Source organism: Leopardus geoffroyi, chromosome A3 (assembly GCF_018350155.1).
Source record: "Leopardus geoffroyi isolate Oge1 chromosome A3, O.geoffroyi_Oge1_pat1.0, whole genome shotgun sequence".
In the NCBI taxonomy this organism is placed as follows: Eukaryota; Metazoa; Chordata; class Mammalia; order Carnivora; family Felidae; genus Leopardus; species Leopardus geoffroyi.
This window is the reverse complement of record NC_059336.1, coordinates 133,375,089-133,439,491: the sequence shown is the minus strand read 5'-3', so window position 1 is coordinate 133,439,491 and position 64,403 is coordinate 133,375,089. Positions and strand designations below refer to the sequence as shown.

Sequence of the window (64,403 nt, the reverse complement as noted above, 5' to 3'; positions counted from 1 at the left end):
CGGATCATGTTAAAAGTTTATAATATTTGCCTTTGGGAGAACGTACACTAAGACGTGCATTAGCCAATGTGAATTCATATTTTCCCTGGCCAGAGCATGGAAGGAAGTGATCACAGTTACCATTACTGCAGCAAATTGTATTCGCCTGGAGGTCCCAGCATCCTTCAAGGACAGCCGTCCTCAGTGACTTTCCAGAAGTCCTTGTAGATGTCTGCGTGTGCCTGGACGTGCGGGGGTGCAGACATGGATGGTGCCTGGGCTCTCCTGGGTGCTCTGGGCTCCTGGTGGTGAGGTAGTGATAAATCAGAAACTGGCATATTCTCTACTGACCTACACCAAGTATCCCAAAACATAGGAACTTAAAACAACAAATATGTTTTCTCCCCCATAGTTTCTGTTAGACATAAGCCCGTTGACCCAATCACAGGAGGCTTGCAGAGACTCGGAGCACGGTGAAGCGAGGCTTTAATCAATGGTCTTGCAAGAGCGGTGTCTGATGGACAGGCACACTTGGGGCGGTTACAGCAGACACTTTATCTCCTAGCATGCAAGTCCCTCCCCTGGTTCCTCATTGGCTGAGCGCTGCAGAGGTAAGTCCCTCCCCTGGTTCCTCATTGGCTGAGCGCTGCAGAGGTTACAGCCTTACCCGGACATCGCCTATGCCCATGTAAGGCAAAAAAAGTGGTCTGATTGGAACAAACGTACATTCCCTGAGGCGACGCCCAGACTTTCGGTCCCTCCTCCCTTTGTTCTTTGGCACACGCTCATTGCAAATGCCACGAAACAGAGAGGGGAAGAATCAGCAAATGAAGTGTCTAAAGGTTTGGGAGTCCACTGCAGGGTCAAGGGTTCGTCGGTATTTCCAATAGGTTGTAAACTTACTGTTAACTAGACAGCACAGCTTTTATTTGGTATTTCTGAAAATGAATCATCTCCCTTACTTCTCACAGTTTTCTGAGGGTCAAGAGTCCAGGAGAGGCTTAGGGGGATGGCCCTGGCTCAGGGTCTCGAGGCGACGGGCAAGCTGGCGACAGGCCAGATCTGCATCCTCAAAACCTCGAAAGGGCTGGAGGAGGAGTCACTGCCAAGAGAGCTCACTCGCATGGCTATTGGCTGGAGTCCTCAGGTCCTCACTGGCTGTTGGTGGAGGGTCTCCGGGTTACCCTGTGGGCACCTGCGGACTCCACCTGGTCTCTCCAGGGCAATAGACCCCCTCAGAATGAGTAACCTGAGAGACAGAGACAGACAGAGGGACAACGGAGACAGAGCGCTACAAAAATGGAAGCTCCAGTGTCTTTAATAATGTTACACCTAACCTCAGAACTGGTAGATCATCCCTTCTGCTGTATTCACTGAATCCAGTCCACTCTCAAGGAGAGGACAGCTACATGAGGAGCAAAGTCAATGGGTGCCATCTTGGGGTCTGGGTCCTATGGCTGCTAAGCATGAAAGAGGACTGTGGCCGCCTCCATTTTGACCTCAGACTTGCCAGTTGGGTTCTTCTTTCCAGCTTGGCTCTTGTCTCAGGCCGAAGGCTCTGAGGGCAGAGCATTCCCTGACGGGAACAAAAACCGCCCCTCAAACAACAGGGACTTTCCTGAGCCAGCAGGCCCCCAACTGTGATGGATTCCAAGACAATGATCCATGTAACCTATACGGCCTGCCTGCACGTACCCACCCCCCTTTGCCCCCACGTTTTCCTTATATAAACCTGAAAGTGTTTTTGGCATTTTGGTCTTTGAGACCAAGTCTGCTGTCTTCCTGGCCTCACTGAGGTGTGCAAGGTATTCTTGCACCCCTTGTACAACGGCGCGTTGACTAGAAGCATAGAAACAAGTTGAGGGACTGGGCCTTCTTTTTCTTCTTCTTTTTTAAAAGCATTTATTTATTTTGAGAGAGAGAGGGAGAGCCAGTGAGGAAGGGGCAGAGAGAGAGGGAGAGAGAGAATCCCAAGCAGGCTCTGCATTGTCAGTGCAGAGCCTTACACAGGGCTTGAACTCACAAACCCTGAGATCATGTCCTGAGCGCTGAAGTCAAGAGTCGGACGCTTAACCAACTGAGCCACCCAGAGGGGGCTGGGCATTCTTAAGTGACATTTCTCTCAGCCTGCGACAGCCTGGGGAATCGTCCGCCACTCTGGCCATTTGTCTATCCAAGGCTGTGGGGGAGCCATCTGCTCCTGGACTGACGAGCCTTTCCCTTAGGAGGTGCCCAATAAATCCTGGCAGCTATCCCTCGGTGCGTTTATGGACTCATAGACCGGGAAGTTGAGCCAATTATCCAAAGGACCCATCCTCGTGCCTACTCCCCCCCGCCCCGCCCCGTCCCCACCCAGCCCAGGGATTCCAGAAGGCAGAGCATTCATTGTGTGACCCATGGGGCAGACCTCCCGTCCTGCCACCAGGACCAGGATAAATAATTCGAGGGCCCAGCAAATTCTTGTTTTTAAGAATTCTTGTTATTAAGAATATCCAGGTGGCAACAGCAGAAACGAGTGCAGGTGCAAGACTCTTGGAAGCATGGGGCCCAGTGTGACTGTCCATGGTGTTCATGACGCACGGGGCAGGCCTGTCACGGTAAAAGTGCGTTATAGTGGATTTGCGTCTCTGTTCCAGGGTCTGAGTGTTTGTCTCGTGATGTCCCGTGACATCTGCCATCAGCCAAGGCTGCCGATGCCTCGAGCCGTTGTGAAGATGCTGCCGGTGGGTCAAAGCGTCTGCAGGGACACCCCTAACTCCCATCCCCTGCACTCACTGCTGCACGGGCCACAGGGTCGGGCTTCTTCACGTCGCAGGGTCTCAAACTCTTATGAAGCCCCTTGTCAATTCTTATTTAGCTTTAAATATAGCCTCTCATTCTGCAAATCAGACAAAAATCCCCATTTCAGGCATAAATCCCAGCATCAGGCTTAAGGACAATGTAATTTCCTACCTGATTTAAATTCTCTCTTCCTTTGAGCTCTTTTCCAGGAGATTCCTGGGATTTTTTTTATGGTGTGTGTGTGTGTGTGTGTGTGTGTGCACACGTGTGCACAGATGAACTGCGAGGGCCCTTCCTTCCAGAGTCCTTCAGCCTAAATCAGGGCAAAGGCAACTTATGTAGAAAATGAATGTCCTCCTCCCCAAGATTTGCCATAAAAATTAGAGGTGACAGGGAACCCGGACACCCGACTCGCAATCCTCATTCCACAGCCACGTGTATGGCCTTACCGTTCACCCAACAGACATTTGTTAAGCACCAACTTATGTCAAGTGCTGTGTCTGATGCCGGGGGTTCAGCGGGGAAGCAGATAGCCGCGGCCCCTGCCCCAAACACAAGCTCCCCCATCTGAGGCGTAAGGGATGCAAATCGATCAGGGGCGTAGGCCTTGGCTCAGAAGAAATGACCGTGTTTTCCGTCCCCTTCAACTGAAATTTGGCATTTCTTTCAATTATAAATGCGGGCAACAAGCCAGAGCACTTCAGAGTGCGTGACTAGCGTCTTTATCACCAGTGTGGGTGACAGATGTGATCGTATCACACGACGGTTGTCACATCTCAAAATCTCATGTGCGTGGCTCGTCGCACAGTCTAACACAAACTAACACCAACGTCACAGCGGCCGTGGGTCCTGTTATCTGACGCATCCACAGAGATGCTCTGTGCCGTCACGCACGTCTTCATGCCCTGCCAGCTGTCTTTCGACATCGTTGGTTTCCTTTGCAATCCTACGTACTGTATTTTACTAATTCAAAAGTGTCATGGGCAGGTCACCAGACTACCTGAGGGGTTCATGGCACAGACAGACCAAGGGTCCTGGGACGAGAAGATGTGCATCGTGCCCCGCTCGGTGTTACATCTCCACGGGTGAACACATCTCCTCCATCAACGGGGACGGGGATGGGCCTGCGGTCTCAGCCCCTTAATCTGGCAAACGGATCGGTTGTTGTTTTGCTTTGCTTCTACGATGCTGGGCCGGGCAGGTGACTCAGCCCCTTGATGGGCTCAATGGGCCGGAGGTGGGTCCCCCCCTTAACTCTCTGTTCTTGGAGAAATACGTACAGGCATTCCCTGAATACGTGTCAGGATCTAATTTTACTAGGGAAAAAAAAAAACCCTGTGAAACACTTTGTGTAAAAATGAAAGCACAGAGTGCCCACCTCCACCTGCTTTGTCCTAGGCCTGCTTTGGCCCCGCTTCAGACAGGTCAGAGCCAATCGGCACCTAGGTACTGAGGGAAGGAGGGGACCTTTGCCGAGCATTTACAAGCATCTCCCCAGGTAACCCTCCTAGCAAGTCTGGGAAGTGGGTTTTATCCCCAGATGAGGAAACTGATGTTCAGGGCCGTTAAGGGACTTACTCAGGGTTATCCTATTTGCAAGTGACAGAGCTGGGGCTTGACCCCAAAGCAATATTGTTGTCACTGCCCCTGTGCCGGGTGATGTTGGGAGTTTTCACCACCGGGGTGAACTCGGGTATGACTCACTGGTGTCTGGGAATCAGATAAGATAGTGTAGAGCGAGGGTGACTGATTATTGCCATCGACAGAAGGAGCCTTAGAAATTTCAAAGCAAGCAACTGCTTTCATCTAGGTGGTCCGAGGAGTCTTGAGCTGGGTCACGACGGATTCACACTAGGGGAGGTAGGAGGGAAGATGTGGGGCTGAGCACAGGGGTTGGGGGCAGCGAGGGGGCTAGGGTAGATGGGTCAGGGAGGTGAAGGGGACCAGGGAGAGAAGGCTGGTGGCCTGGGGCAGAAGGGTGCAAGCCCCACCACAGGGCCGCACAGTTTACGCTTATTCCAGTAGGTTACCGGGGAGCCACAAAAGCTTCTTGAGGAGGGGAGGTGCCACGGTAAGAGTTTCACTTTAAGAAACGAATTGGGAACTGGCAGACGATCTATGCGGTGGCAGGCTGGGGGACAGGAAGGCTGGTTAGGAAGTGACTGCCTCTGCTTAGACGAGAAATGCTGGGGGCCTGCAGTCCTGTGACGGGGTGGGGACAGAAGGGCGGCGTGCAAGGGGCAGATCTGGTTGCACGTGGGGCAGGGGGATGGGAGGACCCGGTGAGGCAGGTGGATGAGGCTGGGATGACCGGCCCGCGGCAGCTAGGGTGGCCACGGGGAGTCTCGGTTCACTCAACCCTCAAGCCCCACGGGTCCCTCCGCGGAGGCCAGAGTCCCCGAGGTGGAGGTCTCTCTGGTCCCTGCCTGGCCATCCCGGCTCCCGGAGCCGAGGAGACCAGCCCCGCCCCATGCCTCTCGTATGGTTTTTTTCTCCTCTGACAACTGAGTCCCAGAAGCGGTGGGAGCTGATGCTTTCCCACCAGCCGGAGCCGTGAAGCCACCTGTGGCTGCACCGAACGGCCGGGAAGTATCGCATCAGTTTATGGGAGATAATAAAAGGAACCGCGGCCACACTTTCTTCCGCCTTTCCGAGTGGCCAACCACACTGAGTTTTCTATCAAAGAAACAGCAACAGAAGGTAAAGGGGCAGCTTCCAGACTCTGGAGCCCAACTATTCGGACCCACGTCCCAGATTTGCTAGTTACTCACTGGGAGACCTTGGGCAACTTACTTAACCTCTCTGTCCTCCAGTTTCCTCATCTATAAACTGGGGGGGAGACTGGTGCGCAGGTCAAAGACTATTGAGGTTAAGAGAGTCAAACTCCTGATGCCACTAATGTCTGGTACGTAGCTGGTGCTTCATAAATAGGTGTTGAGTGGATGAGTGTTTATTTTTTTTGAGAGAGAGAGAGAGAGAGAGAGAGAGAGAGAGAGGACGGAGAGAGGGAGAGACAGAATCCCAAGCAGGTTCTGCACTATCAACCCAGAGCCCGATGCGGGGCTCAAACTCACGGACCATGAAACCATGAGCCGAAATCAAGAGGCGGACGCTTACCCCACTGAGCCACCCAGACGCCCCTGGATAAGTGTTTTAGAAGGAAGGATTCCAAGAAAGAGAATCAGAGGTGTTTGTTTTGTTTTGTTTTAGGTTTATTTATTTATTTATTTACTAATTATTATTATTTTTTGTATGTGAAATGGAAAAATCTAGATAAGAAACTGGATGGTTACTTCCTGATATCGTCCGTTTAAGTGTTCGGGGAGGGGAGGGAGGGAGTTACTGGAAGGATTACATTAAAAACTCATGAAAAATTATTTCCTTTCTCTGCTTATTGAAATTCGCCCTTCAAGGCCCAGTGTTAATGCCACCTCCTGAGGGGAACCTCCCTGGTTTCCACCCTTCCCCACCCTCTCAGTTGTGGCTTCCTCCTCCGTTCTCAGGCAGCATCCAGTTTATGGGTTTACTGTGGCATTTACTGGATTCTGCTTTATTTTTTCCCATAGCAGCATTCGTGGCCGCCTCCTCTTACTGGACCAGAAGCTCCCCTCTGAGGCAGCACATGCAGGAACTTTGAGTCGGACGGATCTGGGGCAGGTCCCACCTACCGCTGACCAGCAGGGCCAGCAGCACTTGTAGGAGACGCAGGCCCAGGTCCGGAGCTCTGTCAGCCTTGGTCTTGTGCCTTCAGACCCAAGGGGACCAACCTTTCACGGAGCAGGACTGTGGGATGAAACCATGAAGAAGTTTCTCCCCTTGTCTTTCTTGATTTAGTCAGTACCTCCCTGGCCCTGCTGACGTCTCAGGCCGTCCTGTGACCTTTCTGGTTGCCCTTAGTTAATACAAATTCTCCACATCCGGGACTTTGGGTTTTGGTTTTTTGTTCTTTTAATTAAAAAAAAAAAAATTATTTGCTTGTTTTGAGAGAGATAAAGACAGTGTGAGCAGGGGAGGGGCAGAGAGAGAGAGAGAGAGAGAGAGAGAGAATTCCAAGCAGGCTCTGCACTGTCAGCACAGAGCCAGATGTGGGGCTCGAACTTACGAACCACGAGATCATGACCTGAGGCGAAACCAAGAGTGGGATGCTTAACCTACTGAGCCACCCAGGCAGCCCCCCCATCTGGAACTTTAAAATGTCCAGTCCTGAATTTGATTTTAAATAGGGACATTTTGGGGGCGCCTGGGTGGCTCAGTCGGTTAAGCCTCCGACTTCCGCTCAGGTCATGATCTCGAGGTCCGTGAGTTCGAGCCCCATGTCGGGCTCTGTGCTGACAGCTCAGAGTCTGGAGCCTGCTTTGAGTCTGTGTCTCCCTCTGTCTCTGCCCCTCCCCAGTTCACACGCTGTCTCTGTCTCTCAAAACCAAATAAACATTAAAAAAATTTTTTTAAATAAAATAAAATAGGGACTTCTTGCCTCTCGCCTGGAGCTCTGGAGCAGGTGAGAGGCCTCCAGCTGGGGAGGAGGCGGGGGTGGCTTTCTCTCTTCTTCACTCAATCTTATTCAAACTTGCGGGGGGGGGGGGCATTTGAGCTAGCTGACCGCCCCTCTGCCAGCCACCAGCCTGGCTTTTGCCCCGAGGCTGTGCTGCTGGAGGGCTAGAGCCCCATCTGCCGTCTTCTCTGTCTCTCTGTCTCTCTGTCACAGGCTGCACTGGCTTTCTCTCTCTGTCCCAGCGTGTGCCAGGTCTTTGCTGTTAGTCCCTCAGGGTCCCATCTGCTTGGTGTGCTCCCTCCCCCAACCTTTCATGGCTCGTCTCCCTATGACTCGGGATTCTGCCCACACCTCGCCCCCCCCCCCACCCCCTTCAAAGAGCACGGCAGCTGGAGGGCTGTGTGGTTAAGGGCAGGTTCGGGTTCCCGATTTTGCCATTGGGCCTGGGCTCACCGCCCCGCTCTGGGGTGCGGTGGGGACTGGGGTGTGGTCCTACTTTCGGTCAAAGCAGCTACAGAATTCCTAGAGCAGGTCAGCTGTTTCAACCTCTGGAAGCTTGCCTGGACGCTTCCCTGATTTATGATGGTTGTGTAGCTGCTAATTCCCCCACCACCCTCCTTCTAATGGGACTAAAGGAGGGATGGGACCCAGAACCCTTGGGACTCTTCTCTGCCCATTTATTCTGACTTTGGCAGCCTGAAGTTCGGACTCCTGGCACGGACTCCTCCCCCCTGCCATTATTTGGGGCTCGCCCCAGGCACAGCTTCCAAGACCACCGCCCTCAGCCCTCTTGTTAGCTCAGGGCACTGCCTCTGCTGGGGATGACTGTTCCATAACCGAGGCCGGGTCAGGGGTGGGGCACAAGGAAGGGGGCGCGAGTGGGAGACAGCACCTGTAGATAACTTCTTCCTGTGGGCTCAGGATAGGCCCTTAATACACTATTGTTCTTTTAATTAATTCCTCAAGCCAGATTTTCAGGCAGGCTTTGTTAAGCCTGTTAACCAGACAAACTGAGTCATAGATTTAGGTAACTGACCGGGCTGACACAGGGGAACAGGGTTCAAACGCAGACCTCAGGCCCAGCTGACTCCAGAGCTCCTGACTTTTAGGAAGCTTTTAGCGGAGAAGGAAACCCAGGTAAGCATAACGTAACAGCTCCAGGACCCCACCTTTCTCTGCAGATACTGAGCTCCCCCTCTGTGTTCTAGGCCCTGAGGGGACCCACTCCAGAGCTCTCTGGCTGGGAGGGGAGGTGACCCGTTCAGAGGTAGCCACAGCCCCAGGCCAGGGTGGGGTGGGGTGAGGAAAGGATGGGTGGGGAGGAAGAGGCGACAGGTTCCTGAAAGGCCACCGTTAGGACAATCTTGATGGTAAAGGACAGGAAACTCCCAACATTAGATTTTGACACCCCCCCCCCCCCCGTGACTTCTGGAGGGACAGCCTACCCCGGAGAAGACAACTGTGCTCTGAGAAGACTAATCACGTGTGTGTGTTTGTGTGTGTGTGTGTGTGTGTGTGTGTGTGTCCGCACACATGTGCTGGGGAGGAGGCTGTCCCCCAAGATGGCCTCCCTGACTCAGAGGAGCTTCGTCCACCAGCGGAATCTGAGGCGTGTCTGAGGTGGCCAAAACCAGCTCAGGAGACCTTTCCCCACCCCGAGGAAGCCTGGGCCGCGCTGACTGTTTGCCCACAACCTCGGGAGACTCTCCACAGCTAGAGTCTGAGCCGGCCTGAGATCCGGGAGACCTGCCTCAGGAACAGGGAGGGCGATTCTGAGGAAACTGGGAGCACAGAGGGAGCACATGCTCTGCAGAGATGAGGGAAAACCCCAGGTGGAGGCGGCTGTCACTGGGAGGGTCAGGAGGTGGGTTTGACCCCATGAAAGAGGCAACTGCCAGGCGCTGCGCTAAGGGCTGCCTGGGTGTTGCCTTTGAAGATGGGAGCCTGGGGGGGAACTGAGGAATTTCCTGGCAGCCTCTTCTCTACCCCAGACACATCCCTTTTCGGAAGCTCATGTGCTCTCACCCCAACTGAGGCCCAGCTCCGAGTTAATGGGGTCACCGAGGATTTGTCAGCTCAGGAAACAAGAACTTGAGTAATAAGGCAAACTCTGGTTCTACTGCTCACCAGCTGGGTGACCTCAGGCAAGTTACTCAAGGGCTCGGATCCAGGCTTTGTCCTTGCGAAATGGGGCTAGCCCACCTACCTCACGGGGAAGCTGTAGGAGCCAGAGCAGATGATCAAAGTGAAGTGTTCTCTCAGACGCCTGAGTCACCAGGGAAATGCAAATCAGGCCCCACGAGATACTTCCACGCATTCACCAGCCGGCTGAAACGAAAAAGACTGACCTCATCAAGTGCTAACCAGGATGTGGAGCCACTGGAAACCTCACGCATTGCTGGCAGGAATGGAAAATGGTGCTGCCATTTTGGAAAAGAGTTTGGTGGTTTCTTTCCTTTCCTGTCCTTTCCTTTCCTTTCCTTTCCTTTCCTTTCCTTTCCTTTCCTTTCCTTCTTTCGTTTTTTTAATGTTTTCAGGTGTAGAATTTAGTGATTCATCACTTCTGTAAAACACCCACTGCTCATCCCGACCAGTGCCCTCCTTAACACCCATCACCCACGTAGCCCATCCCCCCCTCCCTTCCAGCAACCCTCAGTTTGTTCTCTGTATTTAAGAGTCTCTTATGGTATGACTTTGTCAGTTCCTTAAAAAGCTAAACATCACCTGAACGTCACCAGACAAAAAAGGAAAACATGCCGCATGATTCCATTTATATAAAATTCTAGCAAATGCAAACTCGTCTATAGTGACAGGGAGATCAGTGGCTGCCTGGGGTTGGAGGGGTCTGTGGGGGCCCCGGGGGCCGAGAGGCACAAGGAAATTTTGGTGGTGATGGATTCATGGACATATGCTGCGTTTGTCAAACTCCTCTCATTGTCTACTTGAACTATATGCGGTTTATTGAATGTCAATTATACCTCCATAAAGCTGTGTAAAAAAAAAAGCTTTTGTGGAGGCCATGAAGAGTAGGCATTACATTGGAAAAAGAAAACAAAAACAAAATCAAGAAGAGGTGTAGCATCTAGTGCGGTCGTCTAGTAAATGCTGATTAGTTGACACATTTCCTGCACGTATGAACCCAGAGCAGGCTTCTCACGATGTCCGTTCATCCATTTCTCCTTCCGTGAGTAGGGGGCATGTGGGTGGCTCGGTCGGTGAAGCGTCTGACTCTTGATCTCAGCTCAGGTCGTGATCTCGCAGGTGGTGAGTTCGAGCCCCGCATCAGGCTCCGTGCTGTCAGTGAGGAGCCTGCTTGGGATTCTCTCTCTTTCTCTCTCCCTCTCTCTCTCAAAATAAATAACATAAATAAACTTGCCTTCGGTGAGTGAACGGAGTAGAGAGAGGGGCTGAGATCTAGGTGCACGAGTCCTGATCCTGTCTTCAGGAGCATCACCCAAGAGGACTGGGGAGCCTGACTCACCATCCCCGAACTCTGTCACCCGTGCTAGGGACACAGCAGATGAATGCCGAGCAGGCACCGGGAAGGTGCCAGGGACGGAGGTGGAAAGTGCTGGGGGTGCCATTCTGCCTGGGACAGGGGAAGGGGGTCAAGTAAGTTTTCACAAAGGAAGTGGTTTCGAGGTGACCTTGAAGGATGAGCCGTTCCTGGGACTGGAAAAAAGGGGAAAGGACCAAAAGAGACACGGCAAAATCCGTGTCCATCCACGTGGATGGGACTAACAGCAAATCCTCAGCAGCCCCTCCTCAAATGCCGTGGTTCTTCTAGGCCCGGCTGCAGAGAGAGTGACGGTGATGTGGCGTCTGAGGTCTGGGCTGCTCACCACTGTGTCTCCCCCTCTGGGAGCCGTCTCTGGGCTGGTGGGTGGGCCCGAGGGGCCCTAACCTTTACTTGGCGGGGCTTGGAATCCCCGAGAGGAACTCTCAGCTCAGGGGCGCGGTTTCTGAGGTCTCAGGGAGCAGAGCGGCCATAAGCAGAAGGAGGCACCCAGAAGCTAGGCGGGCCCGGGGCAGGAACCTCTGTCCTGTGTATCATTAGTTTCCTGTGGCTGCGGTAACAAAATCCCACAAACACGGTTGCTTGAAACACCAGAAGTACTTTCCCCTAGTGCTTTGGAGGCCAGAAGTCTGCAATGAAGCTGGTAGGCGGACTGTGCTCCCTCCAGAACCCCCAGGGGAGCATCCTCCTTTGTCTCTCCCAGCTCCTGGTGGCTCCCGGAGGTCATTGGCTTCTGGCTGTGTCACTCCCATCTCTGTTGCGTCTTCACGTGGCCTTTTTCCTCTTTGTCTCTATGTCTCAGACCTCCTTCTCCTTTCTCTTAGAAGGACACCGGTCACCCCAAATCCAAGATGACCTCGTCTCAAGACCCTTAACTTAATTACGTTCGCGAAGACCCCCATCTCCCGATAAGGTCACGTTCACGGGTCCTGGGGCTTAGGACTTGGACATATTGGGAGCCACCCCTTAACCTGCTGCACCCTGGATTGAGTGTGAATCCAAGTGTCAACTTACATTTTCCTCCTTCCATCCTGAACGCCACGGAAGGAAGTCACCTTGCAGGCCACATGTCAGGAAGGACTCGGACATTGTCTTTTTTTTTTTTTTTTAAGCTTATTTATTTATGAGAGAGAGAGAGCATGAGCTCTGAGGACAGAGAAGGAGGGAGAGAGAGACTCTCGGTGCCATCAGGGAAAAGCCTGACGCGGGGCTCTAACTCCCAAGGGCTTGAACTCATGAACCAGGAGATTGTGAAGGGAGCCCAAACCAAGAGTCGGAGGCTTCTCTGACCGAGCCGCCCGGGCACCCCGGGACATTGTTGTTTAAAAGTCCTCCTGGCTTACACTCCAGACCGTCCGAGGCAGGCCTCTCTCTCCTTCCGACCCTCTTTATAGCCCCCAGAGTGTTCAAATCCCAGCTTGACCTCCTATCAGACCAGTGACCTCACACAGGGGACCCGAGCTCTCTTGGCCTCAGCAAAAAGGAAGGTGCCTATTTCCTGGGTCTGCTGTGGAAATGAACCAATGGGCAATTGGGCTAGCTGCGCAACCCCCCCCCCCCCCCCCGCTAATCCACACTTGTCCCTACCCTCATCTTCCAGAGGCCCCGTTGCCCCTACTTGATTGCCCACAGTGATATATGCTGTCAGGAGGCCTTCCTCCGTCTCTGTGGTATGCACGGTCTGCTCCCTGTCTCCGGGGCTCATATCTGGACCCTTCCCCCGCTCGGTTCCACCCCCCTCTGGATGCTGTTTGCTACTGGCGGGAGGTGTGCTGTGGCCAGGGTCCCTGCCTCCCCCCTTTGGCATTCTAGTAGGGACCACAGCAATACCGGCTTGGGCCCTATGTGACTGTTAGTGACCCTGGCACATTTGGGTCCTCCTCACGGTCACTCTCTCCTTGGGATTCAGACCTGAGCCCACAAAGGCTGGGCTGGAGGAAATGCTGAACGGCTGTCCCAGACTCTGGCTCAGAATCGCTCCGTTCTCCCCAAAGACGGGTTCTGTTTCAGGCCCAGCCCTCCTGCCTGGCTGGATTCTCCCTCAGGATCCAGGGGGCTCCTCAGTCCCTCTAGTCCCTGAAGTGTGCTCGGAGCATAGCGGGTGTACCCTTTTGCCTGAAGCTAGAACCTGCCCCCCCCCACCCCCGGCACACATGGGGCAAAGGGCCTCACAGGGCACCTGGTGCATAGTAGGTGCTCACTAAACGCCGACACTCTTTACAGCTTGTGTGTACACACACACACACATGCACAGAGTAGGTGCTCAATACGCATTCACTCTTTACCCCTAGTGTGTGCACACACATGCACACACACGTAGGCACAGACCTACATGAGGTGTAAGTACCACCAACACGAACCCCTTTCCTCTGCTAGATGCCAGCCACGCATGGAGGCTGAAGGAAGAAGGGGTGGGGAGACAGGAAGTTATGGGGGTTCCGGATGGAAGAAGCAGCTGGGAAAGAAGGAAGCATGGCCAGCGGGGAGCCAGGAGCGCGGTGGAGGCGCTTGGTCACGCCCCGTGCACTCTGCTCAGAGAAAGACAGCCGTGGGACTGGAGACCAGGGCAGGGTCCTAGAGGGAAAGTGGCGGCTTTCTGAGCCAGGAGAGATGCTTTCGTCGGGAAGAACCCATCAGAGACACCGTCCAGGCCAAGGAAGCATCGAGCAGGGGCTCAGCCCTGCTGGGCCTCCCTGAGGATGAGGACAGGAGGGGCTCCTTCGGAAGGGGTGAGTGCTGGAGGGAAGAAGGAAAGCTGATGATGGATGGTTGCAATAAGAGCCTGAAAAGGCCCCAGAGAAAGGCCTTTGGCACAATCTAGAAGCACAGCCGAGGCAGGGGAGCGGCTCTGGTTTAGAGCCGTGGCCAGGCCAGGAAACGCAGGGGTGGGGGGGAGGGGCGCTGCTTTGGGCGAAGGAGCCTCCCACTCACTTCCCGGACGCCCCCCCACCCCACCCCTACCTGCGTGAGCAGGGAAGCTGTTGGGATTCCAGGACAAAGCCTTCTTGTGCAACGGCTTTTCTTGAATGAATCAGGTGGAAAATAAGAAGGTGTAGGTGGCATAGCGTCGGAGGGCTGGCTTTAGGGTCCCTAGATACGGTTTCATATTTTGGTTCTGCCACTACCTAGCGAGGTGGCTTTGGACACAGTATTTGACCTTTCTGGCCTCTGGGAGATTAGATATTGCTTTTTAGTTGTTCTGAATCATCTATAATGTCTAGCATGACATACGAACCAGACTAATGGATTCACTCCTTCCTTCCTTCCTTCCTTCCTTCCTTCCCTCATCGATCCCCTGTCACATCTGACCAACTCACTCCCATGTCCACCGTCCTACCAACTCCCCACATTTACGCTTTAAATCCCTGAAGCTGGACCTGCCTGGAACCCATTGTCCCACAGTCACCCTGTTCCCTGGTCACATCACCACCTGCGGCTTCCAGAATGTACCCTGGTCTTGTGAGCATCTGTAGATACAGCCCCTGTCTGGAAGGCGCCCACTCCAGCCTTCCTCCCCTCCCCAGGCAGAGCCTATCTGGCCCCTTCTTGGCTCTTGAAGCCCCTACACTGGGGCCTCTATTGACAGTTATCAGGACTGGCGTGCCTCCCCCTGTAGCCTGGGGGCTCCCAGGAGGACCGAGCTTCGGTTCCTGGCTTCTCTTTCTATCCCCAGCCCCTGAAACAGTGCCTGACACAGAGTGGGAGCTGAGAAAAAATGTTCGAGGCCTGAAGGAAAAAAGGAACTATGCCACAAGGCGTGTGTTAGGGGTTGAACTGTATCCCCCGCCTCCCCCCCAAAAGATATGTTAAAGTTTGTTATGAGCTGAATTGTGCCCCAAAATGTGCATGTTGGAGCCCCAATCCCAGCACCACAGAAGGCGACTGTCTTTGGAGACAGGGATGATTTAAGGGATGATTCAATTCAAATGAGGCCTTAGGGTGTGTCTGAATCCAATCGACTGGTGTCCTTCTAAGAGATAAGGACGCACAAGAGTGACCCACTGGGAAGGGAAAGGGTGTGCCAAGGAAAGACCATGTGAGGACACGGGCCCTATGCCAATCTGACTGGTGTCCTTGTATGAACAGGAAATTTGGGCAGGGACACGCACTCAGGGAGAACACCATGTGAGGGTGAAGAGTGGGACTTGAACTTCCAGCCTCCGGACATGGGAGACAACACAGGTCTGTGGTTTTGGGCCCCTCACCCCCGTTTGTGGTACCAGGAAACGGACACAGTGTGGATATGAAAGGTAGCTACTCTGTCACCAGTTTACCAAAGCAAGAGGTTTTCTGCCTATGGCAGCACAGAGCTGTGGTGTCAATGCCAAATTTTTGGAGACAGCTCCCCGGGACCTCCTCTGCCTCCCTCCTGGCTCTTATCAACCATGGCCTCCTCTTGTGTACACACACACACACACACACACACACACACACGCGCGCGCGCGTGGGTGCCTCATTGCTCAGTGCTGCCCCCAGCTGGCGAGCCCCGAGAACCAACTCTGCCAGCCGATGGGCTCAGCAAATCCGGTTTGCGCACTGCTGAGTTATCTGCCCGAGGTTTGGGCTGGCTCCCTGAAATCCCGGGAAATCTCCAGGAAACCTGGGCCCCCGCCACCCCCAGCCCTCAGCAGGTCCCGAGGGCCCCCGGATGCCACATTTGTGAACCTTCCTGGTATTTCCCAATTCGCCCATCCACAGCTGGCTTCCATTCTTTACCTTTGCGGTTACCTGTCCAATTACACACCTGTTCACACTCAGCTCCCAGTAAGGAGAGAGTGAGGGGAGAGGAGAGGACCGAGCCCAGGCCTCCAGGAAGCTGCGGGAGAGGAGCCGGCTGGGGGCGAGGGTGAGCTCCCTGCTCTGTGCACGGGTAGCTGGGAAGCACCATCCCCGCTAGGCCGGCCCCCGGCAAGCAGGGCCAGGAGCAGAAGCAGACCCCGGAGGGAAGCAGGCATCTCAGCGATTTCTGGACCGGGCTCCGTGACCTTCAGTGAGCCCCCAGGTCACCTGGGGGCTCGTGAATGTGCAGATCGCGATGCAGAAGGCCGGGGTAGGGCCCAGACGCTGCAAGGCTGACCAGCAATGCGGATGCCCGAGCTGCTGGTCCGGGGACCACACTCCGAGTTCTTCGGTGCCCGCCCGGGGCTGGGGTTTCACTGCCTCCCTGCTGAGTGGGCACCCAGGCCTACGCTTGATCACCTCGGCTGACGGAGAGCCAGGACCCGCAGGGCAGGCTGCTCTGCCTTGGGACACCTTTGTCCACCCTTCCCAATCGCGAACGCCTCCCTACAGCTTTGTGGGCTGCCCTCGGTGTCCTGTCGGGGCCCTCGCAGTATGTGAGCCTTTCCCACATCAGCCCTTCTCGCCCCAGGCTCGCCCTCGCCAGGTTTTCTGGAGCCGGGCTTGTCAGCAGGGGTGGGGCTCAGGCAGTCTCCACACTTTGAACCCCCCATCTGCCCAGCAAGCAGGGGTCTTGCCCTTTCCCGGTGGCGCTCGCGTCCATGACCCCATCGTCCCCCGGGGTCCCTCAGAGTATAGGCGCCCTCCAGGAATCCCCGTACTGGGAGAAAGTAGAGGGGCCCAGTCTGTATTCAGCTCTGTGGCTCCTCCACACTAGGACCTGCTGTCCCTCCCTGAGCCCTTGGTCATGGTCGAGGTCAAACCCACCCTGCCCGCCCCGCCTGTGTGTTTCACAGGGCAAACAGCTAATGGTGTATCTGCATCATCGACACCGGCACTGACAGATGTCCCCGTTCCGGGGGGGGGGGGGTGGGTTTCCAGCTGAGGAAACCTGGCCGCTGCCCCCACTGGGCCCCAGGAACTTCTCAGGGGCCGCAGGGGCTGTGCCCCGAGAAAGCGTTTAGCTCAAAGTGCCAGTGCACAGGCAAGCAGGAAGGAGGATGGAGAAAGGAGAGGAGAGGAGGGGAGGGGAGGGGAGGAGGGGCAGAGAGAGGGAGACAGAGAGTCCCAAGCAGGCTCCATGCTGATAGTGCAGAGCCCCATGTGGGACTCGAACCCACGAACCGTGAGATCATGACCTGAGCCAAAGTCGGACGCTTAGCCGACTGAACGACCCAGGCGCCCCTACGTGTAATTCCTGTAAAACGGGAGCATCACTGCCTCTTCTAGGTGCCTTTCTCAGCTGCACACGTTGTCCACTCCTCCCTGTGACCTCATGTATGTGTAGCTGCTGAAATCCTATACAACCTTTAGGAACTGTTCCACATATCTCTTCCTCCAGGAAGCTCTCCTTGATAACCTCAACCGGAAGAGGTTTTCACTCCTGCCTTTGCCATATGTGACATCTGTACACGGAGTGTCAGGAAGCACGTTTTGGCTCAGGCTCTGGGGGAAAATGTGGATTAAGGGTGTAAGCCGTTTTCTTTTATTTTTTAAGTGTATTTATTTATTTTGAGAACGAGCAGGTGAGGGGCAGAGGGGGTGGGAGGACAGAGGACTGTCTGACTTGGAAAGTCAGAGACTTTCCAAATGCTGCCTCTGCCTTGTTCTTTCTCACCCCCCCCCCCCCGGGACATAATGAAAAGGCCGATTCCCAAACCCAGTTAATTTGTTCTGTGTCCAGAGAAAAGTAAGAAACCGTGGCGACCAGTTCTCAGCATCTCCTGAATCAGTCAAATGAGAAATAGACTGGGAGCAGCCACCTGGGAGGGCAGCGGAATCTCCAAGAAGACGACCACCACGAAGTTTGTGCGGTGGGAGGCGGAGGTCAAGCCGCCCACCTCGGTCCCAGGCTGCCCCACATCGTGGGTCTCTCTGGGACAGACAGAAAGACGGGATGTCTGCACGCTGCCCCCAGAGGGCGGCATTCCACACCCATTCCCTCATTTCACTTGGAAGTGGCCCCAGGAAGTATTATTATTGTCTCCATATCACAGATGAGGAAACTGAGGCCCAACTGTTTACCCGTGGCCAAGGAGCAGCCTCCTGCGGAGAGGTGGAGCCAGGTCCCCCAAATGTGCCTTTCCATTGTGACCCCATTTAACGTTCTTCAGCCGGACGCGGGCCAAGGCTTAAAGCCCTTCACCCAGTGGCTCTCCTTGGACATCCTGTGTCCTTCCGGTAGCCCCTGTGACCTCGGATGGGCCACGCGGCTCATATCCCTTTTGGCCCGTAGGTGCCAGCTTGGCTCAATAATCTTTAACTTACCTCCCACGAACGTGGTGTCTTTAGGACCTCGTCAGAATTCCTCGGGGCCAGGGATGGTGTCAGGCCCCCTGGACGGGAGAGAAAGGGACCGCAGAGGGAGGGACGGGATTTGGACAGGAGCCCAGGCTGGTACACGAGGGGCGGGGACTTGAACCCAGGCACGTGCCATCTGGCTGGCTTTCTCTCCCCTGCCGCTGGCGGAGTGAAGCAGGGGGGAGTCCCAGAAGCCGACTCACAGCTGCAGGTAACGTAAAAACAACCGAGGTTTGAGGTGCAGCACCTAATCCGCGGACTCATCAATGCAAAGAAGCCGTGCTTTGCCACCGACTTCGTCGAGTCCAGGGTATCTGCATGATACAGAGGGTCCCGGGTGGGCCTGGGATTCACGTGGGAGCAGAGGGGTGAGCGGGCCACTAAGTCCCCGGTCAACGTGACCGCCTGCCCGCACCCTCTCTGGCCACTGAGGTGCGGCGTCCACGTGGAGCCCCCAGCTGCCCTTGGCTCCTTGCAGGACAGGCCTCCACCTGCCGTTCTTAGGAAAGGCTAATTTTGCCCCCAGCATCTCAGGTGACTGCAAGAGGCCAAACCAGGGACTCGGTGATTTACCGGCCAGATGCTTAAGGCAACAGGTGTCCCCAGCTGTAAGAAGCAGCTACCCTACACCTGGGTGTTTTGCAAAAGGAGTGGCTCATTGGGGCTCCTCGGTGGCTCAGTCGGTTAAGCGTCTGACTTCGGCTCAGGTCACGATCTCGCGGTTCGTGTGCGGAGCCTGCCTGGAATTCTCTTTCTCTCTCTCTCTCTCTCTCTCTCTCTCTCAATCTCTCTCTCTCTCTCTCTCTCTCTCTCTCTCCCCCCTTCTCTCTCTGCCCCTCCCCCACTCGTGCTCTCGCTCTCAAAATAAATAAACTCTAAAAAAAAAGAAGTGTGCTCACTTATTTGCTTTAGGATGGAATTTCACGAATGACGTTTAGCGTCTGTTTAGCACCGACGGTCATTACCTCCATGTTAGGGTTGTGAGTCTAGGAGGACTGACTGACTCTTGTTCTAGGGCTTTCTTTCCATCAACAGGGCTCTGACACCAGGGAGCAAGACTTCCAAAGTACTTGGATTGGATGTGATTTTCAATAACCCTATTTGCTGCTCATAAATACAACTTGTAGGAGGATGAGATCAGTCCCAAATATTAGATTACACATTCTACTCTCTTCTGCTGTGTTAACTTCTCCATATCCTGGTAAGAGCCTGTCAGGGGTTCAGCCCTCGATAGCATTCCTATTAGAGGCAGGAGCCAGGAGGCTTATTCTCTCAATCGCTAGAATTTTAGTAAAGTCTCAAAGATAAATAAGTAAACAAATAAATAAGTCCTTTCCTTTCCCTAAATTTTCTCAGTGTTCTCCCACCAACCAGACTCTGTTAGCTTTATTTTGCATTCATTCACTTATGGTTAAAAGACTCTGTCCTGTTCTGGGGCATTCCCAGTCCAGTTGGGGGTCGGGGCCACGGCATATGCCTAAGCATAACAGACATCCATGCCGTGATAGCAAAAGCACAACGACAATGGAAAGCAGAAGGAGATCTGGGAGCATGGAACAGAGACACCTAATCCATGCTGGGTTTATCAGGGAAGGCTTCCTGGAGGCAGTGGCATCTGAGTTAGAGGAGAGGTAGGTGAAGGAAAGGAAAGAAGTCCAGGCAGCAGAGTAAGGCTGGAGACCTGAGAACACTGTGTACTCGAAGGACTTGTTTGGTGAGATGGCCCTTAAGGCACACAGTGACAGTGGGGACAGTTGAACTTTAACCATCAGCCAGGAGTCCTGGGGCTCCAGGAACCACCGGGAAATTTTCAGCAGGGGAGATATTCTCATGTTACCTCTTACTTCCTCCAGGTATGAGTCACAGCTGTTATTAAACAATTACTGGCATAGTTTGATAGTTAACGTTTCCCCTGGGCAAATAGAACTATAATCTCCACGAGGGCAGAGACTAATTCTCTAGACGCACGGTTCTCTAGACCTAGAACAGTGCCCGGTCATAGTGGATGCCTAGAAAATGGGGAGAGGCAGTGACAAGATCTGTGAGCCATTTGAGACAAATCACCCTGGCAGTAAATTCAGGAAAGCCAGAAGGTCTGTCGGGGGGGGGGGGGAGGACCAGTTAGAGTGTCATCGCTGGGTGACAAAAGCTCGTGGTCTGAAGGAGGTGGCCAAGGTGGGAGGGAGGGGACGCAGAGCTGAGAAAAGCCGAGGGGGTAAGTCAGGAGGAGTAGAGAATCCCTCTAATGGGGTTCGAGGCCCAGGCCCGACTCTCAGTTCTTCTGAGTTGGTCTGGGGTGGTGCAGGGGGGGCGGTGATTCTCAACAGGCCCTGGAGGGGACCCTCATGTGCAGCCAGGATGGAGAACCAGTGGAGGGGAGCGGAGAGGTTCTGACTCCAAGGCTTCTGGCTTTGGGAGAGAGAACCCAGGAGGGAAGAGAATGTTCAGAAGAGTCAGCATCGATAAGGGGGTCATAAGATAATATTCATCCGATTTGAGGTACGTGAATTAAGAAAGATGTCAACTGGTTCTTGCTTGTTTAAGGAATGACGGTGAGGTCCACAGAAAACAGCTGGACGTTTATTCTTTTTTTTTTTTTTTTTTTAATTTTTTTTTTTCAACGTTTATTTATTTTTGGGACAGAGAGAGACAGAGCATGAACGGGGGAGGGGCAGAGAGAGAGGGAGACACAGAATCAAACAGGCTCCAGGCTCTGAGCCATCAGCCCAGAGCCCGACGCGGGGCTCGAACTCACGGACCGCGAGATCGTGACCTGGCTGAAGTCGGACGCTTAACCGACTGCGCCACCCAGGCGCCCCCAGCTGGACGTTTATTCTGGTCAGGAGTTGGAGAACACAAGGCAGCGATCTCTTGCTTCTCAATGAGAATGATTCTGTGCGACGGGGGTCGGCGGGGGGGGGGGGGGCCCTTTGGAAATTCTGTCGGCAAGGCGCTTTGTTTTCGGGCTGGGCACCAGGTGACGCGCAAGGCGGGTGGCGGGAGTGTGGGCCTGCGGAATATCGCAGAGCGAGCCACTTAGCAGGTGCTGAGGGTGGAAAGCCAGCCTTCCCTCTGTCGTCTCTTCTTCCAGGTTTCTGCTCCGCACCACGGCCCCATGTACTCACTTTGTTTCACAGCACATTTCTTAATGGGCCCTGGCAGCACTGAGGCAGCCTTCATATTCCATTTGTTCCTTGGATAATGAGCTGAGCCTCCGAGCCACCGGAGAAAGCCCTGATGCTTATTACACACACCGCCATGGGCCGTCTGCTCCCCGAAACCTCCGGTCGGACGTTGCACCAAAACCATCTGAGCCCCTCGCACCCAGGCAAGGGGCCCTTGGAGACTGATAGAAATCTATCTTTACCTTGGCCAGAAAGGCCTTTGGTCAGCAGAATTAATTTTGTTTGCACAGTGGAGTGGAACACATCTGAGCTCCTCTGGGGGAGCCCCAGGGAGCGCTTCCTGGGGGCTCCCAGACATTGGACTCGTCGGCTGTAATTAAGCTCACTGGTGTCCAGTTCACTGCTTGCACACAGGGCACAATCTGCCTTATTGTTTCCCCGCCTTCCCGCTCAGAGACAACTGAGGATGGGGCCGTTGTGAATTCTAACGAAGCCTCAAGGAGTCATTTGGGCTCGACGCATTCGGTGTGGCGCGGGCAGAACCCCCACAGCCGGGATGATTCTGTCTGGCTCCCCCACCCCCCCCCCCCACAAAGGTCTGGACACCAAGGCTGTTATTTTCCATCTGGAGTCCTGGGAATTGGGTTGTTATTGCCGAAGACAAAAGAATGGGTTTCTACGATGATCACCGGGGAGAACAATGGACCAGAGAGAAACCCTAGACGTCTCCAGAAAGGTAGGCAGTGGGTATCCCGGCAGTGTGTAATCGGAATGCGAAACGTCTCTGCCAACTACTTGGGAACCTCTTGGGGTGGGTGGAGCATCCCCGAGCACGTCTCTGCCAGACATTCAGTCGACCTGGGAGGGCAGGAAGGACCACTTAGCCTTCAGGATTCGGGAGAAAAAGCCCTTATCCTTCAAGGGTCTCCGTGACACCGAATCAGTGAGGATGTCTAGCCACAAACTTCCAGAATAAAGTCAGTCCAGTTCAAATAAAATTGTTGAGGACCTATTGGTGCCGGGTGGGGGTGGGTGGTGGGGACAGGGAAGCGTGCCCTCGGTCGTGCAGTCACTGACACCAACAGTCCTAGACCGAGCTCTGGCTGCATACCAGTCATTGCACTGGTCCAAAGATGGACGACATGGTTCCTGCCCGCCAGGTACCCTCCTATCGGGGCAGGTAGACAGAGCTCCCAGACAGAGCCACAGAGTGAGGGACACCGTCCCAGCCGTTGTGAGAGAGACACCAGAAAATGTGTGAAAGAAACCCAAAAGACACGGGAATCGCTTCTCGGCGAAGAAACCAGGGAAGGCTGGAGAGAGGAGGAGTCTGGACTTGAACCAGGCACTTGACCAAGCTTCTCTTCTCCGTCCAGTCAGCGGTAGCAAGAGGTGATACGTTCACGGCATCCGCCACGTTCTGGGAGCTGTTTCAAGAGCTTTACGCATATTAGTTCATTTAGTCCCCACAACAGCCCTTTGAAGTTTTCGCTATTATTATCCCTATGTTACAGATGAGGGATCTGAGGCACCAAGAAGTTTACTAACCTCCCCCGAGACTACTGCGCTCATAAGCGACCGAGCCGGGATTTGGTCCTAGGAAGACTGGCTTCAGACAACATCGGTATAGTTCCGTAGATTTCTTTCTGGTTGAACAAGCCTACCCATAAAAGGTGTTTCTCTAGTACTTTGATTTCGTCGATACTAATTCACGCTATAAAAAGTGATACAGCCTTACGGAAAATGTGACTAAAGGTCCCCCACCGTGCCAGCCCCCCAGGGTGCGTCACGTGGCGTTGGCCAGCGGGGGCTGGACTCCGGCCTGCCTTCCCCTCACCACGCTCCGTGCCGCTGGGCTGTCCAGAGGGGCGTCCTTCCCTAACTCACGCGAAAGGATCTTAGGGGCTGTCTGGGGCCATGACAGAAGGAAAATGAAACCCACAGAAGGGATGGGCTACACGTGGGAGGTAAGACCAGGCTGGAGACAGAACAGCAAATGCCTGCTTCACCGCACTGGCCACAGTTGTCCTTAGTTGTTCCGAAGGGAAAAGCAGGGATTAATGACAAAATTAGCTGCATTATATATTCTTGATGTGTCGTGGATATTCACGGCCAGGGTAACTGGTGCGTCAGTCAACCCCACCTACGCCTCCTTCTGGAGTTTGGATTCAGTCGTGCCGTGTGAATCCTCTGCAGATGTGGCTACAGGTAGATCTCTTCAGGGGCTGGTTCTTCCCGATAGCTGGAGTCAAGGTCATGGTGTCCAGAGCAGGTGAAACCGCCGGGCAGCCCTCTTCCAGAATTCTGCCTGGGGTGCCGCCCCAATAGAGTCGATGCTTCCCTGTTTAGTATCTTTCCTCTTTTCCTTCCATAGGCGTGTTTACACAGTGATTTTGCTTTGCATATCGCGTTTTTCGCTTGACAGATGCTAAACATTTTCCATAATGCCACCTAATTTCCTCACCTGTCGTTTGTAAGCATAACTGTAGAACATCCCACCGCGCGGCGCTCTGTGGCATGATTGGTAATTATCAAATAGTCTACTTCGTGGAGAAGTGCCAACGATGAGGGAAATGTTGAGCCGGGGGCGTGCTGAACGGAGGTAGTTGGACGTGCCCCGCGAGCACGATGGTTCTGGGGCTGGTTAGGGAGTCAGTGTCTTCCCCACGTTCTCTAGTCCAAGAAGTGACCCGGTAACAGATGGTTAAGAAATCCCCGGGATACAATGTCCGTCTTTGGCTCTTCTGCCACAAACGGTCCGTCATTTAGGAAATCATCCCAGGGACTGGGGAGGCACTGGGGGGTGGAGGCCCTCACCGCAACTGAAGCAGCAAAGGAGGCATTTTCTTTCTTTCTTTTTAAAGTTTATTTATTTATTTTGAGACAGAGACAGAGAGAGCAAGTGGGGGAGAGAGAGAGAGAGAGAGAGAGAGAGAGGAGAGAGACAATCCCAAGCAGGTTCCGAGCTATCAGCTCGGAGTCTGATGTGGGGCTCAAACTCACGAACGGTGACATCATGACCTGCGTTGGAATCAAGAGTCGGACACTGAACCGACTGAGCCACCCAGGCGCCCTGCAAAGGAAGCATTTTCTGAAGAAAGGGACTGCTCCCACTTGCACAGTGGCTTTCCTCTCCAGCAGGTGGGAGCAGTGTGCAGAGGTCTCTGTGACTGTCCCCACCTTCATGGGGACCTGAGGGAGGGGGACATACATATAGCGGGTCCTCTCAGGGTGGGTAAGTGCACCCTCCAAAGAAGGATGCTGTGCCATTTTCCATACAATGAGCTTGCTTTGTGAACTTGGTTCCCTTGGCTCAAAGTCCACATGAGCAGAAGGGGAAGGAATTTTCTAGAAATTAAGTCTTCTTTGGGGCACCTGGGTAGTTCAGTCGGTGAAGCATCCGCCTTTGGCTCAGGTCATGGTCTCATGGTTTGTGGGTTCGAGCCCCGCGTCGGGCTCTGCGCTGATCGAAGATCCTGCTTCGGATTCTCTCTCTCCCTCCCTCTGCCCCTCCTCCCCCCAAAATAAAAAAAAAAAAACTTAAAAAAAAGAAATGCAGACTCAAGACCCACCCAGACCTACTGAACCAGAATCTGCATTTTAACAGGATCCCAGGGGATTCCCAGGTACAGGGAGATCTGAGGATCCACGTTCTGTGGCACTTTGTTGTGTGTGTGTGTGTGTGTGTGTGTGTGTGTGTGTGGTCTCCTTACCCTCCCCTGGAATCTGGGAGGGGCAGGGTCAAAGCTTTGTTTGTGTGTGAATGAAGTGCATGGTAGGCACTTGGGAAATTAAAAAAAAAAATTTTTTTAATGTTTCTTTATTATTGAGAGACAGAAAATAAGCAGGGGAGGCACAGAGAGAGGGGGAAACACAGAATCCGAAGCAGACCCCAGGCTCTGAGCCATCAGCACAGAGCCCGATGCGGGGCTCCAACCCATGAGACGTGAGATCATGACCTGAGCCGAAGTCGCACGCTTAACGGACCGAGCCACCCAGGCGCTCCAGGACTTGGGAAGTCTTTAAAGAATAAGGTCATTCGTTACATCCCTTCATGGATAGAACTGATGTTCCTAATTCTTTCCTTCTAGTCTCTCGACCTGAGGAACTCAACGGCCTTTTCTTCTCTCCTCTCCCCAACCACAGGCACACAGCCCCACACACTCACGGGCACACATACCTTCTCGCCAATGCCCCTCAGAGGAAGCTGAGTTGAGCCCCTCGGCAGGGGAGCTGAGCTGGGGGCCTGAGAACCTGTGAGGCTGAGGAGGGCAAGCCGTGAGCTGGTCTGTCCTGGGCCGGGGCACGTCAGGACAGCCAAGCAGCAGCCCAGCAGGGTGGGCGCCACCAGCCTGGCCCAGAAGCTTCCCCGCGGGGTGCACAGCTGTGGGACAGCCTCAGGCTGACTCCAGCCCTTCCTGGGCCCGCTCTACTTAGCTCTACTCAGAAATGTCATCCGGCCCCTCTCTCCTTCCATCCTGCTGTGTTCCAGGCTCACTGCCTCCCCTCGCAACCCCACCCCCTCCTGATTCAGCCCTGCCCTCCACCTCCCACACATTTCCCAGCACTACCCAGAGAAAGCCTTTTAAACAAGATGTCGTTAGGCCACTCCCCCACTTAAAACTCGGCGGCAGCCCATTACCCTCAGCGAAAAGCACATGTCCAGCCCAGCACTTTAGACTAATACGCTCACCAAGCACCATCCAAGTGCTTTTACATATATTACCATAGATTCACTCTTTAACCCCCGCGACCACCTCCTTGCAGTTGGTACTATCATCATCCCCATTTTATAGGTGAGGAAACTAAGGCAGGGTGAGTTGGGACTCACTTGCCCCCTCGCAGCTAATTAAGGGCAGATCCAAGTTCAAACCCAGAGTGGGGGACGTCTCAGCACACACTGGTGGGACTCAAGGTGCAGCCCAGACCAGTGGCAGCAGCATTATCTGGGAGCTTGTTAGAAATGCGAAGGCTGAGGTCCCTGCCTCGGACCTGCTGGACCAGGGTGTGCATTTCAATAAGCGTCCCAGGGACCAGTGTGTGCGGGGAAATCTGAGAAGCACGGTTCTATCACCCTCCCTGGAGCCCCGGCGCCTTATTCCTCCGACTCGACCCAGTACCTGGCGGTCCCAAGCCCCCTGCTGATCCAGCTCTGAGGCATCTGGTTCCCACACTGCCCTGGGTCTGAGCCTTGCCCGTCCCCCCGTGAAGTCCTTGTTGATCTCTACACTCCATGCGCATTCCTACTCACCAGCCCGGGGGAGCATGATTGCTCTGCCTTTTTTCTTTTCCTTCTGACATTTCCCTCTTTGATTTATGGCCCCGTCAGCAGCAGGGGTGAGGAGAGGCCTCCCAGCAGAGCTGGCTGGTGCCCTTTGTCACTCCCGCCCCAGCGTCTGCCCAGGAGGGTGGCGGTTCTGGCCCCGCAGCCTGTGGGCAGAGCCCTGCAGGGAGCAGGTGGCAGAAAGAGCTGATGGGGCTGATCCCTGCCTCCGGGTGACTTCCCTCCTTTGCCCTTCCATTTCCTCCTTATCCACTGGAGATAAGGTACGAGCCATAAGGGCCGCCATGAAGAGAGGAAATACTCCGTGTCAAGGGAACGGAGTATTTCGACAGTTGTCTTTGATGGAATTCCGGGTAGTCAGAACTAGAAAGTCCGTACGACATCATGAATGGACAGAGAAACTGAGGCTCAGAGACTCTGTGTTCTGTGCAAGGTCACACAGCCAGCGGTGAGCAGAACCGAGGCCGCACGTCCCTTCTCTGCTGATGCATGACGGTGGCCCTATTCTTTGCACAGGAAAATGGAGCTGGGTGGCGCCTCAGGGCAAAAGGATGTGGATTCCAAGGGCCAAAGACAAGCAGGTCGTGTCCGTGGATTAACTGTTGGCCCTGGAGGAGAGCACAGCAAAGATGGCCAGTGGGGCCCCCTGCCAGCCACTGCTGGGCCCTGGACTTCCCGAGAGAATGGGCTGGAGCTGGGGTCCTTCTGCTGCTATTGGAGGAGTGCACGGAGAGCAAGTGAGGTCCCCGAGTCTCTGGCACACGCGGGCGGACGGACCCGCCCCTCCCCAGCCTCTGCCAGGGACACAAACACAGACACACAGACAACACGCAAACCTGGACAGATTCAAACCCACACAGGGGACACACGCACAACACACAATTAGGCCTTTCTGCGGGGCCGTTAGGCCCCACAGACCAGAGTTGGCTGGTGCACGCACGTACCTGTGCACAGCTCCGCCCAGATGTATGCACACACATCGCTCTGGCCCGCGGGGGAGGGAGCGGGTGCACGAGTGAGCACTGAGTCTTGGCTCGAGCAGGTGCGGAGGGGGGGGGGTCCCCTCAACCCAAATGGGCAGCCAGAGAGGAGGGCACAGGCCTCGGGTTAGCTGAGCACAGCGGTCCTGCGCGGGGGTGGTGAGCGTTGCCATGGAGATGAGAGCCAGAGATGCAGCTTGGGAGACAGGTTCTGTGTGGGCGGCAGAATGCCACAGATCCACAGATCCCGGGGAGGGAGGGCGAGCATCGGAGGTGCTGGGCTGGGAGGTGGGCTCCTGGGGTTGGACGGGTGGGGGGGAGGGGGCTGAGGTGCTCCAGATGGCAGGACCAGCTGCCTGTGTTGCAGACTGGGCATGAGGCGATGAGCTTGTTAGCTGGTCTCCAAAGCCAGACTATGGGGTCCGTGGCTCCAGGGTGCCACCCCACCCTGGTCCTATTCCCTCAAGGCAGTGGTGCTGAGTCCACCACCGGGGCAAAGCCCACAGCAAGGGTGTGGGCTTGGAAGCAAAGGGGAGTAAGTGACAATGCAAGGCAGTGAGGGGCTGGCTGGCTCCCCTTCCTCTGTCACCCTCTCTCCTGATGGCCACCGGGCTGGAAATCACACAGGGTGGGGAGTCAGATAATAAGTCAGGGTACAGTCCTTGCCAACCAACTCTGAGAGTGAGCCACCTACCCGACGTTTCTGAACCTTAGTCTTCACCTCTGTGAGATGGGATGGAGAACACTGGACCTCACCCCCCGCCCACCTCCAGAGTGGCAGGGCCAGTCTGAGCAGAGCCTGTGGTGGGTCCCCAATGAATTCAACTGGACAGACGTGTATCGAATGCCTACCACGTGCCATGTGCAGGGGACACCAACAGGCAAAAGCGGCAGTGGCAGCTTGGGTCCTCCATGGGGCGCAAAACACAAAGAACAGCGACCTCCTGCTGCGTCTCCCTTGAATGCGTCCTCATGACAAGCCAGGAGGTTTTTAGGGTTACCCCCATTTTACAGGTGAGACAACTGAGGTTCAGAGAGAATAAAGAGCTGTCCCAAGTAAATGACTCCCCCAGGTTCAAAGTCACCCTGGGTAAGGGTGGAACTGGGATTCAGTTTCCCCCCTGGCAGGCCCTACGTCCCTGCTCCACTGCTCCTCCCATCCTCACAGTCCCAATGTCCCCGATTTCCCGTGGGAAGGATCCTGCCCAGCAATCTGGGCCCTTCTGCCTGCATGAGGGGGCTCTCCTGGCTGCTGGTCCCTAGGCTGGCCCGGCCTATGCTCTTACCCCGCCCACCCACCCACCCACCCTCCTCCACCTGCCCCATTCCCACCTCCTTTAGTGACCCCGCCAGGACGGCCAGCGCCCGGAGTCCGGGGATGTGGGCAGATGGCAGGTGGTCACAGAGTCTGGCAGAGACAATACCTACATCCTGGGCCGCCACTTGTGAGTTTGGGCGAAGTCACTTCACCTCTTTGATGGTCTGATAGTCAAGAGGGTTGACAGTTCCTCGGTCCACGTACGGGAGGCGCAGGGCACCACGGGCTGTACCCTTGGCCCGTCAGTGCCCCGTGTGAACAACCAGGCGTTCGGTCTGTGCTTCCTGACGGGGCCATCTGTCCTCTGTTTCTGCGCAGGGGAAGGTGGAGGCCAGCCTGGCAGGACAGTGGGTAGAGGCTGGGCCTTGTCAGCAGAGAGACCAGGGTTCAGACCCTGTCCCTGCCACTCCTTAGCTGTGTGCCCTTGGGAAAGCCACCGGACCTCTCTGAGCTTCTACCAGCAGGTGTGTTTTTTTCCCGCCTTGTTCCTCCCTGGCCTGAGACCTTGCACTTTTCCAGATGCCCCTCCCTGGCTTCTGTCAAGGGAAGCCCGTGAGGCCCCCTGGCCCCGGGGTCCTGGGGAGGAAAAAGGGGGAGAAGCCCAGGCCCCTGTCTGAGGCAAGGTGGGGCTGGCAGGTGGCAGAGTGACACCAGCCTGGGCCGGGGGTGGGAGCCCTGCTGTTTCCCCTTTCTGAGGATGACCAGGCTTGACTCCTCAGTGCTGATGGCCTGGGGCTGGGGCGCCCCTTCCTGCCCAGACTGAGCCTGACTCAGTCTGATACGGCTTTGGATAGGGTGGCTTTGAGAAACCCAGCGAAAGGCCACAGGGGGAGAAGGGCTGACTCTGGGCTCAGTGGCACCGGGAGAGGCGGGGGTGGTGTGGGAGGAGAGGGCATCGCACAGGCAGACATCGATGGGGATTTCTGTGGAAATGTTTGCTCTGGCAGAAAAAAAATCTGTTACCGTGGCAACCCAACGTCTTCTTTACCAAGCCAAGTCCCTCGGTGGGAGAATAATCTCAGAGATGCCAGGAATGCGTAAAATTTAGGGGACTTCCTGGGCACAGGCCCTGGGGCAACCAACAGCCGCCCCCTTACATCCCTTCAAATACTCGTTCACTTACTTCTTCACTCCACAACCACTTGCTGGGCTATACCAGCCACCGTGCTGGGTCCTGAGGATGCGGAAATTCATCAAGGAGGTCGCAGCCTGCCGGAAAGACAGGGTGTAAATGACGATGATCCGCAGACTAAACTTTCACAAGGAGATGTAGGCACAGATGGAGAGTGGGAAGGCTTCCTGGAGGAGGTGACCTTTTTGCTGGTCTGGGGCCGGGATAGCACGGCAGGCAGAGGAAACAGCAAGGGCAGAGGCAGAGGGAAGGGGCACGTCAGCTCCGGGACGTCACGGTTGTGTCAGGAGGTAGATGGGTCTGAGGCCCCTGTGGTGCAGGGGGGACCTCGGGCAAGCGGCTTGGCTACTCGGCACCCAATTTCTTTGGCTGTGAAATGGAGATCGTTGCATTATCCGCCGTGCGGGGTGGTTGGAGGACAAATCAGTTGGAATGTGCAAACCACTGGGCAGGGCCTGGCACGTAGTGATAGAATTATTAACAATCGCTGGTCTCCTGCCCGCACCTGAGCCGCTCAGGGAAGGTAGGAGCAGGAGGGAGAGTCTGACCCTTGAGGGCAAAGCATGTGGGATGAAGACAAATGGGGCAGAGAGAGCAGAGGCCGAGGGGCCCTGGGAGGCCCCTCCAGCACCCGGGAGCCACGGAGACCATCCAGTCCAGCCCCCTGCCTGGTCCCCACCCACTCTGCAGATGAGAACACCGAGGTCCAGACCTGCCAGGGCACACGGCAAATTAGTGGCAGTGTGCTGGTGGGGTTGGTGTCCATGGAAAAGGAGGCTTTATATCTGGCCTGAGTAAATAATTTATTTCTGGATTTTTAATAATTGAAAAGCCTCTATTTCACTGGTGCCTCATCAAAAATAGAAGCTTTCTTCTTTTTTTGATTCCAGATTTCTTTGAAAAGTAGCATGTGGGAGCAGGGGCCGGGGCCAGGGCCTTTGAAAGGTTTTGTGGCAGCAGACCCCCCCCCCCAACCCCGACAGTCCCCTGAGCCCCAAGCCTCTGGCTGGAGAAAAGGCAAGTGACCCTCACTTTGAGCCTCCTCCCTCCCCTGGCTTTGCTCAGTCCTTGCCTGTCCCCGGAATGGCTGGGTGAGAGGACCAAGGGCTCAGGACTGCTGGACAGGAGCCCTGGGTGCAGTGGAGGGAGGTGATTGATGGTCGGTGTGCACTGTCCCCCCACATCTGCCAGCCCCCCTTTCCCCATGGGCCCACGGGGGTCATGACACCCTCCTCTCGGATTTACGGGGAGAGTCCTCCTGTCCGTGTCCGCAGCCGTCTTGTCTCTGTCCAGACCTGACACGCACTATGCCCACAACCTACAAGAACGTTTGTCCCTCAAGGACAGGCCTCAGGCCAAAGGCACAGACGCATGTGGCCGAGAGGCACAAGAGAGGGAGAGCAGTGCTGCCCTCTGTCTCCTGGGGCGCTCCTGTGACTTCCCACCCGGCTCCCTAAAACTCCACCAGCCAGGGGCTCTCCTCTCTCCCCCACCCCGGCCCCACGTGGCCCTTGGCCCCCTGACAAAGCCACAGCTCAGGAAGGACCCGTGTCTTTTCCGGAGGAAGCCGGCCAAGGAGATGTCTCAGCACACAGCCCTCGGAGAAACCAGACAGACAACCTCACGGGGCTCTCAGCTACTGCCACGTGCGCTTTCCCTGCTTGGTCAACAGACCTTTCGGGTCCTGGTCCCCTCCCCGGAGCTTACCCAGAGGGTACCCAGAGCTCAAGGTGTCGCCCCCAAGCCAGACCGCCCCCACATGCGCCCCGCCCACTTCAGTGCCCCGCAGCTCCCTTGCAGAAGGTCGTCACGCCCTACGCCTTTGGCCCTGAACCCATCAGGCTGTGCAGGGCATTTGGGCTCCCACTTCTTGGCCTGTTAGGCTGCTAAGGGTCTGTTGGTAACAATAACCCCTAACACAGCAAACCCCTGGGGAGCTGTCTTAAGGCGATTTCTATCAAATTAACCCCCCACCCCACCCCACCCCAAATAATCCTGGGAGGTGAATGGTATTATTAAATAATTTGTATGAGGCCGCTGAGCTAGGAAGTGACAGAACCAGGGCAGAAATTGAGGTCTGTGTCCCCACCTGAACTCCACCCCCTTCCCACTCTCTCCTGGCCTCCTTTATCCAGTTGGATCCACACAGCCCTCGGGAGGGGTTGTTACCCCCCCCTTTATAGATAAAGAAGCCTAGCAAAGTGAGATTTGTGCTCAAGGTTCTGGAGCAAACGCTTTGGCCTCCGTGAGGGCTTAGCGGTCAGTCGCCAGGGGGCAAGGCGCGGTCAACCTTATCTGTACCCAGAGAAACCACCGCTAGGGCAATCAGCCTGGCCCCGAGAATGTTTCCCCAACCAAGAATACCTCCATGCTATGTTTAGCTTCTCTGGGTTAAAAAAAAAAAAAAAAAAATCTCCCCTGAAAATGAGGTCAGGTTGTAAGTTAGCCTGAGTTTTCCTCCCTGGGACAGATGGCAGTGTGGGAACCCACTGCTGGCCCCAGCAGGGCAATTCCATATAGAGACGTTGTGTATTGGCCCAAACGTAAACGTGGGGTTTAGGTAAGAGGAAGAGGGACGTCTTTTCCAAGGTATTTAGGGGGTGCCCCTCTGCAGGGTGGGGGTGGGGGGCAGGGTGGCATGACAGGAGAGTCAGGGATGGACACCACCGGCTGGAGACCCGAGCGAATTCAGTCAGCACTGTGCCTCTGGTCTCAGCCCCCGGGAGCTCAGAGGGGGAGCTCGGATCCCCAACCTCGTGACTCCGGGCAGCGACTTTCTCTCTCAAACCTGGGTTCCCTCATCCGAGAAAATGGAGATAACTGATCCTGCCCTTTCGCGGGGTGACTGGAGTCATCAGCGGTGTCTGATGTGTCAGGACGACTCACCCCCCCCCCCCGGTGACATGCACGGAAGTGTCAGCTTCGGGCGAGGCCACTAGTGTAGGTAGCATGGAGACGAAAGGACTACAGAGAGCATTTTGTTTACAAACGGGGACTCTGAGGTCCAGCGAGGGAACGGTGCTTGCCCAGCAGATGGGTCAGCACAAGTAGGGGCTCCCAGACCAGCCGCCCGCCCGGGCTGGCTGAGTGACGCTTCCTCTGGGCCGGGGGAGCCTCTGTACGGCGGAGATGCCCTTGAGCTCACTCCCTGGGAGAAAGTCACTTTCAGCAGGTTTGGAGACACATCTTGCTGACAGTTGCTTTGACAAGGACAGGCCGGACGCAGCCCCGAGTCCCTAAGGAGACACACAAGCAGGAACAGAAGATTGCTTCTTTTTTTTTTTTTTTAAATTTTTTTTTTCAATGTTTATTTATTTTTGGGACAGAGAGAGACAGAGCATGAACGGGGGAGGGGCAGAGAGAGAGGGAGACACAGAATCGGAAACAGGCTCCAGGCTCTGAGCCATCAGCCCAGAGCCTGACGCGGGGCTCGAACTCCCGGACCGCAAGATCGTGACCTGGCTGAAGTCGGACGCTTAACCGACTGCGCCACCCAGGCGCCCCTGGAAGATTGCTTCTATCTCCCCAAGGAGCCTGGCAGGGTTTCGGGTGGATCTCGCACCCCAAAGGTGGATCCCTCTTTACCCAGAGGTCAGCCACACCATCTTGTCCCCCAGGCCTTGGCCAAGGATGTCCCGTCAGCTGGTTCTCCTTACCTACTCCCCTGCCTGGGGAAGTCCTACCCACCCTTGAGCCCGCCCATGGCCGCCTGCTCCAGGAAGCCTGCCCCGACTGCCCAGCTGGAAGCAGTTATGCTCTCCTCTCCCTACCATGAAGCATGGAGCCGTAGGAAGAGTGAGACCCGGCTGTGCAAACCTGGCTTCGCCTCTCACACCACCTCTAACTAACAGTGAAACTGTGGGCAAGTCACTTGGCCTTTCTGGGTCTGTTTCCTTATCTATAAATTAAGGATGATCATACTTACTCTTGCGGTTGCTTGGGTGGGGGGGGGGGCATTAAATTCATATATTGAAACGCGTTTGAGCACCTAGTAAGTGCCAGGCTTGATTTTAGACATTTAGGATACAGTGGTGAATAAGACAAAGTCTTCATGGAATTGACATTCTAGCAGGGGAGACACTGAACAGAAGAACGAAGCATAAATAATAATGACAAGAGTAGGGTAGGAGCATAGAAAGTTGTCCATGGGGGTAGTGTGCACTCTCTTAGACATAGTGGGCACTTAATAAATGCTGGATCAGTGGATCATGGATGGATGAATGGATGGATGGAAGGAAGGATGGAAGGATGGAAGGAAGGAAGGAAAGGAGGAAGGAAGGAAGGAAGGAAGGAAGGAAGGAAGGAAGGAAGGAAGGAAGGAAAAATGGAAGGATAGATGGATAATTGGATGGCTAGAGGGATAGATGGATGGATACAGGAAGGGTGGATGGATGATGGATGGATGGATGAATGGATGGAAAGATGGAAGGAAGGAAGGAAGGAAAAATGGAAGGATAGATGGATAATTGGATGGATAGAAGGATAGATGGTTGAATGGATGATGGATGGATTGAGGAGGGGTGAATGGATGATGGGTGGGTGGGTAAATGGGTGAATGGATGATGGATGGATGGATGGATAGATGGATGGATGGATGGAAAGATGGATGGATAGATGGATGCTAGATCATGTTTTCCCCACCTTTCATAACTAATGAAAGCCCATTTAATCTCCTTCTTAGAGGTGCTCTTGAACCTCTGAGACTGGCTCAGGAAGGGCCAGGAGAGACCTCTGGAGTAGAGGCAGGCCTGGCTGTCCTTCCATGCTGACTCCTTCTCCCATTACCATCTCTGAGTGGCCCCGCCTTCGGGGAGACTCCTGTACACATGGAGAGCCAGAGGGCCTGGAGGGGCAGAGAGGGCCATACACAGCCCTGGAAAGAGCCACTGGCAGCAGATAGCAAGTGTGCTGGGCACTATGCCAAGGGCTTTTCCTGCTTCCATGAATGGACCTCACAACAACCTGGTGAGGGGGCCTCATTCCCAGAATTTGATACTATGAGGGGAGCTGAGGGGAGAGGAGGAAGACCGACTCATGGGACCCTGGGCCATCAGAGCCGGCAGGACTTTTCAGAGTCCCCTGATCCTGCCTTCTTGTTCCTACATGGAGAAATGGAGGCTCAGAGAGGGAGAGGACTGGCCTGGGGTCACTCAGGAAGTCAGAGATGACAATGGGGTCACTGTGGGCAAGGCATCTTTCCACATCAGACACTGTTGATCTCCACGTGAGTCCCAGCCCAGTTTACCTGCGGGAGACCCAGTTCTGTCCAACATGTCTTTAGCTGTACCCCACCCTTAACCCTGCCCCCTAACATCCCCCTACATTCCCTCTGACCTAAATCACAGGCCACCCTGCTCGTCTCCCATGTCCGAAGGCCTATGGTCAACTGGGGTGATGATGGATGTCAAAGGGTAACTCCGGCTTGTGGCTTAAGAACAGTCAGGACCCCACCCGCCCCAGGTGCTGTTCTCTGAACGGCTCCTACTGGGAATCACAATCCCAGGAGTGCCTTGCAGGTGGTAGACGTGGGCAGAATGGATACTGTGCCTGGGGTCCAGCAGCACTTCTCAGCGCCCCCTGTAGGTGGGGCTCTGCGTCATTCCATCCTATTCCTGGGCCTTCCCAACATGCTTTAGCCCCATCTCAGCCACTCAGCAGGGAGGTGAGGGGCCCTCCCATCGACCCCTGTCTGACTAAATAGAAAAAGACAAAACCCACAAACCCAGCCTCCTACCGACTCCCAAGAGAAGTCCCAGGCCAGGGGCTGGCAGGAGCCCAATGGGCTGACTCAGCACGGCATGAATCAGAGAATGTTGGAAGTGCTGACTGGGAGGTTCCTCTAGATCACAGAGCTCTAGAGACACGGGCGTTTCATATCACAGAATCATGGAATCGTGAATCCTCGGAATTACTGAATCAGAGGCTCCAGGGATCGCTTGGACAAAGGAGCTCAGGGCGAGAGAACGGCCGGGCACACGCCACAGCTCAGGGAAGAGTTGCATCTGTCCCTGCCTCCTCCGCACGGATGTCTCTGAATTCCAGCCAACGTTCGGAGGCCTGGAAGTCCACAGTAGCCCTGCTTGGCTTCCCCATCAGCCTCAGGCAACTTCTAGTCCATGCTGCCCACCGTCCGCTGACCTTCCCGCTCATAGCCACGGAGATTGCCCCTCTTGCTAGGAAACCACGACAGGCTCATTCTTGTCAAGAGAATAAGTCTGCAAGCCGGAGCTTGGCTGCCGAGGCCCTCCTGACACCCAGCTCACCCTGTCCTATGGCCCTGACTTCCCCAGATGCACTCTGGGGATCATAAACAAAAACGGAGCACACCGCCTAGTACGTACTTATTGTTTGCTATGGACGACGCCCACGGCGGTCCCGGGACGGTTGGTGTTCTTCTGGGGTGGCTCAGACCTCCCAGACAGAGTGGCCAGGAGGGAGGAAATAGAAAGTCCTGGCCTCTCTGGGCCCAGCCAGATACCAGGCCAGCTTTCCTTCTGCTGTGTTCCATTAGCAAAGCAGTCCTGGAGCGTGCCCAGACTCAAGGCAAAGAGTCACAGACCTCACTCCTCGATGGAGAGAACGTCAGAGAATGTAGGGCCATCACTAACACGCCACAGACGCAGGCTGCCTCGGAAACGGGACTTGGCCTCCCAGCAGCTGGGGCTGGAGTACAGCTGCCTTGAGAGGCAGGGCTGGAGGGTCTACGCAGGTAGGCACACTTCATTACGTGCTCTTGTGCTGGAAAGTTCTCCGGTAATTCCGGTGCATTTCCACTTGCTCCTTCGGGGCCCGTGGACTTCACTCTAGATCTTAGACCCCGGAGGACCCACATGAGAACATCTGTCGAGTTCCCAGTTCTCAGCGGGGGCTCGAGGGGTCAAGGCCATTATCTCTGATAGAAGCACCGTGGCACCTCTACCACCTCAGGGGAGGCCTGAGCACAGACTCTCCAGAGCTCTCCATCCTTCGGGGCTCTTGGCTGCAAAACCAGAGACCAACCCCACCTGTCTGCAGCAAACCAGGGATCTGCTGCTGCTATTCAAGGCTGTAGAGGTCTCGCAGAGTAGACGGGAAGTTGACGGACTGAGGCAGGAATCCAGGGAGCCCCGGTGAGATTGGCCAGAAGCAGCGGCAGCCTGGCCAGACCCTGCTGCTGTCCCATCCTGGTCTCCTCCTCCGGGCCCCAGCGTGGCCACTGCCTCCACTGACGGCAGAGTCAGGGCCTGGCAGCCAGAGGCAGGGGACGGGGACTTCTGTGTCCACGGTGGGAGGCTGGGGACCAGCACTCTGCAGGGGGAGAGATGACAAAAAGCCCCAGAGAGGACATCTGTCTACTGCCGGTCCCTAACTCAATGTGGTGGGATGAGAAATAGCTCTTTAGCGACCAGTTCTGGAAGAATGGGTAGAATTTTTCCAGGAAAAGTGGGGAAAAGGTGCTCTGACAGAACAGTCCTTGTAAAATGGCAGGAGTGAGCCCTCTGAATCGCCCACAGGAGGGGGCTTGATGGGATCTGAAATGTGGCTTTGGACTTGCCAACCTCTGCCTCCAGAAGCTCCTCTCTTAACTCGGAGCAAGGCCGCCGGCAGGGGACACGCTGTCTGAACTGCATCTTTAAAGGCACAGAAGAGTCATCCAGGCAGACGCGGCGGCTGTAGGTCAGGGGAAGGCGGTTCAGTGCCCGGCGAGTGTTGTGTGCAAACGGGGGGCCCAGATGGCAGACGGGTGACCAGCCGCAGCTCCCACCCTTGGGGCACAGCGGGGTCCACAGCCGGGAGACTTACTTCCCTGCTGATTTCAACATGTCCCCCGGGAGCGGGTACCTTCGCGGGTCTGTTGCCTGCCCCCAACCCCCAGAGGTGTCCCCGCTGCCCACAGGTCAGAGTGGGGTGGCGTGGGGGTGGGGATGCCCAGCCCACCTCCCTGTTCCAGGAGGAGGAGACGGGGAGTTGAGGCCGGGAGAACTCTGTGCAGCAGAACTCGGGCAGCCAGCTGGCTGCCTTTAGTCTCCCCATATATGCTGGCTCCTCCCCGACAGACGCCCCGCTTTGCTCGACATGTAAGTACTCAGGTTTCATCACTTCTTTGGGGCTTCATTTTCCCATGGAGCTCCCCAGTACCTACAGAGATCTGTGTGCACCTCCAATGAATCCTTCTAGGTCAATTTATTCTATTTTATATTTTATTTATTTATTTATTTATTTATTTATTTATTTATTTTTGGGACAGAGAGAGACAGAGCATGAACGGGGGAGGGGCAGAGAGAGAGGGAGACACAGAATCGGAAACAGGCTCCAGGCTCCGAGCCATCAGCCCAGAGCCCGACGCGGGGCTCGAACTCACGGACCGCGAGATCGTGACCTGGCTGAAGTCGGACGCTTAACCGACTGCGCCACCCAGGCGCCCCTATATTTTATTTATTTTTGAGAGAGACACAGAGAGAGAGAGAGAGAGAGAGACAGAATGAGCAGGGGAGGGGCAGAGAGAGAGAGGGAGGCAGAGGATCCAAAGCAGGCTCTGCGACGACAGCAGACAGCCCGATGCGGGACTTGAACTCACACACCGTGAGATCATGACCTGAGCCGAAGTCGGATGCTGAACCAACCGACTGAGCTGCCCAGGTGCACCTCCTTCAAGATCAATTTCATTTCCGGATCCGGCTGAAGACCTAAGAGGGGAGAGGTAAAATCTCGCCCCCACAACGAGGGCAGAGCCCAACCGCAGGGGCTGTCGAAGGCACCTGCGAAAGTCCAGAAGGGGCCTCGGGACCGGGACAGACCCCAGGCGCTGACTGAGCTGGGAGAGGACAGACTTCGTGGCCTCCAGGCTCAGACCTCACGCAGGGACAGGCAGGTGCGGGACGCCAGCCCCACCCAGCCTATTTCACTCGGTTCCCTGCAGACGTCAGATTTCCAGCATCTGGCTGACGGCTGGCAGACAAGGGAGCCAGGAGAATGGAGAAGGTATCTCAGGCAGCCCCAGAATGCATCTCCGCGGCTAATAAAGTCTGTGAACAGGCCTGCGCCCAGCCACCAGGACGACGGTTCCCGCCAGGCGCTGCCGTCCGCGAGCCAGATCTGCGGAAAGGCCAATCCCCTAAAAGGCAGCCAGCTCGAGTCCTACACCGCCAGGAAATGGTGTGGACTTTGCGCAAATCAGCGACCCTGCTGAGCTTTCATTTCCTCATCCGTATAAGGAAGTGGAGTGGGGTTTTCCTCCTGGGTCCGCGAACAGCCCAGTTTTAGGCTCTCCGTCTAATACTGCTGTTAAAAACAAGCGATTTCTTCCAATGGCGAAATTCTCCCCATTACGTCCTTATAGACCATGAAAAGAAAAATCAGTCAGGCGAGCACGGAAATCCTGTTTCTTGGGCAGATTTCCTCTGGGTTAAAAATAAGCAGATCTTAGCGGAAGACAGCCCGCACGCCGGGGCTGGGGGCCCTTGCTGCTTTGCCCTTCGCATGGGATGGCAGTTCTGGCAGGAAAGGACACGCCGGGCCCCGGGGGAGACCGTATTCCTGTTAACCACTGTTGCCAAGGACACATCAGGTCGCGCTGCAAACAGGTCGAAAAAGCTGGCTCTTAGTTACCCTGGAAATCACCGGGAAGCTGATGAAATTTTCTTCGAATCACAGGTGGGAGCTGAGAAGGCTGCTTCTTCCCCGCGGGCAGCACACGGCTCAAATGCAGACAGGAAACGAACGAGCCGGGTGCTCAGCTCTGCGCTGCCACGCACGCGGCGGTGGGAAATCGCTGTCTCTCTGTTTCCCCGGGTGCAACATGGAGGGATGGAGGCATCCGTGGAAAAGCCCCTCAGAAGGCACTGGGAGTGTGAGGGTGACTCTCCTCCATTTTCCCTCGCCCAGGGGAAACACTTTTATTTTCGCTGCATGAAATCTAGAAGCACCGAAGCAGCCAAGGGTACCCTACGTGGAATGACGCAAGTGAAGAGAAAATCAAAACCAAGAAACTAATGATGGTAAAGTGTTAATTCCCTTAAGTTAGTCTGCGAATTTACAGCTAAACCATTAACACTATTAACAGGTTCGGCTGGGGGTGTCATCGGGTTTTGCGGGGGGGGGGGGCGCGTTGCATTGCTTTTGACACTAATCAGTATCGGGCACCTGGGTGGCTCAGTTGGTTAAACGTCCAACTCTTGATCTCAGCTTGGGTCTTGATCTCAGGGTTGGGAGTTTGGGCCCCGCGCGGGGCTCTGCACTGGGCATGAAGCCTACTTAAAAACGAACAAAAAACTAATCAGAATCTATGAAGGCAGCTATTTACTTCTGTGCAATTCTTCTAACAGTTCAGAGCGTATCATATGGTGTTTATTATTTCACACATTTTCATCTGGGCACGTCCAAGTTCCATTATGGTTTAAGTAATAGTGGGCCTTTTCTTTCTTTCTTTCTTTCTTTCTTTCTTTCTTTCTTTCTTTCTTTCTTTCTCTTTCTTTTTCTCTTTCTTTCTTTCTCTCTCTCTCTCTCTCTCTTTCTTTCTTTCTTTCTTTCTTTCTTTCTTTCTTTCTTTCTTTCTTTTAGAGGTGATAAAAGCTTATTGGATACAAGGGAGCAGTGAGCAGGACAGCAAAGGGGAGGCAGTTTGCCAGAACTTTTGTTTCAATCAAAATACAATCCTTACCCTATCCAATTCTAGAGTCCAATGAAGTAGAGATATCGTATTCATAATAATTATATTAAATCATCTCTATTTGAAGAGTGCTATCTTAGGAAGTACAATTCTATTGGACCTCAGCAAAAGCAAATGTAGCATCAATTAGATAGCAGCTCTGGGGGCACCTGGGTGGCTCAGTCAGTTGAGCGTCCAGCTTCGGCTCAGGTCATGATCTCACAGTTTGTGGGTTCGAGCCCCCCATCGGGCTCTGTGCCGACGGCTCAGAGCCTGGAGCCTGCTCTGGATTCTGTGTCTCCCTGTCTCTCTGCTCCTCCCCCTGCTCATGCTCTCTCTCTCTCTCCTTCAAAAATAAATAAAAAACATTTAAAAAAATTAAATAGCAGCAGTTAAACTAAAAATATTGGCGCGCCTGGGTGGCTCAGTCAGTTGAGCATCCAACTCTTGATTTTGGCTCAGGTCATGATCCCAGGGTCATGGGATCGAGCCCCGTTTGGGGCTGAAGCCTGCTTAGGATTCTTTCCCTCTCTCTCTCTTTCTCCCTCTGCCCCTCTCCCCTGCTAGTGAGCTCTCTTTCTCTCTCTAAAATTTAAAAATGCAAAAAAAATAGGAGCACCTGGGTGGCTCAGTTGGTTGAGCATCCGACTTTGGCTCAGGTCATGATCTTGTGGTTGACGAGTTTGAGTCCCCCATTGGGCTCTGTGCTCACAGCTCAGAGTCTGGAGTCTGCTTCAGATTCTGTATCTCTCTCTGCCCCCCACACCCCCCGCCCTGGCTCGTGCTCTGTCTCTCTCTCAAAAATAAATAAAACATTAAAAAAATTAAAATAAAAAAACAACTAAAAATACTCATCAAAATTACTCTTAAGAGAGAAATGGGGCAGGGGTGCCTGGGTGGCTCAGTCAGTTAAGGGTCAGATTGTTGATTTTGGCTCAGGTCATGATCTCAAAATTTGTAAGATTGAGTGCTGCTGTCAGCATGGAGCCTGCTTGGGATTCTCTCTCCCTCTCTCTCTGCACCCCTCTCAAAAGAATTAAATGTTTGGGGTGTCTGGGTGGCTCAGTGGGTTAAGCTCCTGACTTCGGCTCAGGTCATGATCTCATGGTTCCTGAGTTTGAGCCCCGTGTCGGGCTCTGTGCTGACAGCTCAGAGCCTGGAGCCTGCTTTGGACTCTGTGTGTGTGTCTCTCTCTATTCCTCCTCCCCTGCTCTCACTCTCTCTCTCTCTTTCAAAAATAAATAAACATTAAAAAAATGTTTTAAATTAAAAATTTTTTAAGTTATTTTGAGAGAGAGAGGGAGAGAGAGAAATGGGGCAAGTGTTGTGCTGTGTGGACGTGTGGGGCTTGGTGCTGTGGGTGGCACCCAGGTGTGGCCTGGGTCCCTGAGCCCTCGTGGTTCAGCCAGCCTCCTCCCCTGGGGATGTGAGGAGCCCCAGAACCCCTGGTCCCTTGGCCTCTGTCCTGGGCTGAGTGGGGGCCAGAGGCCACTTGGGAAAAGCTGGACCTTAACTCTGCCTCCATCAGCTTGCATTTGTGGGACCGTCTCCACTTACCCGCTGAGCCCTCTCTCTAGGGAGGGGCCGCTGTGCACTTTTCTGGAGCTTTCTCCTCTTTCGAAACAACAGGCTTTGATAGAAGGAGGTGGTTCTTTCCAGGTCTCCCTCTAGGTCTTTGTTCATCTTCCTGTCTGAGTCCCCCTTGTGAGTGGTGCTGATGTTTCCACGCAGGACGAGAAGTTTCTCCTCCATTTCTGAGCAGTATGTTCCCTCCTCGATTACGGTTCTGCGAAGCTCCGTGACGCGTTCTTAGTGAAGCCCAGGCAGGATTTGAAATCTCGGCTGTGGGATTTCCAACTGCAAATATGCTCACTCGGTGTGGAGACTTTTCATGGAGCTGTAAGTAAGCGCTTTGTTCTGAGAACTTACCCTGTGCTCCGTTTTCCTCCTCTGAGCCTTTGGGAGGAAGCGCTCAAGCTGACTGCGTCGATGAGTTTCTGCAAACCAACTTCGGGCCGAAGGTTCTGGTCTCCTTTACCCAATTCACTGTCTCGTGTGGTTCCGGGTTGACAGCATTCCAAAGCGAACAGGAAAACATGTCCTCAGCCTGCGTCCCCTCAGAGAGCCTGTCTCCAGGGGTCATCTGCAGCTCTCTGAGTCCTCTCTTCCCGAACCCTCTCCGGCCATCCCATGGCTTTCCTAAAGATGAGTGTTCTCACCCAAACCTCCAATATTTGCCTCCTACGTTGTTCTACCTTCTTTGGAGAGGTTTTAGGATGCTTTTGACGTCTGGCAGTTGGGACGGGACGGATTTCAATGCATTTCAAGGCAGCTAGGATCAGTCCCTGGAGCAAAGGCTCAGGGGCTCACTTTTCTGTCCCCCCCCCCCCCCAAAAGGTGACTGCGTCAAGTTAAGAAGTGTGTCTGTTGGCATCTTGCTGCCGAGCACAGAGTATGTGGCTTCAGGGGCCTGGGGCAGGCTCCGGACGGCCAGTCCCCCTGAACCTCACCAGGTTTCAACTTGGGCAGAGAAACTCCTGCCTGGTTCTTTCCCCTCCTTCAAGTATGTTGGCTCTTTTGCTATAAAATCCATTCTAGCGATGCACCCCAGAAACTCCCGGGGAAGCCCAGAGTCTCGGGGCCTGTCTCAAGTTTTTGAAGAAAACCAGCAGAACACGGCACAGTGGCTCCAGGACCCTCGGGAAGCGATTTGGGGGCTGTCATCGGGCCCTCCTCGGCTCCAAAGGGCCCCGCGGCTTTGTCTGTGTTTGCCGCGTCCTCTCAGCCACAACCGACCGCAAGGAACCCTGAGGGATATTCTACCTCTGACCCAGAAAGTGCCCAAAGCAGGACAGACCCCTGGTGGGCCAAGGGAGGGGAGACCAGGTTCTACGAGACAGGGCCCTCCGCCTTTGTCCTGGTCACCGCCCAGAGCCCGCACTGTGTCTGGTGTGTGCGGGCTGGGCAGGGCCTGCTTCGGCTCAGCCTCTTCTAGCCCCAGCTGGCTCTCCGGGAAACCGATGGACCCCAGCGGGGCCACACCAAGTCCCCTGTGCTGCTGGAGAGCACGCCAGGGGGAGTGGCGTGTGCGCTGCAGGGAGGACAGAGGGACCACATCCCCTCCTGAGGCTCCTCCTGAGTGAGAGCTTCTGTCTGGAGCTGGAAGCCCAACCTGCCCACCAAGGCCACGGGGCCTCCTTCCCTGCAGGCCCTTCCCTCGTTCACGCCCGCTACCTCCTCCGGGCAGGGGCAGAGGGTCTCCCCCGTGGGATTCACTCACGACCCGCCTTCCACTCAGAGGAAGTCAGGAGGAATTCATCCAAATGGGCAAATGCAATACTTCAGGAATGTTCCACGGAGCCGGTTTGCCCTATTCAGGCCAAACGTTCCTGGACAAGGGTCCCGGGGGGGGTGACCCGTGGCCAGGTTACTTCGCCCACGGGCCTGCATCTTGAGCTCACTGCCCGGCCCCCACGGATGCCCAGTGGCCTCAGAAATGTGCCTCCGTGGGGCTCTGCCAGGAAGCAAGTCCTTCTCCCACAGGACGAGCCACCCTCAATGCTTCAGAAGCACCTGTTTCCTCTGTGGCAGGCTCAGGCCTCGCACCTTCTTGTCCGTCACCATGAGCCACTGTCCAAAGTGCCTTTACCCGTGGCTGGAGATCCCCAAGCGGATATGGGGCTGGATGGTGGGACCAGACCTGGAGGGCAGGGGGTGAGGGGGCCAAATGCCTGATGGGGAGCGGCGGGGGCGGGGTGGGGGGGAGCCTCCTCTCCCTGCACCTCACCCGCTCCCCCCCATCCCCACCCGAGACCCAGCCCTCCACGGGGCAGCAGTGCGTTAACGGTTTCACATCAGGCTTCTGCTTAAGATTTTATCCAAACAAGTGTCCCTTCAGCCATGAAAACCGGTCACCACTGAACAGTTCACTCAAGCTTAGTTAAAACGGCACATCCCGGGGCGCCTGGGTGGCGTAGTCGGTTAAGCGTCCGACTTCAGCCAGGTCACGATCTCGCGGTCCGTGAGTTCGAGCCCCGCGTCGGGCTCTGGGCTGATGGCTCAGAGCCTGGAGCCTGTTTCCGATTCTGTGTCTCCGTCTCTCTCTGCCCCTCCCCCGTTCATGCTCTGTCTCTCTCTGTCCCAAAAATAAAATAAAACGTTGAAAAAAAAAAAATTTAAAAACGGCACATCCCATTTATATTGTCTCACAATAAAAGATCTGATCAGTTGCCGGGTCAGATCATCTCCAAGTCCCCGTCATCTGAGCCGTGACCTCTGCCCTGTCTGCTCTGCCGTGCTCCTTCCCCAGTCCTCCCAGAGGCCCCGCGCTCTGCTGAGCCCTTTGGAGCGACGCAGGGTTCTGTGGGAAGGCCAAAGTCCTGGGCACCTGGCGAGGACCTCAGCCCACAGTGGAAACATCGGTGGGGAGACGGGGGAAGGGGGACGTTGTTGCCAAAAACTAGAGAGCAGCCCTTCTCCTATTTCTTGTCTCCGCACACACCAAACAGGACAGACGTCAAAGGAACACATACGCACGCAGGTTAAATTCGAATACTTACATGAATGTGGTGACAAGGAGTTTTTAACATCATTTCAGGGACTGGTATCATAATGTCCCTTGGCAGGGGGGAAGGACTGTCTTTGCTGAGGAGAGAGGACCTCCTCTCAAGGGACCCCTAGGCCCCAGGATGTTGTTCTGAGTAGGACAAAGGGGAGATCTGAGATTTTCGATTCTAAAACAGGAGAGGGGAGCCCCCTGAGGTGGGGGAGGGAAGAGAGGGGAGCCCCCTGAGGTGGAGGAAGGGTGAATAGAGGAGACACAGAAGCCAGAAGGTAGAAGGGCCTGGGTGGTGAGGGGAAGGGCTCCCCACACGAGCTGTCTCAGCTGCTCAGGAAGCCTCACCAGGGAGAAGCACAGAGGAGGGTTGAGACTCACTATGAGGGGCAGGAGGGGCCCTGAGGCTCCTGGAAATTGGGGTGACTCGGGCAGGACCATTTGCTGGGGAGCCCGGAGGATGTGCCCCCATGCTTCCGGGGACCGGGAGGTCCACTCGGCATCCGGATCACACCTCAACCAAAGGTGGGGTCCTGGTGCCCTTGGCTTGGCAAGGAGGATAGGACATCTGCTGCCCCCGCCGGCCCCGCCTGATTTCTGATGCACAAGCTCTGGGGTGGGAGTGAGGGCCCTTCCCCAAGAGGGGAAATCCTGCCCCACCCTGAGACCCCCTGGATGGCTCTGTTGTTTCCGGAGGGAAAACGAGGGGACTAGTGGGAAACGGGGTTTTCCCAGGCCCTTCCGGGCTTCCTCTTCGAAAACAAACCGCCAGACCTGCACAGCTGCGGCCGGACCCCGAATAACCTCGCCACAAAGGCTGGCAGGCCTCCCAGTTAAAAATAATCTGCAGCCACTTCATCGGGACAGAGCCAAGGGGCCCCCACCCAGAGAAGGCTTCCCTGCCCCCTGGTGTCTATAGGGGCCGTTGGAAGTCCGTGAGCCAAACAGCTACCATATGTAGGGTTCATAGTGCTAGGTGTCCCTCTCAGTTAAACCCTGCAACAGCCTTGAGGTGGGTACCATTATTATCATCTAAGTGATAATGACAAAAGAGGAGGCATATGTGCAGAGAGGGTAATCAACCAGCCCAAGGTTACACAGCAGGGGAATGGCAGAACAGGGACTCAGACTTGGAAAGCCCGGCCAAGTCTTTTGTTCCAGATGTTGCCTTTTCCTCCTCCAGAGCCAGGAAAGCAGTGAGGGGTTGAACACTGTTCCCCCATCCCCCCGGGCAAGTTGTCTCTCAGTCTTGTTCTCCTTACCGGAAAAGTCACGTAAGAGGCCGAGGAGGCGGAAGTCTAGGCCCAGAGCCGGCACAGTGCCCCTTCTGTTGTACCCTCCTGGTCAAAGCCATCACAGGCCCGTCCAGACTCGAGGGAAGAGAGACAGACTACCCGTCTCAAGGTAGGTGTAATTGTCCCCATCTTATGGATTAACAGATCGAGGTTCAGAGAGGTGAAGGGTCCAGGGACATAGAACTTGTGAGACAGACCCAAGGTTCACACCTGGGATGGTGGCCTGGTCTGTGTGGGTCTGAAGTCTGGAGTCCTCTGCCCCACCACCTTGGCAGAGTGATGGGTCAGGACTGACAGCTCACTTCAACATCTAACCCAGTGGTTCCCAGCCCGGGCTACAGACTCACCGGGGCAGTTTAAAATCACAGATTCTGGACCCTGCTCCCTGGAGTTAAGCTTTAAATGGTCTGATGTGGAGCCTGGACACTGGAAATTTTTAAAGCACTCCAGTGATTTTCATTGCAGCCAAGGGCGGAGGACACCGTTAAAACCAAACAGGTTCCCTCCCTGCTTGTGGCCTGCATGGAGAACCTTCCCCTGGACATTCCTTCCCTGACCCTGAGCATCTGGCTCCAGCCCTGCCCCTGTCCCACCCTCCAAGTCAGCGGGGAAGAGGAGACTGCCACCCGGCCAGCCAGCTTCCCCCGCACAGGGATGGAGGAGAGACGTCCTGCTCCTGTGCAGGGAGGTGCTGGGACAAGCAGCTACGACCAGAGCAAGTCCAGCCCCAGCGCTGCCGGAGGACAGGGGATACAGGTTCAAATCCCAGCTCTGCCACTAATTGGTTGAGGCTTCTTTCATCTACAAAATGGAGTTAATCATGACCACCAAGCCTACTTCACAGAGGGTTTGCAGGTCTTCAGAGAGGAAATGAATATAAAAACACCATGTGAAGAAGTGCAAGACTTTTACATGGAAAACTATAAAACATGATTTAATGACACTCAAGACCTAAATAAATGAAAAGACATCCCATGTCCATGGATCGGAAGACTAAATATTGTTACGATTGAAAGTTGTTGTAAATGAAAAGACATCCCATGTCCATGGAGTGGAAGACTAAATATTGTTACAACTGAAAATTGTTATAAGTGAAAAGGCATCCCATGTCCATGGATCGGAAGACTAAATATTGTTACGATTGAAAATTGTTATAAGTGAAAAGGCATCCCATGTCCATGGATCGGAAGACTAAATATTGTTACGATTGAAAATTGTTATAAGTGAAAAGGCATCCCATGTCCATGGATTGGAAGGCTAAATATTGTTATGATTGAAAATTGTTATAAATGAAAAGACATCCTATGTCCATGGAGTGGAAGACTAAACATTGTTACGATTGAAAATTGTTATAAGTGAAAAGACATCCCATGTCCATGGAGTGGAAGACTAAATATTGTCACGATTGAAAATTGTTAGAAATGAAAAGACATCCCATGTCCATGGAGTGGAAGACTAAATACTGTTACGATTGAAAATTGTTACAAATGAAAAGACATCCCATGTCCATGGATTGGAAGACTGAATATTGTTACAATTGAAAATTGTTAATACTGTTAATACTGTGCAAATTGATGTTCAGTTTAAACAAATTCTCATGGACGGGGGCAGAATCTAAGATGCATATTTTTTCCACATTTTAACATCCCTGAAATCAGTGAATCTTCTCATTGAGGGTATGTCACACTTTAATTGTCACAAGGCCTCTTCAGCTGGGGCCCTCCTCACAGGGTTATGATGAATAAGTCTTCTCAGACCATCCTCCCCTCTCCAGGGACTCCATGGGTCTCTCATCCTGGGGCCCACCCATCCCCTGTGCACATGCCAAGGAGAGCTGTGTGTAGGGGGAGGGGTGTGGTATGGGAGGGTTGGGCCCACTGCGTGTGTGTGTGTGTGTGCCCGCATGTGTGAGTCCTCCTGGTGGGGTGCGGTATGGTCAGGACCTGGCTCAGCCCACACCATTGTGTTTTGTCTTTTTTTTTTTTTTTTTAATTTTTAAAACGCTTTTTATTTATTTTTGAGATAGCGTGAGAGAATAAGTGGGGGAGGGGCAGAGAGAAAGGGACAGAAGATCTGAAGCAGGCTCCACACTGAAAGCAGTGAGCCTGGCGCCGGGCTTGAACTCACAAATCGTGAGATCATGACCTGAGCTGAAGTCAGCCGGCCGCTCAACCGACTGAGCCACCCAGGCGCCCCCACACCGTTGTGTTTTGGAACCGGACTCCAAGGAGGCCAAAAATTCTAAATTTGAGCCTGAACTTCTAGGTGAGGCTTATGCATCAAGGTAAGAGGCTAGAACAGAGTGTATTTAATAGTTTGTGAGTTTTTGGTTTATAACGTTTGAATGTGCAGATACAGAGCACAGGGGCTTCCAATTGCCCTGGGCCCTGACAGTGTTCGGGTAAAGTCTGCAAAACCCTGTCCTCCAAAAACACCAGGAATTGGTACAGGCCGCCCCCTTTGCTGGAATCCCCACCCCCACCCCTCCCCACCCGCTGCTCCCAGGTCGGCCTGGCCAATTCCAGTTTTCTCCTCACGTTTTGGCTCAGATTCCTGACTTCCCCCGGGGCGATTTAGGCTCACAGGGGACTTGGGGCCTGCTTCCAGCTCAGCACTCACTCGCCAGCGCGGCTGTGACCGTGCGCAGGCCTGGCTGACTGCAGGAGCCAACGCCCCGAGAGTTCCAGAGCCAGGCGCAGGTGCTGCCCCGGGGGGCTGGCATCACCCGCAGCTCCTCATCCGCCTCTGTGCAGTTGCCCAGACACGCTCACCCCGCGTCTGTAACGGGAACACGGATCAGCCAGGCTCTTGTTACAGTGCGGATTCTGAGTCTGTGGGTCTGGGGCAGGGCCTGAGAGTGTGTTTCCAACCAGCTCCCGCGTGATCTCAACGGACGGTGCCCGGCTCCGGGGCTCCAGGCTCAGTGCGGCCACGGCTCCCACAGTGTCCTCGGGTGAGACACCTCTTCCTGGGCCTCTGCCCCCATGGGCACCATCTGCCAGGACAGTGACCGAGGAAACACCTTGCAAAAGAAAGAAGGGCTGGAGTACACGGCACTCACCACGTGTCCAACGCTGTGCCACGTGCCTCTCCTGTGCCCACGTCTTTAATCCTCACGACACCCGTCGGAGGTGGTCACAGTCTTCTACCAGCATCTGATGGGGACGCTGAGGTCCCGAGACACCTGTTCAAGGTCACATGACGCTGTAAGGCCCTGTGCGGTCTGGCTCTAAAACCCAGCACTTAACCAACTTGTTACTTGGCCTCTCCAGTGTGAGGCTGGGTGAGGACAGTGAGAAGCCGTGGGACCCATCCCATGCACCCCCACGCACCCCACAACCCCTGAGGCTCCTCTGCAGAAACGGCTGAAAACCTCCCTCAGGTGTCCCCTGTGGCTCTGGGACTCTGGCTTCAGACAGACCAGTATTGCAGCACACTTCCCACCCCGGAGGGGCAGCCTAGGGCCTCCCGAGTGGGGGCTGCGTCTGGGAAAGGCCCCTACTCACAGATCTAGGGCTGTCTCATTTTTTTGTTGTTGTGTTTGTTTTCATGTTTATTTATTTTTGAGAGAGAGAGAGAGAGAGAGACAGTGTAGCAGGGAGGGCCAGAGAGAGAGGGACTGTCGGCACAGAGCCCGACGCGGGGCTCGAACTCACGAGCCACAAGATCATGCCCTGAGCCAAAGTCAGACGCTCAATCGACTGAGCCACCCAGGCGCCCCAGGACTGCCTCGTTTTAAAACAGTCCAATCACGTGACACCCCAAGCTCCTCCCCGCCAAGTCCCTTCCTCATTGTATGGTCAGGGTCTGTTTCTCCTCTGGCCTCTCCCCTAAACCATGCGCTCGCAGAAACAAGGCCATTTCCCTTTTTCTCTGATCTCCAGCTCAGGGTCTGGGGCACAGAAGGTGCTGAACTGACCTGCGTCCAGTTTCCATGAGACAGGCCAGGGGTGCAGTGGTGACGTTTCCCGATCTTGCCACCAGAGGGCAGGAGTGCACAGCAGCTGGAGCGCTGGCTGTGCCGCAGGGACAAGATGGGGCCGGAGGGGTGGATGCCTGGGAGCCCAGGGTCCAGGCCTCAGGCAAAGGGACCGAGGAAGGCCAGGTGGAGCCAGTCTGGGGCGGGGAACATCTCTGCACTTCCCCTGCCCATTCCAGCCCGAGCTCCAGAGACCTCCTTTTCTCTTCCTTCCCTCCCTGCTCCCCTGCTCCTGCCCTCCTCTCTTGACTCTCTCCAGGTTCCTGGGTCAATCTGGACTCTGTATGACTTTGGGCCACCCACCTTTCTCTCTAAGTCTTAGTTTTCCCATCTCTGAAATGGGAAAATAATGATAATACCCAGCTTTTGTGCATTTCTCTCCCTGGGGATTTGGGACCCTCAGTGCAGGGCTGTCCTTCTGTCCCCATCAGGCCTCCTGCCCCCTCGTGGATGATGCCTCAAGCCCAGGTCTGTGGTGCTGCCTGGGACCGGATGAACTGGGACCATCACTCTTCCTCTAGCCTAGAAGCTGCTGCAGCTGCTTGAGGGCATCAGCTGAGTCTGATCTGTTCATGAACGGATGAGCAGGAGAAATGAATGGATGGGTAAATGTATAAATGAGAGAAAAATTCATGAATTGTTCAGAGCATCTGCAGCAAAGGAATTTTCACACCCACTGCCTGCAGAACCTAACCCTTTCTTAAGCTTCTTGGAGCCTGGCTTCAAATGGAGTCGACTGAGGGCCTGTCCCCCTTTTGAAGCAGTGACCCTAGGGGACCTGTGGCCTTGGTCTAGGCTGTCCTGGGAAGGCTGGGGATAAGGATTTTGATAACTGTGAGGGTTTATTCTTTCATCTCCGTTCCGCTGCAGGACCAGCCAGCCAGCTCCAGAGGAAATCAGCGGCCAAAGGGTCAGCCAGAGGGGACCCTAAGATGCCCCAATCCAAACCCCAGGGAGTGGGGGCATCGTAGGGTCCCCTCTGGCTGTGACGACCCACAGTCAGACTTGCAAGCCGGGTCCAGAACCTGGGTGACTACCGAGCTCCCGTCCTCTCCTTATGCCACGCTGCCTCCTCAGAAAGGGTTTCTGGGCGGGCACGGAAATGAGATGTGTCATAACAGTGGGTTCTCGGTCCCCAGCTGAGCTCATAGCTTTGTTAGAGCCAGGCCTGTCTCTCCTGGCACTGGGGCCCACCTGTAGGGACTTGCCCGTTGCTGACCCAGATTTCCAGGCCACTCTGTCAACACCTCCAGGGCAGGGCAGAGCGTGGCTTCTCAGAGGCCCAAACAGAACCCATGACCAACATCGCAGAGACCCAATGCACCATGGGAGGACATCCACCTGTCCCAGAGGAGTCCAGTTCCACACAGGGCACAAACGACTGCCATGGGCGTCCTGGCACCTGCCTGGCTCAGCCCCTCCCCACGAGGCTGTCCTCAGGGAGCGAATGAAGAACCCTGTGTTAGGTGCCTCTCCGCGAGTAGGGAGAGGGTAGCTCATGCACAACCCAGCCACTTGGAGGCACAGAAATCTTAAGGACCCGGATGGAGAGTGCCGTGTGGGGGGGGGGGGGGGGGGGAGGGGGGAGGGCAGTTTCTTCTTTGTGACCCTTCCAGTCCCAGGCCCCCAGCTCTCCTGCCGCCCTGGGATGACTCAGAGCTTCCCCATTTCTGCTGCAACCCCCGCCCCCAACCTCAGCACCGGCCAATTCTCTCAGGATAGCTGATCTTGTTGCCACACAGCCTAGAAAATTCTGCCTCTGGCTTGGGGCTCCAGTAGCTGAGCCAGGATGAGACGTGAGTCATAGGGTTGTGTCAGAGAAGCTACCAGAGGCTGTCCGGAACCCACAGGCCTCGGAGCCACCAGAGCCACAGCCCCCGCCCCCCTCCGGCAGGGCTCTGCCCCTCTCTTCCCCTCCCTGCTGGCCTCCCTTGGGCCATGATGTCATCTGGCTTCTCTCAGTTCTTCATCAGCCTGCAGTAGTTCGAACAGCCCCACATGGTTAGTGTCTTCGAAGCAGGGTGGGCCCCAACAGTCCACGGCAGTCCCCAGTTATAAGAGCTTTGTCGGGATGGTCGAGACCATGCCTGTGATAATTCTTTTCAGATTTTGCTTGGATTACAAATGCTCCAGTTAAGATTCTTTGTAAAGAATTCTTGGGGCGCCTGGGTGGCTCAGTCGGTTGAGCGTCTGACTTCGGCTCAGGTCATGATCACGCAGTTCACGGGTTTGAGCCTTGCATCGGGCTCTGTGCTGACAGCTTGGAGCCTGCAGCCTGCTTCGGATTCTGTGTCTTCTTCTCTCTCTGCCCCTCCCCTGCTCGTGCTCTGTCTCTCTCTCTCTCTCTTTCTCAAAAATAAATAAACATTAAAAAAAAAAAAAAAGAATTCTTGAGCACCCAAACGGTCCCAGGGGGACCCCGTCTGAGAAACATTCAGACAGCAGAAGTCAGTGACTGGGAACCAGCCTGGCATCTGGTTTACTGCCAGCTGAGAAGTACTGACCCTTCTCTGAACCTCATCTCCTAACTGACGTTTCCTATAGCTCAGACACCTTTGCCTCTGTGATTCCTCTGACAGTCCCAGGCCCTGTGGCCCATCAGACCCTGGGCTTCAGTAGCTGTGCCCAGAGATGCTGCATGGCAAGCTGGCCACAGGCAGAGTCCTCTTTGAGCAAAGGCTGGGCTGTAGGCACGGGGGCAGGGGCATGCCCAGGGCTGGGGGAGGCCTCGGCCTTACCTCTGTGCTGCACAGTCCTCTCTTGTCCCCGGCGAAGTCTGTGTGGTGGTGGGCTGGGTGCAGAAAAGCTCTGCATTTCCCCGTCAAAGACAGGAAGGGAGTCTGGGCGGCACAGGGGGCTGGCCTCACAGGAGGCCTGGCCTGGGCCCGCAGGTGGATGGCCCACGTACCCGGAAGGGATGCCGGCGGGTTCTTCCCGGGTCCTGGCAGACAAGCGCTGACAGCCAGGTGCCTTCGCTGTGCCAGCCGCCCTGAAATACAGCCTCAGCTCCCTCCCCGACACCAGTTTTTTAGGAGGAGATTAGGAAAGGGGGACTCACGAGCTATAGCAACCCAGGAGGCCAAGCCCAGAGCTTTCTCCCAGAGCTTTCCTCTTTGAGCAAAGGCTGGGCTGTATAGGCATTCAGACCGGGCGTGTAGAACTCACCTGGCCAAGTGTTTCCTGGAAGAGAGGGCTGGCCCGGGCCCAGGGCTTGACCGGAGGACATCCAGGACACCTGGGCCTCCTGGCTCCCAGCCAGGCCTCTGGCCAGCTCAAACCACAGGCATCTCGAATGCCTCTGAGACTCACAGTCCACCTCTGTGAAACCTGAGAATCAGGCCATGAAATCAGTAGGCTCGGACCTCAGCAGAGAGGTGACCGCCTCTGAAAAGAGATAGGGCTGGACCTATGTGCTATCTGCCTCCATTTCCTCTTCCTAACAGCTCCCCAGCATGCAAGATCGGAGTGACCCCTCCTCCCACGGCGCGTCCCGGTGGGACCACAGCTGGCCTGCCCCTCCCCCTCCGCCCCACTGCCTGGCTAAGGGACAGGCTCGTGACTCAAGCGGGCCGGTCAACTGCTCCTCCCTAGAATTTGAATTTTGAATGAGGGACAGACACAGCAAGTGGACGTAGGGGGCCAGTCCTCTGGGGAAGCTAAGAGGCAGCTGCCGGCCCCGAGGGCGCAGACTCCGGGTCAGACCCTGCAATTCCTGCTGCAAAGTCTCTAGAACCGCCTTGGCTGTTGGCCACGCCCAAGCCTGGTTCTCTCCTCGCCTCTGAACTTAGTCTTGTTATGGGCTGAGTTGTGTTCCCCCCAATTCATGTATTTAAGTCCGAACCCCCAGTACCTCAGGATACGAGCTTATTTGGAAATGGGGTCCTGGCAGAGGACACGGGCACACAGATAGGGAGAACCCCGCATGAACAGGAAGACAGCATCTATTAACCAAGGAGAGACACCCGGAACGTACTCACCCTCACAGCCCTCGGAAGGAACCAGGACTGCTGACACCCTGACCTTGAACTTCTGGCCTCCAGAACTGAAAATGTGAGAAGAACCAGATATATTGAAGGCATCCTTCCCAAGACTGCCATATAGGAGTCCTGCCTAAGTCTCCAGGCTGCCAGCCCGCCCTGCAAATGTTGAACTTGCCAACCCCCACAGCCACCGAGGCAACTGCTTAAAATAAATCTCTCTCAGCCTCAGTCTCTGTGTCTCCGGAGAACCCAGACACCGTCTCTCACATTTCCTTCCGATAAATTAACGTTTGCTGAAGTTAACTTAAGTTTCACCTCTTGTAATCAAAAAACCCCTGATACGACAGAATGAGCGATTTTTCTCCTTTGATGGAGTTTTTTTTTAATTTTTTTTTTTAATGTTTATTTATTTTTGAGACAGAGAGAGACAGAGCATGAACGGGGGAGGGTCAGAGAGAGAGGGAGACACAGAATCCGAAACAGGCTCCAGGCTCTGAGCCGTCAGCACTGAGCCCGACGCGGGGCTCAAACCCACAGACTGTGAGATCATGACCTGAGCTGAAGTCAGACACTCAACCGACTGAACCATCCAGGCACCCCTGATGGAATTTTTTTTTAATGCTATTTTTTTTTAAAAGTGCTCATCTGTAGGGCTACGAGCTTGTTCGAGCATGGAAACCAAGGCTGGCGACATCCCTCAAATACAGTCCAAGGAGCTTAGTTAATGCAAATCGAGGTTATCTGGCTGCTGGCAAAGGCATCCCATCAAGGAGGTGACGATATGGGCCGTAACAGTCTCATGCCATTAAATATCTAAGTGGTCCAACTCCCACATTCTGATTCCATTTTCACCAAGTGAACTTCTGTTTCCTAGAAACAAAAATGCACTAATCACGCCTAGGCAGAAAGTTGGTCTTCACGACGTTCGTGTCTCACTAGGAAAGGCTATGTTGACATTTTATACATCAGTCATGTGAACTGGGTCAGGATGACTCCTTCTCGGAGAGACGGGTCCATCCTGGCAAGTTGACAAGTCCGGTTCTGAGCCCGCAAGACTGGCACCCTGGCCGCTGCAGTAGCCTGTCTGGGAGGGAAGCATGCCTGTCTGTTCCGGCTGGGCACTGCCCCTCCCTGACCCGCCCACATTGGCTCTTCGTTGAATGTTCCTTCTCACCACAGGATGAGTTTAAAGATGGGTTTTGTAGAGGGTCCAGGCATGTGCCACACAGGCTGCCTCTTACTGCTACGGTGCAGTCAGAGATGAATCTTAATGGAACCTTTAATAAATCGGCTCTCCTCCAAGAGTCTCCCCCCAAGGGACAGAGCCCCCTGGTCTCTAGGCTCCCCCAAGGAAAGGCCGCCATGATTTTTAACCATTTGCCACTGGGTGGCTTCCTCCAGAGTGACACTCCCTCGAGCCTTGGACTGTCTGTCTCCTTTCCTTCCTGTTACATGACCCTATGCCCACCGGCCTCTCCTCCCCAACCCCAGGACCTTTGCTTAGCCTCACCTTGGGTTGCAGGGCCAACAACCCACCTTGACCAGGAGCCATCATGGAGGGCCGTGGACAAACAGCTTCTGCTCCAAAGCAGCGCACACCCTCAGCCCCGACCCAGGGAGGCACGGCTTCTGCTGCTTTGGTGCCAGGACACTGCCTGCCGTGCCCACCGAGTCCCTCCCACACCTCCGTCTCTCCTGTCTTCTCTCCCTTCCTTCTGCTCCTGCAGGGCTGGGGGCTTCACTACTCACTACCTCCCTCCTGCCTCCTCAGGCTCGCTCATCCAGGATTTGCCCTGACCGGACAGCCTGAGGCCTGGCCTCGGAGGGCAGCCCCACCAGCTCACCCTGCCCTCGTCAGAGCCCCAGTTTCTGTGTGCTGTGTCCTGGCCAGCCTCTCATACCTACTTCTCAGCCTGGCCTGGCAGTCACCTGGAGCTCTGCCCTGCACCCTGACTTCTCACTCAAGCCCTGCCTCTGCTTGATTCAGAACCTTGCTCCAAAGCCCAACTCCAGTCCTGCCTCCGATGACCGGGCTGGGCATCGGTCCCAGGCAGGCTGATGGGAGGACAGCTGGAGCACTGGTTCCCCGTGCAATGACAGATTGGGTCGTTGTATCGCCCACGGTTTCCCTGCCCCTGGAGGATGACGGGGCCGCAAAGACAAAGAGACAACAGCAAGTGAGAGTTCACGGACTCTTTGGAAGCAAATGGAGGCAAGATGACTGATGTAATAGCACCAAAGTTTCACATAAGGGCCTGCAGAGGAAGATGGCAGTGACAAGGTCAAGGGTACTTCACAGAACAGCTGACGACTCTCAAAGCACTTGGAGTGGGTGGAACCACAGACGCCTGGTATGGGAAAGAGGGGAGTGGTGGAAAGTCTTTATTCGGGGAGTTGGACCCCCAGTGAGTACCCCCTGCCATGTAGTGAGGAGACATCCCCTCCTGTCCATGGGAGGCCATGGAAAGAGTCTCTGGAGAAACCTGAGCCCAAGAGGCCCAGGCTTGGAAACAGGCTGGGAGGGCAACAGGGGGGAGGGGGGACAGACTGGGAGCACGTCCAGGTCCCAGGATCAACCTGGCCAGCCCTTGGCCCCTCCCTCTGCTTCGCCCCCTCTAGCAGATGCCATCCAGGTTCCACACAGATGCCCCGGGTCTCTTGGACTCCTTCTGGATGCCCCTCCCGGGCGTCTGCTCCTTGCGCTTCCCAGGGCTTGCCCAGCAGCTCACCTGGGAGCACCGGCCTTGGGCTCCCGAAGCCACTTGATGGGCATTCGCTCAGTCCCCAGGGTGGCCCTTGGCCAGTGACTAGCTGGTGATCCAGAAACCTCCCTCTGAGCCAACTCAGCTGGAATGAGCACAACCCCATCACTGTGGCTTGGATCTCAAAGAGCTGAAGTGCTCCCTAAGGGCTCAAGAGCTATGGCCACCAAGGCCATCATCCCTGATCCCACATGCTTACTTCTTTATACATGTCACTTCCTCTTCTCAGGGGGCCACCTTCTCTTTTAAATTGGGTTACTTCTGACAGCAGTGAGATGATCTGTTCTGGCCCCTGTTACAGCCCAGCAGCACCTTACTAGGAGCTCATTTTATGGCTTCTCTTCTCCACGAGACTGTCCCTTCGCTTCCCTCCGTGTGTCCAGCCCGCCCCCACCTCCTTGCTGTCCCCATTCTGAAAAGCCTCCAGTGAACACCACGCTCCATCTCCTAGGTCCCAGCCCAGCCCCCCAGCAAGATAGGCATATAGACAACATGCCACAGTGCTTGGCACAGGTAGCTGTTCTAGAATGATGTGTCGAGTGCATAGATACGTGGGTAGAAAGCTGCCTTTGGGGTTTCACAAGAACCATACCTTAGTTTCCCTGATCTCTGGGGACCTTTAACCTCAGTGCCCCCTGGCTTCCAGGGCATTGCCCAAGTTGGTCTGATCACTAATGTTACCGCAATGGCACACCTTTCCCACCCCATCCTTCACTGTGTAAGTGCCCTGCACCCTCAGGGCCTCCTTCTCGTCCCACGTGCCCCGAGCCCACGTCCATTCCCGGCCTGGCAATCACTTGCTGCTCCCTGTCTGCCTGACATGGGCGACAACCTCTTCCCTTGGCTCAGCCTATTGTCTGGTAGAAGAGAATACACAAATAATCACATTTAAAAGCACATTTCTAATCACGTGGCTAGCTTCTAGAAAGTCAGGGGGTGCTACTGAAAAGCTTTGGGGGTCAGGCAGGAAGACACTTATTTGGGACCAGTGGGGCGCCTGGGTGGCTCGGTCGGTGACGCGTCCGACTTCGGCTCAGGTCACGATCTCCCGGTTTGTGGGTTCAAGTCTCGCGTGGGGCTTTGTGCTAACAGCTCGGAGCCTGGAGCCTGCTTCCAATTCTGTGTCTCCCTCTCTCTGTTCCTCCCCTGCTCGCGCTCTGTCTCTCTCTCTCAAAAATAAATAAACATCAAAAATTTTTGAATTTAGGATCAGTCCTTCCCCTTCCCACCCCCAACCCCCCCCCCCCCCCACACACACACACCGTGTGGTTTCAGGTCAATAAGCTCTCTGCCTCCATCAGGTCCTCAACTGGGAAATGAGAACACCTGCCTGCAGGGTTATCCTGCAGATCAAAGCTAATCCATACAGGCCAAGTGCTCAGCATAACTACCGCGCTGAGGGGGCCTTGAAAGTGGCAGGGATTTTTATTACTGCCCTATTATTCCTCCTGCCATAAGAGTTGCCACACTCTTGCCGGTGGCATCGTATGGGATGTGACCCCAGACAACCAGCCATGGGGCTGATATGCAGGCGACATCTCAATTTCAGACACTCACCGATGTCCCTGTCATCGTCCCATGTCCACCTCAAACAAGCACTCTTTGCTTGTGGGGTGACCTTGGGCAGCTCTGGGATCCCCTCTGGTCCCTCCCCGGGAACCACAGAATCACAATAGTGATGAGGTCTCAGAGATCCTGGACCAGGGAAGCTGTTTCTACACGGGACAGGTCTGTGCCAGTTTTCGTATCAGCGCTGGAGGCCCGGAGGGTGGGCCCTCCAAGGAGGTTCAAGCGCAGAAGTCTCAGGAACGCCGACAAGGCAGCTGGGAGAACTCTGGGGCACTGTGGCCCCTGCGGTTTCCTTGTGGTTTCTCTCACTGACACACGACACGGGCTGATGCATGAGACCCTCGGCTCTGCCTCCTGAGGTCCTCTCCTAGGACAGGACCGAGGAGCTGACGTCACCAAGAGGCCACAGGATACAGCAGGCAGTCCTGCCCCGCCACGTCCTGGCTGGGAGACACTGAGCAAGTGAACTCAACCTCTCTGCAAAATAAAACAAGCAATTCCTGCCGTGCAATTCTTGTTCAGGGGATTAGCAACGCGGTCTGTAGTGAGGAACACAGCACCTTGCACAAAGATGCTCAGAAACAGTAGCCAATGTTCCCTCACCCAAGAAACAGCATAACTAAGAAACAAAAGCCTCCCACGCAGGCCACAGACTCACCCTGATCCACCCAGAATGGGGGTCGCCTTAACTATCTCCTTCCTCTAGCGAATCCTGCCTGGACAACCCTTAGGGTCCGCGGGTGAAAACCAGGGGCTCACACAACCCCCAGGCAAAGGTCGCTGGCTTCTGGGAGCCAAGAAAAGATGGACACAGACTCCCCGGGGCCCAGCTTGGCGACGCCGAGGAAGACGAGGCTGCCCAACCTCGGGGGAGGGGACGGGGTGTCCAGGTGTCCCAGCCCGGATTCCCCCGGGGGGCTGGCTTGGGAAAGGCGCAGGGCAACCCCGCAGGTGCTCACGTCCGCAGCAGGTGTCCTGGCTTCACCCACCCCAAGGAAGCGGATTATGGGAGCGGCCGGGCACGACGGGGGAACTGAGCAGACAGGCCGCTCTGCGGCTACTGGGCGTGGGGGCGGGGGTGGGGCTCACGCCCACTCACACGCGCATGCGCGCACACGCACACGCAGCCTCACCCACACGCTGACTTCGCAGTTTCCCGAGCCTCTCGGGGTTCACGGCCGCTCCTGTCTGGGGCACGAGGACGCTGGTTTCCCTGTGTATGCGCTTCCTAGCGGCAGGACTGTGCGTCGTTCGGTGGTGACTCTCCTGGTGCAGCTAGATGCCCAGAGGAGGCTTGCTGCGTGGACGGAGGGGTGGGTGACTGGGTGACCCGGGGGGCTGGGGGGGCTGGGTTAAGGCAGTGGTGACGCCGCTCTAATGGGGAACTTTACTTAGAGACGCTCTTGGTAGTGACCGGAGACCCCCCCTCCCAAGAGCCCCACTTCATGACCTTTTAAGCAACCGCCAAGTGACAAGCAGAATAAATAACAGTTCGCCCCCTCCTTTTCCCCTAGAAACCTTAAAGGGCACGTCTAACGTGAATATTTAGGAATATAACATTTGAATGTGGTGGGAGTGGGTTTTCTCTTCTATCTTAATGAAAACGTTACGGGTTTTGCCACGCAGAAAACCGTGTGAATGTCTCAGAAGTCGTGTCATTGATTTTCACAACAGGTACCCAAATCCCCCTCCCCAAATATTGGGAGGGCACACGCGCGCTCTCTCTCTCTCTCTCTTTCCCTCTTCTCCCCTTGGTCACATGTTTATAGTTGCAAAGCTGATCAGGCAGCCAGAAGCACCGAATTCTGGTCCTGGCCCCCGATCTATTAGGATGTGACTTTGGCAGCTCATTAACCACCAATGAGCCAGTTTCCTATTCAGTTAAATATACCTGCCTCCCTGGGTTCTTATGGGAACTAAGTGAATTTAGGTTGGTTTATACTTTTCCAACTGGGCCACAGATTCACTTGAGAAAGTTCCAGAAATGTATTGAAGGCTCATGAAGCCATAGGATAAACGTGTCCCCCCTCCAAAGGGTCAAAAGATCTGAAGAAATAATATTTCATATTAAAACAAACATGAGGGGCGCCTGGGTGGCGCAGTCGGTTAAGCGTCCGACTTCAGCCAGGTCACGATCTCGCGGTCCGGGAGTTCGAGCCCCGCGTCGGGCTCTGGGCTGATGGCTCGGAGCCTGGAGCCTGTTTCCGATTCTGTGTCTCCCTCTCTCTCTGCCCCTCCCCCGTTCATGCTCTGTCTCTCTCTGTCCCAAAAATAAATAAACGTTGAAAAAAAAAATTAAAAAAAATAAAAATAAAAATAAAAATAAAACAAACATGAATGTGTAATAGAGAATAGTGTTAAACAGATAGTAATTTTTAAGATTAAAAACTGGGGCTTCAAAGAAACTCCACATCTGGAACTCCTGGCCCCAGCAGAGTTTCTTCCCTGTTATGGGTGGAGTTGTGCCCCCCTGCTCCTGAAAGACAGGTTCTTATCCTGTGAATGTGACCTTATTTGGAATAGTAGGGTCTTCGAAGATGTAGTCCAGTTTAAGGTAAGGCCGTTAAGGTGGGCCCTTAATCCAGTATGACTGGTGGCCTTATAAGAAGAGAAAATGCCATGTGAAGACAGTGACACACACGGAGAATGGCAGGGACTGGAATGACACAGTTGCAGGCCACGGAGTGCCAAGGATTGACGGCCAGCAGCTGGCAAGAGGCAGAAAAACGGGGTTCTGCCCAGTCTCTGAGGAAACATGGCGGACAGACACGTGGATTTGGGTGGTCCGGCCTCCAGGACTGCAAGGGGTACGTTTCTGTTGTTTTAAGCCGCCTGGTCTGTGGAACCTTATGACAGTAGCTCCAGGAAACTAACACCACCACCCACCGCCCCACCGACTTCAAAAAATATGAGAAGCCCTGAGGTTGGCCAGAGGGAGCAGGCAGCCCTATTAGGAAACCAGGCATCGGCCCCCATCAGCTGTGTGACCGTGGGCAAGTCATTTGACCCCTCCGAGCTCAGTTTCTGTCTCGTGTGTGTCCGGCCTGTTCGGGGCAGATGCTCTGCCTGTGTCCTTATTAACGTTTGCTGCTCCTGTCCCGCTGTTAGTGTTTGTAACTGTAACGGCAGCATCCAGATCAGGCCTCACGTGGTGGCCGGGCCTCAGTGTGGCAAGTCATCCCCTTCCCGCTTGTCCTGGGGGAGGGATGGCAGGTCAGGCTTCTCCCTCGGGTGCCTGGCAGTGAGGCCGCAAGGATCTCATGGCCCAAGAGCTCAGAGAAGGTACTGACCACACTCGCGGGGCCTTTTGCCTGCCTCAGCCACCAGGACGGAAACCGGCGGAGGGGGCTTCGGATCAGACCCCAGAGAAGTTTCTCGTGCGCCCTGCCCGTGGAGGCGGCAGTGAGATGTCTAGTCCACCTGTAGGTGCCACTGGGTGCTGGTGCCTCCCTGTTCTCAAACCAGCCAACTACACGAGTGGGCAGGGAAGGTGTTCTGGAGGAAGTGGGGTTCAGCCAAGCCAAGGAGGGGTGGCTTCACTGATGGCATCTGTTTACTTGTGTGCGTTCTCCATCGTCACTGTACCTCAGCGCAGGGCCCAGCGTGGAGTCAGTGACTGGCGAATATTTGTGGCGGTGAATGAAGCTCGGGCGAAGGAAAGGGAAGGCAATTCCTCCTGCAGGGATGGTTCCAGTGAAGTCTAAGTGGGAACAATCCAGTCATCAGCAGGAGCGGTGCCTGGGGGTCGGGGGGGGAGGGGCAGAAGGGCTGGGGGGCCGCAGGCCTTCCCCACCCCATCCTGATGGAGGCCCAGAGGCACTCTGAGACGGTGCCCCCAACGCTGCCATGGCTACTGGCTAGACGAGGCCTCACTCTTGCCCTGTGGAAGGTTCTGGAAATGATCCCGCAGAAAAGGGTATCTGGGCGGCCTGGTGCTTGGCAAGGCAGCTGGTGCATGCTGTGGTGGTCTCCCAGTGGCCTTAGTCTGAGGGCAGTGTCCCCAGGGAGGCCGGCCACGTGTGGCCCTCCTCCTGGTAGGAAAGACTGCGCTCTCTGCCCCGAGGATGCGTCTGAAGCCACAGCCCAGCGGCCTGTCGAGGCTTCCTGGGAATGTCTGGGCGCCATGGCAAAGGTACCACGACGAAGGTGGCATGTGGCCTCACACGCCCGGGGACCCCCTTCCTCCAGAGACCTGGCCTGGCCCAGGCATCCCAGTGAACCCTGTGGTAAAACTGCTGGGGCCTTTGAGGCCGGAGAGCCCTGTGGCACAGTAGGTTTCTGTCCCCCCACCCCCCTACACTGCCTCGTCTTCCAGATGGAGGCAGAAGGCTCTTCGGAGAGATGCGGAGAGCAGACTGGAAGTGGGTCTCCTTTTTTTTCCAGACTGTTCTGGAACGAATCCCCGGTCACTTTTGCCTGGAGCCCACGCAGACCCGTGAGCCCTTCCGGCCAAGCTTCATGGACTCTAGCTGGTGAACTCCATGGATGCAGGGGGATTTCCTGGAGTTGTCTCCCAGTGGCGGTACAGTGCCCTGGTCCCTTGGGTGGCACCTCAACACGCAAGTCCTCCTGAGAGAAACTTGGGGAGTCCCGGCCGCCCCACTTCCGCACTCACTGACCATCTCTTAGGAGACCCGCAGGCGAACTTCTCGTCCGTTTGGTGCTGGTCTAACAGCTCCCACGGCGGGACGTGCCTCTGACACAGACGGGTGCCTGGCGCTGTGGAAGGTGACCTTGTACCTGCCGCTGACTCTCTCCCCGGCTGGGAAGGGCTGCGACCACATCAGTGATGAGGGCGCCCATGGAGGGCGGTGCCCCCAGACAGGGCCTGGAGAAGGTGCAAGGCTGCCATTCAAGTTCATAGTGTTAACAGCTGCCATTTTTAGCAACTATTAGGCGCCCAGAGTTTACATCCATATCCCCAATTCTTAGGGCATACATAATTATCTTCTTCTTTCAAATTATTTTTTAAATGTTTTTATTTCTTTTTAAGAGAGAGACAGAGCATGAGCCGGGGAGGGGCAGAGAGAGGGGGAGACACAGAATCGGAAGCAGGCTCCAGGCTCCGAGCCGTCAGCACAGAGCCCGACGCGGGGCTTGAACTCACCGACCGTGAGATCATGACCTGAGCTGAAGTCGGACGCTCAACGGACGGAGCCACCCAGGCGCCCCAATGATCTCCTTTTTTAAAAAGATGAAAACCTGAGGCCCCAAGGGGTCAAGCGGTGTGCCCACGATGGCAGAGCTGGTCACCTCAGGCCTCCGTGGCCCCCAAGCTCACCCTCACCCGCCACACCACACTGCATCCCAGCAGGGCAGCGTTCTGCCCAGCCCCACTGGGTGGCCTCAGAGTTAGTGAGACCCTGTGGGGAGAAAGAGGAGGGAGAGTCGTACATAACAATGTAGGAACAGGACCACCGGGACCTTCCCCTTCCAAGGGCGAAAACCGTCTTTGCCTGGAAGGAGGCCCTGGGCACCCCCCAGTGGGCTGTCCTGGCAGGGGTGGGGTGTCGGGACAGGCGGGCTGGCAGCGTGGGCCTTCCCACCCAAGGTCCTGGGCCGCCAACCTTTAGGATCAGCCCATTGGTGGGTCAAGGGTCTACATTTGGTGCAATGAGGGCTCGCGGCCACGAGGTGGCGCCCGCACACCTCCCCCACGGCCAATCGAGCCCACTGGAATGCCACGAGGAGACTGGGGTCTCCTGGAGCCTTCCAGAACGCGCAGGGCTCAGTGAAGCCCGGGATGCGGAAGGAGCCCTTAAAGCGGAGGGAGCCCTGTGAGCCTCGGCAGGTAAGAAAGTGCGTCTTGCAGACAGCCCCCAGCCCTG

At 55.2% G+C, this 64,403-nt stretch overlaps 4 long non-coding RNA genes across 6 annotated transcripts; 3 read left to right on the top strand and 1 right to left on the bottom strand.

Annotated features, from left to right (window-relative positions):
- Window positions 1-13,257: 13,257 nt before the first annotated feature.
- On the top strand, window positions 13,258-18,731 carry LOC123581616. Its single transcript, XR_006703865.1, has 3 exons — window positions 13,258-13,498; window positions 14,856-14,951; window positions 17,353-18,731. It is a non-coding gene; the product is annotated as an uncharacterized LOC123581616 (long non-coding RNA).
- A 1,186-nt stretch (window positions 18,732-19,917) lies between these two features.
- LOC123579788 lies at window positions 19,918-22,781 on the top strand. The gene is made up of 3 exons (XR_006702954.1): window positions 19,918-20,062; window positions 21,549-21,830; window positions 22,609-22,781. It is a non-coding gene; the product is annotated as an uncharacterized LOC123579788 (long non-coding RNA).
- Window positions 22,782-38,336: 15,555 nt separating this feature from the next.
- On the bottom strand, window positions 38,337-54,628 carry LOC123581614. Of its 2 annotated transcripts, XR_006703861.1 has the most exons (5): window positions 54,242-54,628; window positions 53,430-53,648; window positions 53,003-53,205; window positions 49,347-49,469; window positions 38,337-39,397 (listed from the first exon to the last, which is right to left on the bottom strand). It is a non-coding gene; the product is annotated as an uncharacterized LOC123581614 (long non-coding RNA). The 2 variants fall into 2 exon arrangements; XR_006703862.1 differs by lacking the exons at window positions 38,337-39,397; window positions 49,347-49,469 and adding an exon at window positions 48,571-49,307.
- Window positions 44,624-51,605, top strand: LOC123581615. 2 transcript variants are annotated; one of them, XR_006703863.1, is made up of 4 exons: window positions 44,624-45,003; window positions 45,088-46,394; window positions 50,696-50,869; window positions 51,135-51,605. It is a non-coding gene; the product is annotated as an uncharacterized LOC123581615 (long non-coding RNA). The 2 variants fall into 2 exon arrangements; XR_006703864.1 differs by having other exon boundaries at window positions 50,696-51,605.
- Window positions 54,629-64,403: the final 9,775 nt, after the last annotated feature.